Source organism: Quercus robur, chromosome 5 (genome assembly GCF_932294415.1).
Source record: "Quercus robur chromosome 5, dhQueRobu3.1, whole genome shotgun sequence".
Taxonomy (NCBI): Eukaryota; Viridiplantae; Streptophyta; class Magnoliopsida; order Fagales; family Fagaceae; genus Quercus; species Quercus robur.
Window position 1 is genome coordinate 3,529,899 of NC_065538.1, and position 72,089 is coordinate 3,601,987.

The following is a 72,089-nucleotide window of genomic DNA, read 5'->3' on the forward strand; positions in this document are numbered from 1 at the left end:
TAATTAAAAATAAAAATAAGTGTAAAGTTAAGGCATTTCAAAATTTTGGCTTTTGAAATGATTTGAAACTTATTATGGCGATTGCACTATTACAATGCAAAGAGTTGGCTTTTTTTTTTTTTTTTTTTTTGGGTTTCATATCATAATTTTCCTTTTTTGTTTTTATTTTTATTTTTTTAATTTTGGATAAGTTTGTTTTGAAGATCTGGATTAGTAGGAGAGTATCCTATTTTGTAGGAATTTTAAGTGAAATTGGAGATATATTTTTATTGAGTTAACCTCAAGTTATTTCCCTATTAAACCTAAGGTTTAGGGGTATTTTTGAACCACATAAATGTCCAGTCTAAGTCTAAAGAGGAGAATCCTCTTATAGATAGTATAGATTATTATTTAAATTGTCGCTTCATATGCTATGTCATTGCAAAAAAATATTTATTATATTAATAATTACTTAATACGTTTTGCTACTTCTAAAAAAAATAATAAAAATAAATAAATAAGAGCTTTAGTCATTAAAAAAAAGTCATTGTAAGCAATACTTTCGTAGTGAATTCTAATTAGCTCAACTCGTAAAATTTTGTGCTCTCAAATAAGAAAATTGGAATTTAAATTCCAGTTATACCAAAAACCGATTGGTATTTTGACTTGATGATAATAAATAGTCATCATATAGTGTTATATGGAAAATGACTGAGTTACAATGATGAGACAATTTTACTTTAATAAGTATGAAAATATTTTTAAATTTAGCAATTTGCTTATTTGATTGTCTACTATATAATTTTTCTTCTCAAATTGCATATTAATTCCAGATCTACATGATGAACAAGCACTAAAAGCAATAAAAAAAAAAATTTGAACCTTGAAAAATGGAATGGTTTTTCAGTTTCATCATGTCAATATTGAATCAGAGATAAAGAATTGGTTTTCCCTTCGATAGAAAATTAGGAATTGAGTTACTTGATAAGATTTAGTCAATGAATTATGAATTTTGCGTCTGAGAAAATTTAGCACCTAGATAAGGAATTGGTGCAAAGCGTAACTGAGGCCAGTCGTTGCGCCAAGAAATGACACAAGCCAGCACATCTGACTATTATAGTATAAGTATTCAGCCACCTTCTAGTAAGTTTCAATTGAAAGACTATTCAAGGAGGTTAGTTGATACTTGATAGGCCCCAAATCAGGGAAAAAGAAAAGGAAAAAGAAAAAGTCTATATGATTGTTATACCAAAGCCATCCCAAGATCCATCTAGGAAATGTAACTGGATTCAATGTTGGATGATGTGTTTTGAAGTGGAAATATAATCTTTGAGTGATGCTGCTGTTATTATAGTATATAGTGTTGTGATATCAAAAAAAAAAAAAAAGTATATAGTGTTGTGATATCTACAAATTGATGTGTGATTTGTTTTAAATACAATAAAATGGGGATTTTTTAGGGAAAAATAAATAAATAAAGAGATGAATAGTTATTCGTTACTGAAAAATTTGTAATAGTTATTCCATATATTACGTAATAACTCCAAAAAATAAATCCTCAATAACTATGGTTACCCCACACACACACACAACTATTTGAGCATGTGTGTGAGGCTCTTTTTATTATTATTTTAAAGGTTAATAATTTTTATTCAAGATAATAGTAGCAATGGTTTAAAAAAAAAATAAAAAACTAAAATGTTCCATAATATTATATTTCAAAAATATTAAAGGCCTTGTCGCTAAATCTTTTAGCATATGTTAAATTTATATTTTATTAAGAACATAAGGGATTTAAGAGATGGAAAGAACTATCTCTATCTATGTGCTAATGAGTAATGACCTTAAAAAATGAGAGAGAGAGAGAGAGAGAGAGAGAGAGGAGTAACTCTAACCACAAATCACTTTGAATAAAATAAAAGAAGGGGACTTAAATTTTTCTATTGTGATTAGAGTAATTTTACTTTCATCTATATTCATCATTGACGTCACTTTTACTATGCACTAATAAGAATAAAAAAGTGTAGATAAATACGAGGCAAAAAATTCTTTAAAAAATGTAGTTAGATGTATGGAATTACATCTGAAATGATCTTATATATGAAAATGATAGATACAAACAATACCCAAAAATAAATTTTTTATTTTAAAACAATTAAGATGTGGCTACACATTCAATTGTCTAAACAATTAAAACCTCACTTGGGTTGGCCACTTAAGCAAGATGTCCACCAATTTAATCACCCAGCTTGTAGCACCCAAAATAAAATACTGTGAGCTGGGTCATCAAAAAAAAAAAAAAAAAATACTGTGAGCTGAACATAGGCCTAAAAAAGTGTAGATAAATACGAGGCAAAAGATTTTTTAAAAAATGTAGTTAGGTATATGGAATTACATCTGAAATGATCTTATATGTGAAAATGATAGATACAAACAATACCCAAAAATAAATTTTTTATTTTAAAACAATTAAGATGTGGCTGCACATTCAATTGTATAAACAATTAAAACCTCAATTGGGTTGGCCACTTAAGCAAGATGTCCACCAATTTAATCACCCAGCTTGTAGCACCCAAAATAAAATACTGTGAGCTGGGTCATCAAAAAAAAAAATACTGTGAGCTGAACATAGGCCTAAAAAAGTGTAGATAAATACAAGGCAAAAGATTCTAAAAAAAAAAATTGTAGTTAGATTGTATGGAATTACATCTGAAATGACTTTATATATGAAAATGATTGATAAAAAAATATTCAAAAATAAATTAAAAAAAAAAAAAAAACAATTAAGATTTGGCTAAATATTCAGTTGTCTAAACAATTAAATCCTCACTTGGGTTGGCCACTTAAGCAAGATGTCCACCAATTTAATCACCCAGCTTGTAACACCCAAAATAAACTACTGTGAGCTGGGTCATCAAAAAAAAAAAAAAATACCGTGAGCTGAACATAGACCTAAAATTGGGACTTCGATTTTTTTTTTTTAGCTTGAAACCCACCTTAAAAAAGCATCTTTAATCCAATTAGAACAAACGGTTATAACGGTTTTTCAAAAAAAAAAATGACTTTTTCAAACAAGAAGCTCCAGAACTCTCTCCCTAAAGCCCTTAGGTCTCTCCCATTCTGAGGCTATCTTTTCACTCTCGTCCAAAACAATACACACCATGAAGAGAACACACCAATTCAAGCCATTCAGCAGAGCAAATAATACCCAAAATTTCACAGCAAAATTTTCACTTGCAAAAACCTTTCTTAGGCTTCAAGTTACCGGCTGAGTAATGGCCGCCACTCAGCAATTCCTCAGGCGGTCTCTTTTCTGCTTGTTCATTTTTTTGTTCCTCTCTCATATGGGATCTTCTTTAACCGAGTCAGAAGCATTGCTTAAGCTCAAAAGTTCGTTTACAAAAGCCAGTGCTCTAAATTCTTGGGTGAATGGCTCATTGCCTTGTGAGGGAGAAGTTGGGTGGGATGGACTGGTTTGTTCCAATGGCATTGTCACCGATATTCGCCTTGGAGGTTTTGGTTTATCAGGAAAGATAGATGTTGATGCCTTGCTTGAACTTTCTGATCTCCGAAGTATTAGCATTATGAGCAATAATTTTTCAGGTTCAATACCCGCATTCAACCGGTTAGGTTCATTGAGGGCTATATACTTGTCAAGGAATCGATTTTCGGGTGAAATTCCATCGGATTATTTTGCAAATATGGGGTCTTTGAAGAAAGTTTATCTTTCTAGTAACATGTTTACAGGCAAAATACCTTCTTCATTAGCTCAAATTCCCCGTCTTGGTGAATTGCTTCTTGATAACAATCAATTTAGTGGAACTATTCCTTCTATAGATCAACCAACATTGGCATCACTCGATGTTGCAAACAACAAGTTAGAAGGCGAAATTCCATCCAGCTTAACGAAATTCAATGCAAGTACATTCAAGGGAAATGGTGACCTTTGTGGGGAACCGTTGGGCAATGAGTGTAAAGAGGCAGCAGCTGGGCCAGCAGGATCAAAAAACACAAGCATTTCAAAAAATATGATTATTGCAATTGTAGTTGCAGCGGTGGTGCTTCTTATGATTATCGTTGTGATTATTGTAAGATCAAGAAGAAAAAAGAGAGATGAATTTGATGTGCTTGAACATGAAAAGAGAAATTCTGAGGAACATGTTGTAGAGGTGCGGGTGTCTCAGTCCGGGTCTAGTAGAAAAGAAGCCGATTCAATCCATAGGAAGGGCAGTAGCTCAAGCCGTAGGGGATCTAATAAGGGCAAAGGCAATATGGCGGTAGATTTAGTAGTGGTGAATAATGAAAAGGGCGTTTTTGGGTTGTCAGATCTGATGAGGGCATCTGCAGAAGTGCTTGGAAATGGGTCTTCGGGGTCTGCATACAAGGCTGTGATGGCTAATGGGGTGGCAGTGGTAGTGAAGAGAATGAGAGAGATGAATGCACTGGGAAGAGATCAATTTGATGCAGAAATAAGGCAAATTGCGAGTCTTCAACACTGGAATATCTTGACACCTTTGGCTTACCATTTCCGGAAAGATGAGAAGCTTTTGGTATATGAGTACATTCCCAAAGGCAGCTTGCTTTATCTATTGCATGGTATGATTTGTGACAAGTTCTTGCAGAGTCTGCATTTTCTCTTTTGACATCAAAATAAGAAGGGTGTCAATCTATTAGAAAATGCACCCTAGCTTATTTAGCAAAACAAACCCAACAATGTTCCTTTTAATTATCATTTTACAATGGCATATGACTTAATAGGTAAATTTAAGATTTATCTTTTTGGGACCAAGCAGAGAGTGAATTTACATGCATTTTTCTATTGGTGAATCTAGACATCAATGTTTGCTACATAAATGACTTCTAATGATGTCATTGCACTTTTTTAGGTGATCGTGGACCATCACATGCTGAACTCAATTGGCCTACACGTCTAAAGATTGTTCAAGGAATTGCCCAAGGGATGGGTTATATTCACACTGAACTTGCTTACTCCAGTATACCCCATGGAAATCTCAAATCCAGCAATATTCTTCTCACTCCTGACTTTGACCCCTTACTCATAGACTATGGATTCTTCCCGTTGATCAATCCTTTGGATGCAGCACAAGCATTGTTTGCATTTAAGGCGCCCGAGGCAGCAATCTTTGGCCTAATATCTCCTAAATGTGATGTATACAGTCTAGGAATTGTCATTCTTGAAATCCTTACTGGGAAATATCCTTCTCAATATCTAAACAGCAACAAAGGTGGCACAGACGTAGTCGAATGGGTGAACTCAGCTATTGCTGATCATAGACAATCTGAATTGTTTGATCCCGAAATTGCAAGCTCTAGAAATTCAATTGGTGAGATGAAAAAGCTTCTCCACATTGGTGCAGCTTGCACTGAAAGTGATCCCGAGCAAAGACTAGACATGATGGAAGCCATTAGAAGGATAGAGGAAGTGCAAGTAGAGGGAGACCAAGAGGATAGAACAATGTATGTCACACCATCTCTTCGAGACAGCTATGAAGATTCTTTTCCACAGATAACTTTTGAAGCAAGAAATTCATATGACGGCCTTGGAGGGCTATCTAGGACGAGACATGAATCACACAGCTTTGCAAGCCAATCATCAGGGCGTCCAAGTACTGATGATAATTTTGTCTTTGCCATCCCATAATAAATGTAAAGAAGTTTTTATTTTCTTTTGATTAAGGAATTCTCTGTATTCAACTTAATAGGGAAATAAGTTAAATTGAGTGGCCTTTCTTGATGCACCATTTTACAAGAATTTGAGCTAAAGAAAAAGGTCAAGATAAAAATTTAATGCATAGGCACCTTAGCTTATACATGTAAATTTTAAAACATTATTCTTGTTGACCACCGCATACTCTTGGTGCGATGGCCACTTCACAAATCTAAATGCTTGTGGGGTATGGGAGATAAGGACCAGAGTTCAAGTCTCTAGGAAAGAATTTCTATCTTGTATAAAAATAAAAATAAAAAAAAAAACATTATTCTCTTTGAACTCAAAGTAACCTCAACAAAACAAATCTAAGCTTAACAAAGCGATTAATCTTATCGTACTAAAATTATGCATAAGTAGAGTTTAATGGCATGTAACTGTAAGCCATGTTGTTGGAGTAACTTCATGTTGACAGCCATAGAAAGAGCAACAAATTATGAGGAACCCGCACCATGTCTGATATATAACACCATCCAAACCGCCTCTTTAATTATACATTTGGGAGATCCATTTGCTAAATGATAACTACGAGGGGATGCTCGCAGTACAGGTAGTCCCAATTCTCAATTCTAATGCTTTAAACATAGTTTAAATGTTTAATTATTAGTTGCTGTCACAAGTTGACACTGCTAGAATGATTGAACATAGAATAATACTGTCAAATCTTTTGTTTCTGCTGTTCCAGATAATTGCTAATCCAAATTTTAGGTTGGGATCAGCTCAGCTGGGGTGTCTCCTGAAATTGACATGCCTAATTGGAGTTCTGATACACTGTGAAGTTAAAAGTTTGGACATAGTTACACTAATGGTCAATGTTTGTTTTGGTTGAGCTTCAAAGGATCTAATGTGAGTAGAGATAATTACTGGATTGAAAAGATTTAAGGCTAGAAAGAATACTTGTGGTTGGCCAAAGCAGTTTGGCTAGCAATTGAGCAAACCTTCAAAAATCCAATCATTTTTCCTTAATTTGAATCTTTTCATATTGTGTGGTGCATCTCTCTTAATAAAATTTCTATCATAAAAAAAAAAAAAAAAAAAAAAAAAAAAGTACACTTAAAAAATTTTCCATCATTTTTTTAGAGTTCATTGTTTTTGTTTAACATGGCAATCTATCAATATTTGCAGGTGATCTCATGTTGGTAGCTATCTCCCCAGCTTTGGAGTTTAGCATCATACTAGGGTTTTTTTTTTTTTTTGGATCAATCAGAAACTTCTTATTACCGACAAAACCAAAGTTTACAAAAAACACAGCCTCGCAAGTTAACAAAGCCAAACAAAGACACCAAGCAAGGACTGACACTAACAAGGAGGGACTACAAACTAATCCTTCCCAAGTAGAAACAGGAAACAAAATACTAGCCAGAAAGCCTAGAACAGCTTCATAACAGAAATCCTATTGATCAAACAAGGACAAGATTAGGATTGAGCCCCCCACTTATAGCAAAGTACAGTATTTAGAGTTGATCTTTGGAAGCCTGAATTTGCTTCAATCCTGCCTTTAACATCTTTTTTGATCCTCCCCACAGTTTGCTCCTCAGTCCATATTTGGCCATTATGTATGAGTGCATTTCTTTGAGACCAAAAATGGTACACTGTAGCCTAGAGAGCAACATTACAAAGTAATACTCTCAAGCTCTTCCCCTTCCAAGTGATGTCTGCCCAACTGATGTTATCTTGCCATTTGCACACTGCTTGTGGTACTGGCCTACTAGGCAATAGCTCACGACAGTGAACCAAATCCTTTTGGTGAAGGAACATTCAAAGAAAACGTGGTTTCTGCTTTCTATGATGACCCCACGAAAAATGCATTAGCAGTCTCCTGTGTAACCCCATTCAGCAATCCTATCCTTGGTTGTTAACCTATCTTTAATGGTCACCCAATATATAAACAGAATTTTAAGAAAGGAGCCTCTAATATAAACACCATTCATCACTTGGATTTTGATGCTCCTTAAACCTTTGCTGTGGCAATTATGAAGACTGGAGTAACCATGAGTTTTTAGACGAAGGCATTTGGTAAGAACATCTGCAATCTGGTCCTGGCTTGAGGTAAATTTACCTTTGAGGCCTTTGCAGACCACAAATTCTTGGACAAAGTGGAAGTCAAACTTCAATATGTTTTGTTCTAGCGTGGAAAACAGGATTTGAGGCAATAGCTAGTGAAGAGACTTTATCACACCAGATCATATGTGAGTGGGAAAGAAACACACCTACTGATAGGATTGTGGCCAAGGAAAACAATGAAGCCTTTTGTAGATCTTCTATGAAAGGGATTCCCAGCCCAATTTTCATCGGCATATGCAGTTAGGGATAAAGACCCAGGTTGAAAGAGGATGACATCATACCTTCCCTCCGCCATACATTGCATTGGCTGTTAATAATGTTTGTCAATACATGCATTCTCCTGCTGAGACATTAATGTCAGAACCAAAGTTGCTCATGGAAATATTACAGGTATATTGTTCTTCAATATCATGTTCAAACGCAAATTATAAAGTGACTATACAGATCAACAAAAAATTGTCCCAACCTATCCATTCAAGTATATATATAATTATCCACCATATATTTAGAAATTTAATCATATTCATTGAGCTCCATACTAACAGTAAATCCCTCATAAATCCTACTTTCTGCTATGTTTCTGAATCTGCTAAACAACTCCAAATTCAAAACTTCTAAGATATAAACTAATGCATTTCTTGGAATGGAATAAGACTTTAACCGGCTATTAGACCTTTAATTATGACCTTACTTTTTCCATTCCATTATTGTTGGAGGAAGAAGTGCAATTTGAACAAGAATAAAATATTATTTAATAACACGTACTGAATAAATAAAGGGACCTCACCTCTGAGTGACTAGAAAAAACTTACAGGAATATAATCTCATAGAGTGCTGCAAGAAGCTTGTATACCCTATCTGCATAACATTCAATGATCTTCAGCTTCAAATTCACAAATATTAACTTCTGCCTGAACTAAGTTGTCTAGTTCAAAAAGTTTTATAAAGCTGAAGTTCTTTGGCATAGGTACACATTAATCTTGTGATACACTTAAAACGTTTCAACGTAGATACACATTTTTTTTGTACAAATAGTAACATCTGCCTGAACAAAAATATGAGTACCTACGCTGACACGTTTAAGCATATCACAGAGATACTTTAGATCCACTAATGTCTTGCAAGAGAAATTGCCATGACTATGTAGCAACTTCGAAGGTTTCCAACCCCATACATCACTGTGAATCCTGAGATTGAGTTCATCCACTTTACGCACAGTGACATTGCCAATTTATGTATCAACAAGATCAGAACAGTTATGGCAAAAGTTGTATGTTAGGCGAAAAGTATATCTCCAATTTCCATGGTGGTAACATGTCTTTGGTATAACTAGACTAGTCCAAAACAAGGATTCAACCAATGCAGAGGTATTGAAAATAGTTTCAATAATTACTAATTTCTCCAATTTCCATTAAAATGAGGTGAATGGACTTCTTAAAACCAAGTGTACCTGGAAATCGGAAAACCCAATTAAAAAATAACCACATTTTTTTAACCAGTTCTCTTTATTTTCATACGAACCACAAAATTGCTAAGATATAAACTAAGGCATCTCCAATTTCCCTCAAAATTTCATGGAAAAAAAATGAACAAGTAATAATTCATTAACAAGGAATTAGATACATCAGTACATCCAAACAAATCTGCAACCACAAGCAGCAAACAACAACTACTAGGGAATCTGTGGAAACAACACAGCATTAAAGCGTCTACAACAACAAGCAAACAACAACTACTAAATCAAGGACAACAAAACTCAAGTAAACAAACTCCTAGGGAATGACTTAAGAAGATAGAAATTGAAGCTCTAATGTTAAAATTTTTGCAAGCAAGTCCACATTGTATCATTTCAAACACTCAGAATGCATGAAGAGAAAAATACAAGAAAGCTATGTACAACAACAACAACAAAGTCTTATACCAAACTGATGGTTTTAGCTTAAACAGAATTTCACTAAATAAACCAACAAACCCTTTTGCAATTTTAGCTTAAATCTTTCTCATGTTTTCATCAATTTCAAGCAGATTTTGGCATAAATGAAAATTTGATGGTAAAAAAATCATTAAGAATAAATGAAGGTGTACTTAATCACCACTCCATTCTTTACCATCAAATTTTTATTTAATAAGAGCCTACGCTATTCATGCAATTATATACACGGATTTTAGCTTAAATGGAATCTCTGCAACTCTTGTAATAATTCAAAAGAGACAACAATGATTACCCAAAAAATAAAATGATGATTACATGATACTAAGTCAAAAACAAATCTAACTTGTTTGTTTTTTTGTATTAACATAGTGCTAAATCTAAAATGTACTCTTAAGGGTAAAAACGTTACATATTTACATTTTAACAGATACTAGGTCAAAAGCAAATCTAACCTTTTTTTTTTTAATATTATTTGTATTAACATAGATCTAAATCTAAATGGGTGACAATTCCAAACTTTTTCTTAAAATTTTATTTATAGGATCCAAATTCAATGGTGTCACAAGATCGGAGTTAGATAAAGCTTATGCAGGAAAATAAATAATTCAAATTAATCAAATCACAGTAAAATTGCCACACACACACATATATATATATATATGTATGCACGCACGCCCACACACACAAATATATATATATATATATATTTATGACAATGAATTAGGGCAGTTCACAGAGGCAATATGACAAGCAAAGCAACTGTAAAGAAACCCAAAGAGATCACACACAGAGACAATAAGTGAAAGAGTGAGGCTACCATTTTACCCAATTTAGGGAGACAGACAATAACTGAAAGGCTGAGGCTACGATTCAGCAAGAAAAATAAAGAAAGGCTATATAAAGGTTTTCTGACTGACTTCATGTGAAATATTGGGTGGAGTGTCAGATCAGACTCGTGTGGATTATTTGGTAGGGTGTCAGATCAGACCCAACTTCTAGTTGGATTGAGAATTGCACATGGTGCAATTGCAATAAAGGTTGAGATTAAGTGTTGGAAAAAGTAACTCCTAATTTCAATCATTAAATAAAATAAATATTAGAAGAAAGTAAAAAGTTAAAGTTAAAAATGCAAAATAAAAATTGTGAAGAAATAGGATTAATTGCATAGTGCAATTGCATATGATCTCAATCCCTTCTAGTTCACCCTATTAGGGTTTTCTTTTTTTTTATTATACAATGTTTATATTTGGTGAACTATGCCAATGTTAGTTTTAGATTAAAGCTTTCGTGAATTGGGCCACTATATTTGGGTCTATGAAATTTGAGTTTTTAAAAGTCCTAAATATATTAATAAGGCTTCTGTTAAAGGTTGTCCTAAAGACATTCGGTAAGGGCCGTAAGGCTATACTAATTTACTTAAATGATCCTATTTTTATGGAGAATTGAAGATGAAGTCAACAATGAATGGGAGTAAGGGTGTTCACCAAACCACATGACCACACCTAAATCGACCAAAACCACCCACAAAATGGAGAAATTATATCGCACCGCAACCAATGAATCACACCGCATAGTATGGTACGGTGTGGTTTTGTGTGTGAGTGTGTGTATTGTCTTGTATATATTTGTGTTACTTTTTTTGTTACATATATATATATATATATATGTATATATATATTTTTAAACTTGTCATATTGTCATGGTTATTAATGGTAAACTAGTAATTGACATTTGTAATACTTGTTTTGTCTTACAAGTTTTTGTTTTGTTTAAAAGCTACTAAGTTACTGACGGTGCAATCTAGGATTGTGTTATATTGTCATGTCATTGTCAAGCACCATTTTTTTAAAAGGAAAATAAAAAAAACAAAAACAAAACTTTGGGGTAACCAAAACCAACCTAGCATGTGTTGATTAGGAAAAGTCAGCCCAAAATAGAGAAAAACTAGCCCAATTGTTCAAATTTGGCCCAAAGCAAAGGAAAAATCAATTTTGGGTTGGGCCAATCCAGTCCAAAATTTTGAAAAATATATTACCTCAAAACCAACCAAACCGTATATTATACACCGCACTGCACCGCAAATGTGATCGCAAAACTGAGGTGCGATACAATGATGGTTTTGGCCAAATTACACCGCAAAGTACAGTGCTGAAAATGGCTTAAAACCACACCATGAACACCCCTAGGTGGGAGTGTCAATAAAGCATAGAAACAAGCCCATTATTGAATGAATGGACATAAATGCCCCTTAAGCCCTTCTCTTAGTTCATTTTATTTTAGCTTGGTTTCTTTCTTTCAATTTTTCACTTCCTTCCCTGTTCCCACCCATCCAACTCCATGAATGACTCTTCATAAAAAATAAAAATAAAAATCTCCACAAATGACTACATCCAAAATGGTTCCATTTTAAAATTGGCTTTTGTTAATGAATGGTCTAGCCATCTGTTAAGGCTATACTAATTTACCTAAATGACCCTACTTTTAGGGGAATTGAAGATAAAGTCAACAAGTGGGTGAGTGTCATAAAGCATAGAAACAAGTCAATTATTGTATGATAGGACAAAAATGCCCCTTAAACAATCTTTTGGTTCATTTCATTTTGCCTCCATTTCTTCCTTTCAATTTTTTACTTTCCCTCCAATTCCCACCCATCCAAATCCGCGAATGACTCATCCAACCCAAAAAAAAAAAAAAAAAAAAAATCCATGATTGACTACATCCAAATGGTTCCATTTTAAAATTGCCTTTTGTTAATGGATGCACTAAGGGCTACTGGGAAGCCCACAGGCTCTCTATTATATCTCTCTCCCTCTTTGCTTGCCTTATGTCCTAAGCACCAGATTGGTTTATACATTCATGGTTATAGTCCTTCTATGGTCTTCCTTATCTCTATTGTTAAGTATGGAACTAACTTAAGCATTAGAGTGCTTTCTGCTTTTTATGCACAACATAGGTTGCATCAACCTTCAGCAAAGCTCCGTTCCCCATCAAACAAAGTCTATTGTGCAGGTGTCAAACTCAATCCAGTGGTTCAGAAAATTTCTGACCTAACATGTGTAGTCATGGTACTATCCTACCGCATCCTATTCTGCCATGTCCTCCCTAGAGGATTCCATCACTTACATATACAAATTATTCCAAAATAATACAAGCAATATCAAGATTTTTTATGTGCTTGTTTAAATTAATTGTTGCTATCACAAGTTGATACTGCTAGAAGGATTGACTATAGAACGATACTGTCACACACTTGTGTCAAAATCTTTTGTGCTGCTGTTTTAGATATGCTTATACAAATTTTAGGTTGGGATTAGATCAGCTGGGGCGTCTCATGGAAATGACATGCCTTATTGGTGTTCTGATGGACTGAATTTAAAGTTTGGGCACAATTACAACTAATGGTCAATGTTTAGTTTTGTTGAGCTTAAAAGGATCTAATGTGAGTAGAGATAGTTACTGGTTGAAAAGATTTAAGGCTAGAAAGAATGCTTGTGGTTGGCCAAAACAGTTTGGATAGCAATTGAGCAAACCTTCGAAAGTCCAACCACTTTTCCCTAATTTTTGAAGCTTTAGATACTATAGTACATGGTGCATCTCTTATATATTACCAATTATTCAAAGATGTTTAAAGGAGAGTACCCTTTTGTTTTCTTAATAAAGTTTCAAAAATTTTTTTTTTAATGTACGGTTATATTAAAGTTGTGGCATTGAATTTTTTAAGAGTTCATTGTTTTTGTTTAACATGGCAATTAATCAATATTTACAGGTGTGAAGATCTCATGTTGGAACCTATCTCCCTAGCTTTGGAGTTTGGCATCATACTCAACAGAATATTAAGGCTCCGTTTGGGAGTTCATAAGGAAAGAGAATAGAATGAAATAGAATGATTATAAGAAAATGGAAATGAATAGAATGTATTTAAGTAAAGGGAAATGAATTGAAAAGAAAAGAATGGAATGGAATAGAATTAAGTAACCTTGATTGGATGTTTTAAAATAAAGGAATGGAAATAAATGAAAATTAATGGAATGTAAGTAATCTTGTTTGGGAGCAACATGGAGAGAATGGAATGGAATCATTTTATGACAATATTACTATTAGACCCCTATTTTGAAATAAAGAATTGAATATACAAGGGTATTTTGAGAGTTTTAGCAAAAAAATCATTAAATCTAATTTCATTCCCTTCCATTCCTCCCAATTTCGGGAGGAATGAAAATTTGAGGTTTTAAGGGAATAGAGAGGAATGAGTGTTCCCTCCTACTTAAATTCCCAAACAAGGGAATGAGTTTTTCATTTCCTCCATTGAAACTCCCAAACAAGGAAAGGGAAGAATATTCTAAAATGATTTTTTTCATTTATTTCTATTCCCTCCTCCCAAACGAAGACTAAGGCTTCACTTGAGAGTTCATAAGGGAATGGAATGGAATGAGATGGTCATAAGGGAATAAAAATGAATAGAATGAAATGGAATGTATTTAAGTAAGGGAAAGAAATGGAAAAGAATGGAATGGAATGGAATTAAGTAACCTTGATTAGATGTTTTAAAATAAAGGAATGGAAATAAATGAAAATGAATAGAATGTAAGTAATCCTGTTTGGGAGCAACATGGAAAGCATGGAATGGAATCATTTTATGACAATATTACTATTAGACCCCTATTTTAAAATAAATTGTTGAATATATAGGAGTATTTTAGGAGTTTTAGTAAAAAAAATCATTAAATCTAATTTCATTCCCTCCCATTCCTCCCAATTTTGGAAGGAATGAAAATTTAAGATTTTAGGGGAATAGAGAGGAATGAGTGTTCCCTCCTACCCATTCCATTTCCTTTCACTTAAACTCCCAAACAAGGAAATGGACTTTCCATTCTCTCCATTAAAACTCTCAAACAAGAGAAGAGAAAAATATTCTAAAATTATTCTTTTTATTCATTTTCATTCCATTCCCTCCTCCCAAGCGGAGCCTGAGAAAGGAGCCACTAATACAAAACTTGGATTTTGATGCACCTAAAAGAATTGCTATAGTAAAAATTTGCATCAACATATGCAGATAGTGATAAAGACCCCAGTTGAAAGAGGATCACATTCACATCTCACCTTCTCTTGGCCAGACATTGCGTTGCTGTTAATAATGTCTATCTTTTTTTTTTTTTTGGTTTCCCACAATATTTCCTCAAAATTTTCAACTAGAGACTAATCACTGTCCTCGATAAATGGGCCCATAGTGGGGTAAATCGCTGGCCCAGGGAGTTTTTTCAAAATGCTGGTGTCTGGACTTGAATTAGAGAGCTCCTAGTCAAACTCAAGACAGCCACTTTAAGACCAAGTGCCCAAACACTCAGCCAACCCCACTGGGTTGTTAATAATGTCTATCAATACATGCATTCTCCTACTGAGACATATTAAATGTTAGAACCAAAATTGTTCATGAAAATATCAATAGTATACTGTTCTTCAACATCATGTTCAAAGACAAATGATAAAGTGACTATACAAATCAACAAAAAAATTGTCCCAACCTATCCAATTCAAGTATCTATATAAATATCCACCATATATTTAGAAATTAAATCATATTCAAACTTTAATTCAATCATTCAGTCAAAGTTGTAGATTTCACTTCAAATTCCAACCAAACAATATCACATATTAGCTAAAAATAATATGTTTACCACCGAAGAAGAGGAAAAAAAAGAGAGATTAATTTCGGACCATCAAAAGGTAGGTTTCGATCTTGATACACATTTTTAGAATCAGCATTAATGTCTACACTAATCATTCAACTCCATAATAACTGTAAATCCATTATAAATCCTACTTTTTGCTATGTTTCTAAATTTACTCAACAGCTCCAAATTTAAAATTGCTAGATATAAACTAATGCATGTCTGGGACTCTAACCCGCTATTAGGCCTTTAATTACAACCTCACTTTTTTCCATCACACTATTGTAGGAATTGCAATTTGAACAAGAATAAAATATTCTTTATCCAAAAAAATAAATATAGAAGGTGACCTCACCTCTGAATGACCAAGAAAAAAAATGACAGGAATTTGACGTTATAAAGTGCTGCAAGAAGCTTGAATACACTATTTGCATAACATTCCTCCTAATGATCTGCAGCTTCAAATGTACAAATATTAACATTTGGCTGAAGTAAGCTGTCTAGTTCAAAAACTATTTTGAAGCTGACAATCTTCAGTCTCGGTATACATTCGTCTTGTGATATACTTAAATGTTTCAACGTAGGTACACATATTTTATGTACAAATATTAACTTCTGCCCGAACTAAAATATGTGTACCTACGCTGAAAAGATTAAGAATATCTCATAGACACTTCAGAACCACTAATGTCTTGCAAGAGAAAAGGCTATGAGTATGTGGCAACTTCATAGGTTTCCAACTTCACATAACATGGTGAATCTTAAGATCAAGTTCATCTGCTTTATATGCAGTGACATTGCCAATCCATGTATCAACAAGATCGGAACAATTACGACAAAAGTTGTATGTGAGGTGAAAAGTATATCTCCAATTTCCATGATGGTAACATACCTTGGGTATAGCTAGACTAGTCTAAGACCAAGATTCAATCAATGCAGAGCTATTAAAAATAGTTTCAATAAGTTAAACATGTTAACTAGTTTGTCTCCCACATTTTTCCTTAAATGAGGTCAATGGATTTCTTAAAACCAAGTGTATTTAGTATTCAGAAAACCCAATTAAAAATCACCACAGTTTCTTAATGCAAATGTGCCAATTGTCATTAATTTCATAGAAACCTCAAAATTGCTAAGATATAAACTAAGGCATCTCTAATTTCCCTCAAAATATCATGAAAAATAAATAATGAATGAATGAATGAATAATTCATTAACAGCTATCTAGATATAGGTTCATCCAAAAAAATCTTTAAACATATGCAGCAAAAAAACTAGCAGCTACAACAAGAAGCAAAGCACAACTACCAAATCAAGGACAACAAAACCTAAGTAAACAAACTCCCTAGGAATGACTTAAGATGGATAAAAATTGAAGCTTTAATGTTAAAGTTTTTGCAAGCAAGTCAATAAATATAAGAATAATTAGCAAAAAAATAAAATTTACTATTCCAAACTTTTTCTTAAACTTTTATTAATAGGACCCAAATTCTGTGGTGTTACAAGCTCTGTGTTAGATTTACAAAGCTTATGCAGAAAAATAAATCATCCCAATTAATCAAATCACAATAAACTCACTAATACATAAATTATGTCATTTATGTGGCACAATATAACAAGTAAAGCAACTGTAAATAAACCATCTTCTCAGGAAAAAAAAAAAGCAAAGAAACTAAAACGGAACAAGACCTTACACTAAAAAAAAAAAAAAAAAAGACATCACACAACACAAAGATGCAATTTTGGCAAGACAGATAACTGAAAGGGTGAGGCTACCATTTAGTAACTTAGGGGGTGTTTGGTAGAGTAGTTTGAGAATTGTTGTTTGAAATTTTTTGAAATACGTGTAAGTGAAAAAGTATGTAAAAATGCGTGTAATGCTGTTTAAAATGTGAGTTTAAACTCACTTATCAAACAGGCCCTTAATTACCCAATTTTTGCAATCCGACAAAAATTGAAAGTCAAAGGCTAACATTCAGCAGAAAAAAGAAAGGCTAAGGCTACCTAAAAAACTCATGTGAATTGTTAGGGTTTGGTGTGGTGTCTGATACTCAGATCAGACCCAAATTCCAATTATACCCCCCTTTTTTTTTTCACATTGTTTATGTTTGGTGAACTAGACCAAGATATTAGATTAGAGCTGTGGTGAATTGGGCCACTATATTTGGGTCTCTCTCCATCTCTCTCCTGATGATAATTCATTATTATCAGACCAAGACACCAATTGGTTTTTGGTGTAGACGGTGATTGAATCTCAGGTCTCTTATTCAACCATCAAAGACTTTACCAATTGAGCTAACTGTAACTCACCTCTCTCTCTAGTAATTTCAAATGACATATTTACATTAATTAGTATCAAAATATTTTTATTTTTATTAACTTTTTTTTGTTGTTGATAAAATGGACTTTCATTAACAGAAAAAACTAAGAAACAAAAAAGAACAATTAATCCTACAAATATTAGTAATAGCAATAGGAATGTTGAACTTAATACAAGAAAAGGACCTTCTAAGACTACTAATTAACTAGCTTAGCAGATGCATGAGCTGCAACATTACATTCTCTACTAGTCCAATTTTAAACTATTTCTGATTAAGGTGGAGATGGACCAGTGCACTTGCTTTCCCTTTGAACTCATAGGCACTAGATATTCGATACAAGTTTTTTGCATCCCCTTCCACAATAATCGGCTCCCATTTTTCCTCAAGGGCAATTTGAAGAGCCCATAGAGTAGTTGCTGCTTCAGCTTGTAAAGGAGAGCACAACTCATAAAGTTTAGCTCATACCTAAATGATTTCTCCGTTGTTATCTCTAGCTACTACAACCAAGGTGGAAAACTCATGGGAGATTGCAGCATCTACATTCAACATGATCCAATCTGTTGTAGGTGGGGCCCAGTGCTTCGCATTACCTTTCACTCTAAATGGTTTTTCACTTATCATTGCAAAAGCTAATTCTTGGAGCCTATTTTCAATGTTCCTGGTGGCTGGTAGTAGCAATAATTTTAGCTTTGCCACCATTTTGTAGAATTTGATTTCTCCATCAAAGGTGAAGATATAAGGATAGCTTGAGAATTTCTTCATTTGTCCATACATCCCATATTTTGAAAGTTATGTCACCACTTTGATGATATCTTTACATGAGTTTACTGGAGCATTGTCTGATTTTAAACCCCACTTGCCAGCAAACCATATTGCTCTAGCAATAGGGCATTTAAAAAATAGGTTAGTACATGTCTTCACAGCACTTTCACATAAAGGACAAAGATTATCATTAGACCCTAGTCTTAAAATCAGATTTTCTTTAGTTGGTAGTGAATTTGAACCAATTCTCCAAAGTAGCATCTTTACTCTCTTAGGTGCTTTTAAGCTCCAAATCTTCTTACTCTACTTTATATGCAAATTTTACGGAGAATACACTTTTAGAGTCCTTAACCCAAATTAATTCACCAGGTCTTGGACTCAGAGGGATTGAAATGCTCCAAATGGCGAAAGCACTTTGCTAGGCCGACACTGACATTGAAAGACGATAGTAGGAGCAACTTTTACTTTATTATGAGCCCAAATGATGGATTCAATAAGTTCTTGCCAATAACCACGTCCGTTGAATAGAAACATTAAATTAAAAATCCATATAAAATTAGCACCTAGGAAAAAGAGGTCATATGCAGATAACGAGGAACCGCATGAATCAGATTTTTTGAGGAAAATACCAAGAGAGAATTGGATTTGGTAGACAATGTGTGGTTAGTAAACAATGATCGGTTTTTTAGCAAGCTACAGAATGTATCGTCAAATATTCAATATAATTCCACAAGATCTATTTTTGTTCAAGTAACGGATTCTAGCCAATTGAAAGGATCTTCTGATCAATCCAAAGATCATTTCCATTCCATTAGTAATGAAGATTCAGAATATCACACATTGATCAATCAAAGAGAGATTCAACAACTAAAATCATTTTCGTCTTTGGTAAATTTCTCAATGGCCATAGTCATAGTGATCCTCCTATTCAACTATTTCAACGATTTTCAAACACCTCATAGCATTTTTAGGGCGTTCAAGATGTCAATCATTTCTATATGATTTGATTTCTTGTACATTGCCCCTTTTTTCTAATGAGTTTCGAATTTAAAAATCATTTATTGATATATAATCTGATTGAGGTAAATCCATAACTTCAATTCAATTCTTTTTTTCTCTATTTTCATCATAGGATGATCATTCAAGTCTTTTTAACCTTTGGGTCATATCAATTAAACCTTCTATAATTAGCCTAATCAGTAAGATAAATTCTTTGGTCTTAAGATTCTGATGCACATATGTATGGGCCTTGGTATTGAATTCTCGTGGTGCCTATTTAGGCTTTTCTAAAGTGTAGATTCAACCCAGGCAAGTAGGCCATATGGGCTGTCCTCATGTGTCTTTATGTCTTTTAGTGGCCTTTTGGGTTGAATTTGTGGACCCATTCTTTCTTTTAATTACAAATGTTTGTAATCAATTTGGGCCAGATCTATGGGTTGGAAACTTGATCCATTAGTGAAGAAAAAACTCATGGATCTTGAGGATTAAATTGGTGGGCCCATCTTGACCCAATTTCATGTGTTGGTTTTTCACGGGTAGTGGGCTATTGCAATGGACCTTGAGCTGACTTTGTGGTCTTCAGGCTTATGCTAAATTTCCTCTAACGAATGGCCCTCACTGAAACAAAGATTTTAAAATCTTATGGTAGAAACTCAAATTAAACTTCCTTGGCTGCCATGCTAGGCATGTCAAGTCTCCAAAATGTTTTTCCACTAAGGAGCGTTTATTGCACATGCTAATACACACTGTCCAAAACAACTAAAAACATGACTTTAAATCATGGTTTTAAACTTGAAAACGTAACTTAATGATTTTAAGTTGTTTTGAGCAGGGTGGGTTTACATTCTTATTAAAAGCAAATGACCATTCATTGATTTAAATTAATATATATATATATATATATTAGGTTGAATCATGTATGAATCTTGTGAATTTTTTTTTTTTAGATCAAATTAAATTAAATATTGGCCTGAGTGAATAAAGGTTGCACGATGGCCATATCCCCCTTATGTCTTTGGCCTTAACACGAAAATTTCTTCTCTCTTATTTTTTGAGTCAGTTTTCCACAAGAGAACAATGAGGTCTTTGTTTGCTCAAATGAACAAACTTCAAGTTCCAAGTTCCAACTCATTGCCAGAATTATTATATATTCTATGGAGTATTATTATTATTATTAATTTGCTGACAATATTTTATTTATAATCTATAAGTCAACCTTTCTCTAGCTACTTTATAGACCACCACTACAGCTGGAAATATATGAAAATGAATATATAAAATATAAAAAAGTTGCAAATCTAAGCTTCTAACCTGGCACACAATTGTAACCCACCTTAACTCTGAGATTAGTATTACCATTAAAATTTTGGATGCAATAACATTCCGTACACTTAATTATCATTTTCCCATGCTAACACGTTGAACCAGGACGACGTGTATTCGGCGCTACAATCATTATAAATAGAAGCTTCATTTGAAAACAAATAATAAAGGTTAATATTTTAAGTTTTGTTTTGTTCTTTTGTGCCGCAAATTTCTAGGCTTACCCAAATATTCTGTCATATTCCACATCTAAAAGCTACATTATCTTCAGTAATAAACAAAATCTTATTAGACCCTAGCTTGTACCCATTAGATGTATGATTTTCTTTTTTTTTTAATTTTTTTTTTAATAGAAATACATGAATAATCAAATTAATAATACCGTTTATGTAATAGCCTTTGAGAAAAATTGGTATGTACATGAAAATAATAGACAAATGCTTACTTTAAACACTTCTATGCTTTTTACAATAGAACTTTCTCTTAGTTTCAATTTTTATATATAATATTATATTGAAACTTAATTATAGGAAAAGTATATGAACATTCAATGAAATTGATATGAATCCAATTATGGGTCCGTTTGGATTGAGCTTATTTTTGTTGAAAATGAAAACTGAAACTGAAAACACTGTAGCAAAATAATTTTTAAATGTGTGAATAGTGCCGTGAGACCCATTTTTAATGAAAAAGTTGATAAAAAGTGGAGTTTGTGGGACCCATAAACAGTATATAAGTCACTGTTCATGGCTGAAAAGTCAACAATATGCGGCTGAAAAAAAAAAAAAAAAAAAAAAAAACGCGGACGCATACGTGAGACGTGCTATCCAAACATACACTATGTTTATGAGATATGCTACGTCTACAACATTTGTTTTTGTTTTTCTCAATATTATTCTTTAATATATATATATATAATATTTAATGGATTAAAGCAGGACTCATTTGGTATATTGAGCCTAACTTTTATTTTTCCTTAAAATCAAATTTTCAGTGTTTAGTATAGAAAAGGTTTAAAAAGGGAAAAAGCATTATGGATTTTTTTTGTTAAAGTATCATCTTTTCCAGAAGTGTTTATTTTTGTTATATAAAATTTTACAAAGCTCAATTAAAAAAAAAAAAAAAAGCCACATTAAACGCAATCCTTTTTTTTGTTTTGGTTGAAAATAACGCAATCCTATAACTTCTTACTTCTTTAATAATTAAATTGTACATCTATCCTATATAAAATAAAATAAAATTGTACATCTATGACACTTGTGGCTGTATAGCACTAGCACACGATTTTACTTCACGTTCTTGCAATGTGTACAGTAAAGAAAATAGAAATGACAGCAAAATGTTGAGTTTCTCCAAACCCACCCTGCACCACTCGTGCAACTCTGAATTTAAAAAACAAATGTACCCTGGCCAATAAGATTTTGATAAAATGTTTCTCTCTTCTCTAGATTGTTCTTAATTTGATAATTAATAACAAGCTGCACTTGTACCCTTGGCATATTCCAATCCACCATACACTAGCTTCCAAAACATAAACAATATTTAATGAGAAAAACAGATAGCTGATATGGTGTATTTAAATCTTATGCCAGCTTAAAATAAGTGTCTTATACATTTATTTTATTTTTTTTTTTGGTACATTAATTGGGATGGGGAATTCAAACCAAGTTATTATAGTTCAATATGTACTAAAATACAAAATTCTTAATAGTGTCTTATAACTTTTATTTCATTTTATTTTTATAAATAATGATATAATTTAGATCTTTTTGAGTATTTGTCTATTTTCTCAAGTGTATCCAATCTTCTTATTTGCCTGTTTCATGACCCCAAGATACTGACAAGAAATTTTTAACCCAAGATCTTATGAATATTATAAAGTCTTAGGAACCACTTAACGAGCACCTTGTGTCTTATAACTTTTATTTTATTTTATTTTTATAAATAATGATATAATTCAGACTTTTTTGAGTAACTATTTTCTTGAGTGAATACAGTCTCTTTATTCGCTTATTTCATGAGCCTAAAATACGGACAAGAAATTTCTAACCTAAAATATCATAAATATTACAAGGCCTTAAGAACCACTTAGTCAACGCCTTGTGGCTTATAACTTTTAAATACTACTAATTTTTTCATTTTAAATTAATTTTATAATGTTTGATTATTCTTGATGCAAATTATATACGTATATGCAAGCATGCATGCATGTAACTGTCGGCCTATTTTGTCAGTTGATTGGTTGACTTCATTAAATTCATCATTTGAATCTAATATTAGTTTTTTTTTAATTATTTAAATTTATGTTGTATTTGTATATAGCCCAGGCAACAGGAAAAATTATTAGGTATTTTCGGAGTATAATAAATGTGTAATTTTTCCTTTTATATAAATGGTAGATCTCACTATAAATTTAATTAGTGAGACCCACCATTTATGTGAGAGGAGTAAGTATACATCTATAATATTTTGGGAGTACACAATAATTTTCTAGCAGCAAAGGTAGACATGAATATCTGCTAAATATTCGCTAATTAATCTTATAGTAGAGGAATTAATTTAGGTCAAGCCAGCAGATTACGCTTATGCCTGGCTGGCACTAATATGAAACACTTTATTGTAAAATGCACATCTTTTTCCATAAAATAAAAATGCACATCTCTTTCTCTGTTAAAAGGAATTGGGAAATGTTTCTCAAAAAAAAAAAGGAATTGGGAAATGGGAATCCTGGAAATTTTTAGATTCAAGCATTGCCTTTTTTTTTTCTTTATCTTTTTTCTTTTTTCTTTTTTCAATCTTTTTATGAGAGATTCAAACATTGCCTGCTAGAAAGTACACAGAAAGGTGGGGGAAAAGAGAGAAAGGAATATATATGCTCATAAATCACCAAAAAAACGCATACAAAGGAAGATTCATGACGACTCTCATATTACTTTATGGGATGTACTTTTTTTACTTTGTGGTTTTTCAATATCACCAAATAGTATATATATTTAAGTGAAATGTTAATTGACACAGTAAGGTGTTCATTAATGATAATTTATTATTTATTGTGAGATTCACTTAATAAAAAATGAGAAATGCTAATAAATATTCTTAAGGTATTAGTTAATAATTCATTTAAAGAAAAATTTATGGGAAAATAAAAAAATTAATATTTTGACAACTTTTTTCATTTCTCATAAAAGTGGTGTTAACTACAATAGATTGTTAACCAATGCTCTAAGAACACTCATTAGCATGACTCATAAAAAATTAGTATAAATTGATGAAATGACTGAATCTAATGTTGAAATAACAGGTGAAACTCAAAAAGTTTATTTTATTGACTCTACATCTTATAAAATTGGTCAAAAAGTTGACTTTATTGACATAAAGTTCTTTCTTATCGTACCTTGTGGTACTCATTAACACTACCCTTTATATAATAATTTGCATCACTATTGTGATATATACATATACAATACAGGTACATGATCAAAACATACATGCCCGAATATGGAAGCACCTTACTATCATTTTTAATGAAACATATCTAATTGTGTTACCCTCAATTTTGTTAGCAAACAACACCCTTTAGGCATTCTTTCTTTTTTAAATTAACTTTTTAACTAAAAAAAATCACGAGATACACTATTTAATATCTTGTTATTCGATGAGTAATATTTAAAATAAGAAATTAAATTAAATTTTTAAATGGATGCTAAAATATATAGATATGATAAGATTTGAATCTATTGTTCCCCTTCATGAGGATTGGATCCAAATGGCTTAAGCCTATGAGTTTGAATCTAATTATTTTATATTAATCACTCCCTTTTATTATTTTTATTCAATGTGCGACTTTATTCATACTTTTTTTTTTTTTTAAAGAAATAAACACACACACAAAAGGGAGAGTGAAATGGGTTTTAAAACAAAGGCACTAAACTCCACTAAAAAACCATGGTAGAACTTTACTTATACATGTATACATAATAATTACTTTATATATATATATATATATTTATATATAATTTCATAGTTACAATAATAATATATAAATTCATATTTGAATTCATTTCCTTTTATTCAAAACAATTTTTTTTTTTTTTTTATCAATTAAACTAACTGAAACTTCACGTTGATTTGCATTTTGAACTTTGAAGATTTAACTCAAATAAAAACACTAATAATATTATATATTTGAAATAACATCTTATACTTCATCATTCATTTTAAACTCCACATGTTATGTTAATAAAAATTCAATCATTTTCTTGCTAGATCACTATGTGGGCATAGGGTTAGACACATGGACATGGCATATAACTCTTTATAAAGTAAGGTGGCCTGATTAGACATGCAATTTAAACCCTTTTAAAGTAAGGTGGCCTACCACTAGACCTTGTGGCCCAAATGGTACCCGGTTTATCATGAAACCGCTAGCTCAGTAGTTCAAGCCCCCCGCAATAACCAATTACCTAGCCAAAAAAAAAGTAAGGTGGCCTGGTTGTATTCTCCAAAAATAAAAATAAAAAATTAAAAAAAAAAAAATAGACTAGGAATGTAGGCCTGGTTGGACCAATCAAATTTCGATATACATCAAGTATTTCAAAAGATGCCTTGTCTTTCCAATAGGAAAAAAAAAATCCGTACGTTACTGTTGAAGTCTAATCACTAATGGACACAAACTATACACCGTTCAACTCCCATCAAGAAAATTAGAATAAGTGAATATGTAACGTTGCTTTCATTGATTTACCTTAGAATTAGTTGATCAGGTTACTCTTTAATTGGTTAAGTGCTATTGTATTGTCAATGTCTCTTAAATTAAGATACTTCTCTTGATTTTAGTTAGCGTAATTGGAAAAGGTTTTTTTGTTGTCAGTCTTGAAGGTGGGTCATTGATTGGAATTCGATTGTTACTATAAAAAAGAATTAAAATACTTAATGAAAAAGGAAAAAAAAAAAAAAAAAAAAAACAATGAAAAACAATTCATATTAAGAGAGATATATAATATATTTGTGTCTTCATCTCTCTCTCTCTTCTAAGTTTTAGCACTTAGAGCATTCACATCAGCTCGTGGATACTTTTCTAAAATACAAAAAATGCTCCAATTTACACATTTTATCCCAAAATCCTTCCACATCAGTTCATGTAAAAATGTCTAAATATACATGATGTCTTGCAAAATGAACAGTAACCGTGCATATATACATGGTTATTGTTCACCGTATAAACGATTTTTTATATTATTTTCTCTCCTCTATCAAACTACTTCTCTTTCCTAACCATTACAACAACCCAGCACACCAGAATAACCACCAAAGCACCAAACCCAGCGACACCACCAAATACCGCAATCTAGCACAGAGTATTAACCAAACTCAATTGAAAATTAACCCAAAATCAACAGAAAACCCAAAATCAACTGAAAATTAACCCAAACACATCCACAGATAAATCAACATAGAGATACACTTGCTCAAAAGTGAAAAAAAAAAAAAAAAAAAAAAAAAAAAAAAAAAAAAAAACCACAGAGATACACAAAGATACACTTGACTGGAACGATCGGAGCTTGTGGGTCTCGCTTAATCGGAGCTCATGGGTATAGGTCTTGCCTGATCGGAGCTAGGGAGATACAGTAACTGATCGGTGCTTGTGGATCGGAGCTAGGGAGATCGGTATAGAGATGATTCAAAAAATTGATTCAGAAAGGGAGATCGGTATAGAGATAATCAAAGCTAGGGAGCTGTGGATCGAGAGGGAGAGTTGATTCAGATTTGGGTATAGAGATGGGTTATGGGTGTAGAAAGCTGTATCAGAAAAAATGGGTTCAGAGAGAGAGAGAGAGAGAGAGAGTGTGCGTATAATAAAAGGGTCGGTTGAGGAAATAATAAAAAAATTGAGAAAATTGATTATTTAAATAAATGAGGTGATAAAATAGATGAACTGATGTGGGTGTTTTGTAAAAGTAAATGTGTAAAATAGAAAAAGTAGGTTTTTTGTATAAAAATGGATGTATAAAATACATGAACTGATGTGGTTGCTCTTAGGGTGGTTTCGATAAATTTTGAATATGATATTGCAGCATGTCTGCATGTGTGTATATAATAATCACTCTACATATACAGTCATTTAATAATCATAATTATTTAATAATTTTGGTAAGTATGAAAAAACAATAAGTTTGAATTTGGTAAAGATAGAGGATAAAACTCATGTTTTACACCATTCAATAAGAGATTATCACATCATTTTTTTACTTAAAATTCAATACATCCTATCATATATAATAACATCTCAATAAACTCAAGTTAGATTTTCAAATGAGTATTAGAATTAATTGGAGGGGTAAAATTTGTGTTTTACACCGCATCCTCATTGAATTTAACCTCTAAAACAATTACTTCATCTAAGACAATGTATCTTGCTTGTTTTCACATAAAATTACTTATTTTGACACATACAAAACATTACTTATTTTGTTCTATCTTTAAATAAATTTGAAGTTTATTTACATATGTTTGTCATTATTTAAGATTGAAAAATGTTAAGGGTAGTACTAATTCTACTCCCTCCGTCCCACTTTGTTTGTCCTGTTTTGAAAATCAAACTTTTTAAGTGAACATCATTTATTATCTTGTCTACTTTTTAAAAATGTATGAGTTTCCAAAACTATCCTTAAATAAATTTATCAAAAAATTGAATTATTAATAAAATAGGGGTATAATAAGAACATTAATAAATAAAGGGTTTTGCTAACGAATGCCCTTAGGGCACTCCTTAATAATCCACTTTAGGAAAGTTTTAATACCACTTTTATGAGAAATGAAAAAAGTTGTCAAAATATTAATTACTTTTTTTTTCATTTCCCATCAAAACTTTCTTTATATGAATTATTAACCAGTACCCTAAGGGCACTCATTAGCATTTCCCATAATTTAATGACTTTTATTTTTAGAAACATGATAATATTTTGGGACATCCCAAAATAGAATAGAGGACAAACAAAGTGAAACGAAAGGAGTACTAAAAAAGAGATCTACAAACTACGTCGTAATAAATATGAATGATGTCACATAAAAAAAACATAGAAATTAATTATTATTATTTTTGTATTATAATACATTAGCTTGTAAGATTTAATTAGTAAAAATTGTATTGTTCTTGCCCTCTAGATTTATAAATGTATGAGATAAGTTTTAAAAGTATCCAAAGATTGTAGTCCATCTCCTTCTTCATCTAAGTTTATATTTAGAAGGTTCTTTGGAGTGTGTGCCGTACTTTAAATCATTCCCTATATTCTTGGATTTGTGTGCGCGAGTAAGAGGGAGAGATTAGAGGCTGTTTGGTTAACCAATTTCCACAACTCAATTCTCAGTTTCCATAACTCATAACTCAAAAATGGTGGGACCCATAGTAAAAAGGTTGTTTGGCCAAACGATAACTCTGTTTCCATAACTCTGTTTCCATAACTCAATTCTCTGATTTTTGAGTTATGAGTTATGGAAACTGAAAACAACAAAAGGCTGTTTTCAGTTTCCATAACTCATAACTCAATGGCATTTCCGTAAATAAACACATATGAGGGACCCACAGCCGCAACTTTTGACCACCTTTTGACTTTTTTTTTTTTTTTTTTTTTTTTCTTTTCTGGGTTGGCGTTGGCTGTTTTTTTTTTTTTTTTTTTTTTTTTTTTTTTTTTTTTTCTTTTTCTTTTTCTTTTCCTGGGTTGGCCGTTCAGGTTTTTTTTTTTTTTTTTTTTTTTTTTTCCTTTTTTTTTTCTTTTCTGGGTTGGCGTTGTTCTTTTTTTTTTTTTTTTTTTTTTCTTTTTCTTTTTCTTTTCCTGGGTTGGCCGTTCAGGTTTTTTTTTTTTTTTTTTTTTTTTTTTTTCCTTTTTTTTTTCTTTTCTGGGTTGGCGTTGTTTTTTTTTTTTTTTTTTTTTTTCTTTTTCTTTTTCTTTTCCTGGGTTGGCTGTTCGGTTTGTTTTTTTTTTTTTTTTTTTTTTTTTGTTAAGCTTCGGTGAGTTGGGTATTAAAAAAAAAAAAAAAAAAAAAAAAAAAAAAAAAACTGTACTGGCTGACAGGTGTGGGACCCATGAATAGTGTGAAAAAATTGAGTGATGAAAATAAAAATGATGTTGCCAAACGAGTGTTAAAAAATTAGTGATGAGTGATGAGTGATGAGTGATGAGTTATGAGTTATGAGTGATGAGTGATGAGTGATGAGTGATGGAAATTGAGTGACGAAAATTCCTTACCCAAACAGGCCCTTATAATCAAAAGTTTATATTTAGGTTCCGTGCGGTTTCCTTTTCTGCAGAATTGGAATATCGTCATTGTGTATGCGAAGGCGACTCTCTTTCTGTGGTTAATGCCTTAAAGGGTTCGGGTTTGGTTCTTTCTAGTGGAGGTCATCTCTTAGCTGATATATCTTCTCTCTCAAACTCTTTTCAGAGTATCTCTTTCGCTCATGTAGGTCGGCAAGGTAATGCGGTTGCGCATGCCTTAGCCCAACGAGCGAGATCTTTTCCTTTGACTCAAATTTGGTTGGAGTGTGTTCCAACGGATATCATGTCTTTTGTATTGGATGATATTCCAAACTCTTGATGCTTATATAAAATAGCTTTTCTTCTCAAAAAAAAAAAAAAAGGTTCCGTTTGAATATAATTTATTTTATTGAAAATTGAAAATACTGTAGTAAAATAATTTTTAAATGTGTGAATTGTACCGTAAGACCTATTTTTAATGAAAAAGTTGTTGAAAATTGAAGTTTGTGAGTCCCGTGAACAGTGCACGGGACCCACTGATGTGCACTGTACATTAAAGAAAAGTCAACAACTGCGGCTAAAAAAAAAAAAAAGAGAAAGCGCGCAAACATAAAACGCATACGTGAATAAGCTGAATCCAAACGGGGTTTTAATGAATTTAGATATTCCTTAAAAAAAAAAAATTAAAATCACTCTCTCCCACACCCGTCTCTACTCTTATAAATTATTTAAAATGATTAAAAAAATGTATTAAGTTTACTATAAAATGAATGAGGTGTTACTAAAATATATATTTTTTTAAGTGCTTACCATGAATGAGGTGTTACTAAGCCTCCGTATGGAAAGCACATTTCGTGCCCCACGTCTTTGTTTGGCGTTAGATACAGCGAGATCCACAACTATTGTTCACATTTTAAAATTAGAATCCACAATAATATTTTTAATTTTTAATTTTTAACAAAATAAACGATACCTACTTTACTAAACCTTAAAAATTATTTTATCTAGAAACGCATTGTTTTTACCGTAAGTAGAAAAACGTGGACAGTTAAACACACCGTTATCAGTTTAACCAATCAAACACACAAAGAAAAGTCAGAAAGTCAAAATTGTGAAGTCAATCATTTCTCACACTCCTTTCTTTTCGTTAATACAATTCACAACACAACACACAACAGTCTCTCCAAAAATCCACACTCCAAGACAAAAACACAAACAGTCAGTCAGTCAATCAGTCACACACCCACCCACACCCTCCTCAATTTTCCCTATCATTCCAATCCTATCTCTTTTTCTCTCTAAATATCTCCAACCCCACCATAACCAAAAATCAAAAACCCTCTCTTTTTACTATCAAGAAGATTTTTTTTTTTTTTTTTTTGGGGGTTAATGGAGCCACCGGAGGATAAACGAACACCGTTGGATGAAGCGGAGGGGATAATCCTGCGGTGGGACTCAACCGCATCGGAAGAAGCCAGAGAGAAAATGATTTTCGATTCTGATCGGAACGAAGTTGATCGTTACTTACAAGCCGTCGATGAAATCCAACGGTCGCTATCTTCCACCACCATCAACAACGAAAGCAGCAGCAGCAGCAACAGCAACAGCAACAGCGACGAAAGCGGTTTGAACTCGACGATTCGGATCGCCATGGCTCGGCTGGAGGACGAGTTTCGGAATATTCTGCTGAGTCACACTGCTCCTCTTGAAGCCGAGTCGATGTCGTTCAGCTCCGATCCTAGCTCGTCGACTCACTCTCACGGCCAAGTCGACGATCATGAGGACGAGGGCGAGCACGACCAGGGTTTGAAATTGGATTTGAATATGAGCTTGAAGCTCGCTGAGCAGCGGGAGGAGCGCGAGGAAGGTGAAGGAGAAGGTGGAGATTCGGTTGCTGATGGTGCTGGTAGCAGTAGATCGAGTTACCGAACTACTAGCAGTATCCGCGAGATCGATTTGGTGCCGTCCGATGCGATCTACGATCTGCGGAGCATCGCGGAGAGGATGATCGCCGCCGGTTACTTGCGGGAGTGTATTCAAGTGTACGGCAGCGTTCGGAAATCGGCGGTGGACGCGAGTTTCCGGCGGCTCGGGATCGAGAAGCTGAGCATCGGCGATGTCCAGAGGCTGGAGTGGGATCAGCTCGAAGCGAAGATCCGACGGTGGATTCGGGCCGCGAAGGTTTGCGTTAGGGTTTTGTTCGCGAGCGAGAAGAAGCTCTGCGAGCAAATTTTCGAGAATTTGGGAACCGATATCGACGATGCGTGCTTCGTCGAGACCGTGAAAGGTCCGGCGATTCAGCTGTTCAATCTCTTCGAAGCGATCAGTATCAGCCGCCGATCGCCGGAGAAGCTGTTCAAGATTCTGGACTTACACGATGCTTTGATGGTTTTGATTCCAGACATCGATGTAGTTTTCGAAGCGAAAACTGCCGAGTCGATTCGGATTCAAGCGGCGGAGATTCTGTCTCGTCTCGCCGAGGCGGCGAGGGGGATCTTATCGGAGTTCGAAAACGCGGTTCTTCGCGAGCCGTCTAGGGTTCCGGTGCCCGGCGGGACGATACACCCGCTGACGAGGTATGTGATGAATTATATAAGTTTGATTTCGGATTATAAGCAAACATTGATCGAGCTTATCGTGTCGAAACCGTCGTCCGGAACCCGATACGGGAGTGATCCGACGACTCCTGATATGGAGTTTGCTGATGAGTTGGAAGGGAAGACTCCTTTGGCATTGCATTTGATTTGGGTGATTGTGATTTTGCAATTCAATTTAGAAGGAAAGTCTAAGCATTACAAAGATACTTCATTAGCACATTTGTTTATGATGAACAATGTGCACTACATTGTGCAAAAGGTGAAAGGGTCACCTGAGTTGAGAGAAATGATTGGGGATGATTATCTGAAGAAGCTAACTGGGAAGTTTAGGCAGGCCGCGACGAATTATCAGAGGGCGACTTGGGTTAGGGTGTTGTATTGCTTGAGAGATGAAGGGTTACATGTGAGTGGGAGTTTTTCATCTGGGGTGTCGAAAAGTGCATTGAGAGAGAGGTTTAAGTCGTTTAACGCCATGTTCGAGGATGTTCATAGGAATCAGGCGCAGTGGTTGGTGCCTGATGCTCAGCTTAGGGAGGAGCTGAGGATATCTATATCGGAGAAGTTACTCCCGGCTTATAGGTCGTTTCTGGGGCGGTTCAGGACCCATATTGAGAGTGGAAAGCACCCGGAGAATTACATCAAGTACTCGGTTGATGATTTGGAGACTGCTGTGTTGGATTTCTTCGAGGGGTACCCTGTATCCCAGCACATAAGGAGGAGATCTAGCTAATGGATTGAAGTGAAGTGGGAAGTGACCGAGTTTTGGGAAATTAGAAACTAGGAAGAATTCTTTTAATTTTTTGTGGAGTGTTTGGGTGATGTGGTGCTGGTCAATCTGGGATTTCCGGAGTCTCTGATTTGTGAAAGAAGTTCTGCATTGGATATTCGTTGGGAAGATCAGTTGTAGCTCTCCAGGATTGCGCAAAAGTCCCTTTCAGCCTGAATGCTTCTGCACTGTAAGCATGTTATTTATGTTGTTACCACCTTCTAGATTTTGGTTTCATTTGTTTATATTCGCATTGTTGCATGTGTGTTTTCTTTCGCTCTATAATGTCAGCAAGCAGTTTCCTTTAATAGCTTCAGATGACTCTTAATACCATGTATTTTTGCCCTTTGTTAAGATGCATATATGGGAAACGGAATCTTAGATCAACATGCGTTGAAGTGGCCGTTTCCTTTTCAAGCTTCGAATGACTTCTGTACCATGTTATGTTTCTGGCCTTGATGAGAACAAATTGGAAATTGGATAATCTCATAGAAAACCTAGTGGAGAATTGCTTAATATGTGTAAAGGGCAAAACCCATGTATATAGATTCAATTATTCAAATATGGCAAAATCCATGTAATTTTGCCGTTAAACCCCGCAACTGTATGTCCATTGTTGTTTGCTCAATCCTCCCACATCTCCTTTTGAGCTGCATCACCTATAAGATATATTAATGGACTTTTAAGTTTGAGTTCTGCACCTTCTATGTGATTCTGATTTAATATTTCCTGCTAATAGAGGTTCCTACTTGGTGTTTTTCTCAATCTAAAGTGTGATAATTAGGTAGATTGATTCTACTTACAGGATGTCCTGTGAGTATCTAGTAGTAGCTGAAAATTTTAATTCTGATTGTGACCCTTTATTTTTCCTTTTTGGTTGTGTACATGTGTCCTGAATTGTTAGGACCATATTTGGAATAGTCTTTATTATACAATTACCTGAAAAAATTCTTAGTCCTGTTATATTCTTTTGGGTCCAAAAGTAATTGGATTTAATTTGTTTTTAGCTATTTATTGCATCTCTTTCCCACCCAACCTATGGAAACTTGAGCTCAAAAGGTTGAGCACTGATTAGGCACAGAAAAGAGAATTTGAAAAGGGAAAACAACATGAACCTGCATGTGATCCGATATGGATATACAAATAATAATCATTTATTGGATTTTCACAGAATATACCTTATTCAACCAAATCAAGATTATGTGTAAAAAAATGTAATCATACATTTTTCAATGGGTGTAAAAGGGTCCCCTGAATGTGGTGGGAAAATCTGACATTGTATGTTTGGTATTCATAGGGAGATGCTACCATTTGTGTAGTGGAAACCAAGCTTTTAAGCCATACAAGGTTGAGAGTGACGCATTCATCTATCAGAGTGCATTCTTTATAAAGTGCGGGCGTTACTATAACCTTGTGGCCTTTGTCGCATATATTTAACCTATGTCTTAATTTGAAGAACGAATGTCTTACCACTGATAGGAATAAATAAATTCAGAGTATCATGAACCCTGCAAGAAAGGTCGTGTATGAATAGACAAGATATCAAGTTGCAAATTTTATAATTAGCTTTCCAATGTAGTTTTAGATAGTTGGATGCATCACTAAACAGAAATAAGGAATGGAATCAATGGATAGCTTGACGTATTGTCCAAATTATTTTATCAATCAATAGAAGGATTAAATAGGAAAATCTCTCACATTCATGGTGGAATGGATAGCTTGACATGTTGGTATGCGTTGTGTCCAAATTCTTTTATCAAGCAATAGAAGAAATTGAATAGAAAAATCTCTTACTCTCATGGTGGATCTTATTATGAATTTAATTAATGAGATTTTTTATGAATGAAAGAGAGCATTATATCACCGAGAGCACATAATAATTACTCAAATAAATAATAAATCATCTTAAAGGGTAAATTTTTTTTTTTTCTTAATGGTAAAATCCCAAGGGTTGAATCGTTAATCTAGTGGGTTTTAGGCATCAAGGATCTCAATGAAAATTTGGGATTCAAATCTTCTACCAATACCTGAGGTCATCCCTAATAAGGAATTTTCCTTGTAGTTAGTTTAAGTGCGTGAGAGACTTGAGTAGACCTTAATGGTGGGATTAAAGCATCAAAAAGTCCATTCCTACTGGCTGCTCAAAGCCCAACCCAAGGCACGAGTGCCAATCATCTCGTTTTCAAGCAAGCTACCAACCGCACAATCTAATTCTAGCTTTCTTTGTGTAGCATCCACATCATTCCAAGGAAAAGAAAGAAAAAGAGAAAAGTATTCAGAGTCAATAAAAGGCAGCAGCGAGCGTTATATGACATGACATCCATGTCATAACTCATAAATAAGAGCAATGCTTTGCCTTGCCGGCCCAAACAGAATTTATCAAATTATGGACGTTGAACCCAGATGCTATAGAGATTAGATGTAGACGTGGAACACATTGGCTGGTCCCCTAAATTTCATGCACTAATTTTGCAAGGACAAACCTAACGTGCGGTTTAAAAACAAAAGAAAGACTAATAGCTTACGTGAATCAAAAAGGAAAACGACATTCGACAAAGAAAAGAAGAAATACAAGTCGTCAGTTAGTGGGACAGAATTCACATCATTCCATTCAACAAAATTTCTCTCTTAAGGAATTTTCCTAACAAATAAACCTATTAATTTTATTTAATCATACCACTAATCTCCATTGACTCTTCCTTCGTTTACAGCAATAAATAAGCAATACAATAACCAATTTAACAAATACATAGAAAAAAAAAACTAACTAGGGATAATTTAAATACAAAAGTCATGTGACAATCGCAACATGGAATTTTCGTATCATGATCTCTACTCCTGTATACTTGCCAGCGTTGGATTCAGGGGAGCAGCTGAGGATTGTAAATGATGATAATAATAAACTAGCAGATGGGTTTAAAATTTACTCGGTCTTGTCTTCTTCCAAATCGTCATTCAATAATCCATTGCTGTCTTGCACTGATCTAGCTTCAGGCGCACTTCGGAAGTCATTGGAAGGCAATGGGGCTGGTTTTATGAGAGTCAGAGTTGTATCGTCTCTGTCAAACTCTTCGCTTCCATCGTCAGAGTAAGTGTATCTGTCAAGAAGAGAAAAATAAGTGGGAATAGAGTTCTTTAACCAAGATATGTGCCGTTTGGACCTAAAAATGAAATATTTTTATTTTTTGTTGGCTTTTACCGTGTTGAGTTCTGAGAAGGCGCCCAGAGAGAACATATGACACAAAGAAGAGAGAAAGACAGGATTTGCCAGAATGCAGGGATGATCCATGCATTCTGCCACTTCTCGTTGTAAACATCAATTGATTTGAAATAAAGCTGCAGAGTACAAAGTTGTGAAATATGTTACAAAAGACTTCATATGAAGCTGCAAATACAAAGTTGAGAATCATATAACAAGTGACCACGTTACTAAATTTACCAAAGAAAGCGGGATTAAAAGAAAAGATTATCCAAACAAATATTCATCCTAATTTTTTGACCTTTGTAGGCAGAAAGTAAAAGCTTAGTTATCAAAGAATAAAATAGTTTCAATCCATCCAGTTTGGGAATTTCCAATCCAACCTGTCCTAGAATTATATAGGATTTAGAATGATGGTAGAGCACCTAGTTCCATTTCCAATCCATCTTAAAAACATAAGTAACTTCAATCCATTTGAACGCCTAATCTATACTATATATAAAGGGAGGTTCATATAAATAAAGCAATTAAAAATGGTGAGTTTTAACACCATTATATTTGTTCCTCCGAGTGTATTTAATGAAAACTTCTTATCATCTTCTTTCACATTTACAAAGTTTCTATAGATGATATAGATTCAGCTAGTAGTCGAACAAGTCATTTGGCAGATAACAATTTTCTTGAAAGTGCTAGTAGTTCAGTCTTTTCTTAATCTTCTTCTTAGACATATATAAGTGCCAATGTGTGGATTACCTCATAGCATATCCAACCCACAGACACGATAACAGCTACGGCCAAAGCATTTGTAAACTTCCTGTAAATATCCAGTTTAACAACCATCCGTCTAGCCTGTCACACCACATAAGCAAAGAAAAGTCATCATCTAGACCTTTGTTTATTAAGATACAAAATAAGAAGAGGAGGCATTACATAAGGCAGCATTAATGAAGCTTAGGGCTTAAAGCAAACCCACCCAATTCCAGCATATAAGGCACAAACAGGTAAAAGGTTTCACAGATTTTAATTGTCAGGGCCTATTGTGAATGGACAGGTGTAGGGAAGATTACAAGCCAAGAGACAAATAATGAACATTCAGGATTTCAATCTTCTATAGTTCTCTTAATTTTTACAAAAACAACACCAAACACATTTATGTTGGTGCAGTACAAAGCACTTCGAGAAAACATTATGTTGATTCCTATTATCATCAAACAGAAAATTCATTTAAGCTTTAGCCTACGGATAACTTAAAAAAGGGTCATAATTGTCATGGTTTCTTAAAGATGGACACTAAAAATAGCTTTTTTTGGTTATTGAGTTTCCAAGACACCTGCATCCATCTATATAGATACTTAGTTTGTTTTCAATTTGAGAACACAGCAGAAAGGCCATGTCCTACACTACTCTGTTACACCTATGACCCACTTACTTAGCATTGAGGAACAAAAGAAGTAGCCATCAAAACCATAAGATCTTCAAGAAACATAATAAAATATGAATAAGAGAAGATGCAAACCAAGTACCTGAAGCTTACTTAAAGTTGCAGAGAGGGAAGTAAATATCCAAAGAATGAAGAAAGCATCCAAGACTGCTACAGGAAGAACCAAAAAAAGTCTTGCCTTTCCTGAAAGATCACTTATTGCACCAACATTTTCTACCAATTCAAGAACTTCAGATGCCACAAAGAAGGTGGCCCCAAGCATGATCACCTTTGATGTAAGCCCACCAAGGGTAGGTCTCACAACACCAAAGCCCATCGAAACCATTAACATTATTAAACGAGCTACCGTACGTTTAACAGCACCAAAGGTGACTGCCCACATGGTTATCCCAGTTGGTCTGATTCCAGTCTCATTGAATTCAGCATATTCAAAATACCAAAGAGTCATCTCAAACATGCCCAGTGCTATCACTATTGTTATGCAGTTCTGCAATGGAAGAACTTCTCTCCAAAATCTTGCATACTGAGAGAACCAAAAGATCCCAAGTATCACGAAAGCAAAGGACATGAATCCATAGAAATTCATAAGTGGTGCCATTCTACCAGGTAAGTAACCAGCAGGATTTTTCCATATTGATTTTCCCTCCACAGTCAAATCTTTAAGCTTTGGATCACAATGAATGAAATACACGTTATACATTCCAGTTTTAGTTATCTCTATGGATTTCGATGGCAACGTTGCAACTTCTTCATCTAAATCAAATGAGACCCCAAACACTTTGGGCCAACCAGGGTTCTCAGTAGATGGGCGGTGAATGATTTCTCCTTCTGAACAGACACCTAGTTTTGCAAGATCTGCTGTGCAACAAACAGCTCTTTGACCCCCATAGGCTGAACCCCCAATCGTCTCTCTATCTTCCACCTCAAAAACAATGGCGTGCAGCAACCCCGAGCTGAAGTTAGCCAATTCCTTGCCTCTCCGGAATTTAACCTTCTCAAAACTGGTTTCATATTACCACATAAGGTTAGGCATTGCGAACAAATAATTAAAACATGGAGACCACAATGCAAGAGAGAAATGATGAAAAATGTTAAAAGTGTATGCTAGTTCTATCAATATATTTCTCTTAGTGTAAAATGAACACCATCAACTTCATTAAAAGCTACACTTAAAACTGCATCACCTTTATCCATAGAACACTAATGCCCTTGCCAGTACAAAAATTCAAAAAATTTCTCACATATTATAAACAGCATGTTGAGAGAACACACAACCCTTTTTTTTTATTTCATACAAATTCCACAGTTAAATCATGTAACAACTTCACTTTTTTAAACTTTATTAATTCATGGAAAAAAAAATGATTTATTAGAGGCTCTCAAGTTGTGATCAATTTCGCTCAACTACAACAATACAAAGGGTCCGTTTGGTTAGGTGTTTTGAGAGCCTAAAAGAGCGTTTTTAAAACCCAAAACTCTATTTTGCAACAATAACTACTCGTAACTTTTTTTTTATAAATGCCCATTTTAAACTCAAAAAACAATTTTGCAACCATTTATACAAATGCACCAAAAGCCTTAGTTCCAGAACTACAAGGTCAAGAATATATCCTCAACAAACTAATCGGATTCATTCACGTGCATTCTTTTGCGCCATTCTATCTTATCCAAAATCATACTCTCAATAATCTCCTTAATTAACATGTCCTTTTTTTACTAATTCTAAAGGTGTTATTTTAGATCTTACTTTCATTCCGTCGACTTGAATCAAATCACTCTTCCATCATTCTCTCTCTCTCTCTCTCGTCAATTTTATTCACCAAATTCAACATCTTAGTATGAAAATACATACAGATTAACAGTAAGATTGACAGAAATGAAATTTTGACTTAGTGCAAGAATCCGAATGTTCATTTATATTCTTCAAATGCGTAATTCAGTCATTATCGTATTGTTCATACTTCGTATACTCAATAATCTCAGCCCCCTAAATTTCAGTTCGCATCAAACTCACACACACATTTTCGCACCAGATCTCAACAAAATTCACATAATTGAAACAAAAAATTAAGCACAGATTCTTCAAAATTACCGAATGTACGAGTCGCCATTGTCGGTGAGGGAGGTGGAATTGCGGTGAGAAGGGGCAGAAGAGTAAATTCCCTCGCTTCCGCCGTGGACGACGAAGGCGCCGCCTTTGGCGACGAATCTGTCGCCGGAATATTCGTGCACCGACGCTTGTACCGTCATGTACTCACTGCACGCAAAGTACAACAGCAACAGAAGCCGCAAGTTCAGAACCGTACGGGAGGAACCGGACGGCCACGTCATTTTTCGATTCAAAGATTTTGGACACACAGAAGGTTCTGGATCTGAGATTCTGAATTGAGGTAAAGAAGAGTCGGCCTTTGTGTTTTTTTTTTTGTCTGAAACTGTGAAGTAAGAGACTTTTGGGTTTTAGTAAGTGAGTCTAAGTCTATAGAAATTTTATTGTACTTTGGGTTTTGCTCTGCTGGCTTACTTTAATTTTTTGGAGCTTAATAATTAAGGTTTAACTGAGTGAGGTTAGTGAATGATTGGGAGATATACTCTGTGGCAAAGTGTATAACTAGTTGCATTAAATTAATATTAAGATCATACTCCTATGTTGGATTTTATCACATTCCTATTCAAATAAATGTATTGGTAATGGTGCTCTAGGACAATTGTTAATAAACTATTTTAGGAAAATTTTGACAGCATTTTTTTACAGCTTTTTATATTTCTCATAAAAGTAAAATAGAAATATTCTTAAAATGGTTCATTAACAAATGTTTTAAGAGCATCCGTTAAGAGGATCCTTAAATAAATATTGACTAACATTATTTTAGTATCTATTAAAATAAATATTTACTAATCTATTTAAAATTTTGATGATGTGACAAAATCTAACTCACTCATTTCACAATAGGTTAAATAGAATTTTACAATGGAGTTACCAACATTTGGTTCGCATAATATTATATTGTATTGTAATGTTAGATTATTGGAATCTTTGATTCATGTAATTACATTATAACAATAAAAGATTATAACATTTAGTTTATTAGTCACATTGCCATCATAATGCCATGTGTAGTTTGGTCACTTTTGTGGTTAAATGTTCCCCCATATTGAATTTAACCAAATAAATGCAATTTGTTGGGACTTTTATTTGGCTTAAATTTATTTTACTTGGATTTACTCAAAAATAAATAAATTACTTGGATTGCCATGTCACTTGTGATTTTTTTTTTATTAATTTTATTTGAGATAGAATTCTACTATAACATAATCTAAATATATGTATTTAAAACATTCTCTTGAAGATTTCAATCCTGACCTTTATGATTTTCTAAATGTTTATCTCTTGTTTGGCCACTTATACCATTTAAATTATTATTTAAACCTCAGTAATCATTTTCCCATCCTCTCCCTTTTTTAATTACATGATACACCTCCCATTACATTGAGAGAGAGAAGAAGAAGAAGAAGAAATGGATACATCTTGCACAAGCAATAATCCAAATACTAAGTATAGATTTTGGATCAAGAAGCACGGTGAAGAGTGCATGGTTCTTGATAGCATAGTCATAATCTATTGGATTACATAGATTTCCTATTGAAATTGATGCGATTCAAATCCAATTTTGTTGGGTTTGCTACAGGTGGGGGCTGGATCTAGCTATAATTTTTGGATAATTTATTTGTAATTGAAGAAGGTGGAAGCAAGGGTACTAGGCACTTGATTAGTTCATTTCCTTTTTGCAAATGGGTACTTTGATGATCTTCTGATTAAAATGTTGTGGATAAACAAAGGAATACATAGGAAATATCTACAGCTTTACAACCAGATTTTTAAAAGGATATCTTATATTTCTATATAAAAAAAAATTAAAAAATAAATAAAAAAGAGAGATTTGAGAATTTTAAAAGTGACACACAACATTTAACATTGGACAAAACACCCAATCATTTACCCCTTCAGCTTCAGGGGTTAAAAATGATGCAAGTTCTTGTCCTGGTTATAGTATTAGTTTAAATTCATCAAATATATTGCAAAATTATAGAAAGCCAGCTCCATCCTTTACTTTGATACTCGAGAAAGAGATGACCCTGCATAAGATATTGGTAACTTTTTTGGAAAGGGCATTCCAAGTAGATATTTCTTTCAGTTAAAGGTGCATAATTATACTTGAACTCTCCCTATTTGAAAGTCTAGAGGCCGATAAGCTAAGTTTAGTCAAGTTTTGAGAGATTTTAAAGGTTTAACAAGTGATCCACATTCAAATATTGAGTGGATTTGTTTCATCAATTAATTTTAACCTCAATTTGAAGGTGCTTTAGTTCCACAAAATCATCTAACAACAACTTTTGCAATGACAAAATCAACTGAAACACTATTACACCAATTCCAATCTTCTAAGCTTTCTCAACAATTTGAGGGTATATTTTAGATCCATAGACAAAAATATTACTGTAGTTCTTAATCTGACTGTTAGGAGTACTTTAAATACTAATAAAGATTCACCCACTATCAGATATGTGATCCCTAAAAGTACTCAACTGCTAAGTTTAAATTACTCCACTACTGATCTTGACAACTCATATCAATATCAGTTAGTTTAAATTTAAAATTTAAACTTGTTCAAGCAATTGCATCAACATATTTAAGAGACTTATCATGTTACCAAGAGCCTTATAACTCAACTAGTTGGCATTTTATGGTATTTCCAACAAAAATGTTAAAGATTCAAATCCCTCATCTCCTTGTAACTATTGAATTATTTAAATTTAAAAAAAAAAAAAAAAAAAAAAAAAAAAAAAAAAAAAAGGGAAAAGACTCATCATGTTGATATTATTTGATTGGCATCTAAGCAGTGTGATCCCCTTTTATCATGTAAATTGTGTTTTTCTCTTGTAATTTAAAAAAATGTATTTATTTATGGACAAAGTTTGACAATAAACTTGAATGTAGGTTAAGGCGTCAGATCCATTCAATATCTTTTTATTAGATGTAAAGTTTAACAAATCTACCATTGAATTACATTTTCTTCTTATATTCTCTATGCTTGCAAAATTTTCAGAAGATCAAATATCAATAGTTATGTCATCAATTTTGTAATCTAAAATTATGCATAAAAAATAAATTTATAAATCGAATAATAAATAATATACGATTGATACGAAATTTGACATGTGTGTTAATTATAAACAACATGCAATCTATCGGTTAAATTTTCAAAATATGTAGTCATGTTAATTATTTTAATAGAAATTGTAGCCTTATATTACAACCAAATTTGTAGTCAAATTTTATTCTTTATTTATTTTTCAAATCTATAATCATAACCAAACATGTTGTTCTTGAGCTACAAGCATTCTAATCAATCTCTCAGCTTAGGTTTGGGACAACATAATAACCAACCCAATATTTCTCTCCAAAATAATAACAATAATAATAATAATAACTCAAAATACATGTTGTACAATGCCCGGGGGCTATCTTTTTTGTATTTATGTGTGTGTTTTTTTTTTAACAAAAGAAAAATTCTTTCAAGTAATAAGCTAAACAATCATGTCTTAATAAAGTAAGAAAGAAGAAACTTTCAAATTCTTGAGGTGCATATAAAGATAACAAAATACTAGAAATTGCAATTTAGAAATATAGAGAATTAACACTTGTTGGCAAATCTAAAGAATGCATAAATACGAGTTTCTCAAATTATATTTAAAATTGGTGGAAGATTTAAATTTTATAAACATAAAGACGTAATTTAGTGTCACGTAATTTAAAGCATCAAGTATAATACTGTCAGTTTTAGCTATTATTTAGTGAAATTATATTTTAAATGATATGAAACCACATGCATTTTTCAATTTGTTCAAGTTACACCCTTACTATGAAATGAAATAATATCAATCAATTTTAAAATAAATAAAAAGAGAGATATCTATTATGTCGCAGCATTTAATATCTTTTCTTATTCCACCAAATTTTGAATGACCATGAACTATGTATAGCTTCGTTATTTTTTTATTTTTTTAAGAGGTACTATGTATCACTTTAAAATTTTGAAAATATCCCTTAAAGAAATTTTGAAAATATCTTTTTATTTTTTTATTTTTACAATCCTTTTGACCCTTAGATATATGAGAACAAAATATTTTCTTCACTAAAAAATAGTATTGACAAAAATGAAAAAAGAATGGAGACTATTATCATTCTAGTGAAGTTGGATTCACAGATGGAGAAATACAAAGGGTGCAAGTGTAATCGGGAGTTTCTGAACATTTCTACTTCTTTATAATTGCTGATTGGCAAAAGTCATTGTCGGTGATTGGCTTGCATTTCCTTTTTTTTTTGAAAACGGCTTGCATTTCCTTTGGTGGTATCTTTTTTTTTTAGCAAATCCTTTTGGATCCTTTTCTCTCTTGGAATATAATTTGTTTTTTTCTACCCTCAATGTCTTGTCACTAATGACCTGAATAGTTGCTTGCATTTACATGAACCAAACTGATATACTTTTTTTTTTCCCAACTAATTCATAATAATTACTTTTTATCATAAAAGTCAAAACACAGATTAATTTTTGATGTAGATGAATGTTAAATACAATATTTTTTATTCAACGATTTACTGTTATTTCATAATAATTATTTTGTATCATCAAAAAAAAGATACCAGTTGATTTTTGGTGTAGATAAAAGTTGAGTACTAAGTTTTTTATTCAACTATATGAGACTTACAGACATACTTACCAACATAATTGTGTTTAAAACAAAGAAAGAAGAAAGAACTTATATATATATATATATATATATATTTTCAATGGATTGGGTATTTGTCTTTGTAATACAACACATTCAAGCCATCATCAACCATACAAATCACCTAATTTCCCTGTGTCGTTGACTTGAGAAAGGCAAAGATAACAATTTGGCTAATAAATTTGAACCAAATCGTCAAAAAAATTATTTGCGTGAAACCCGCCAAATAATAGAAAAATTAGAAAAAGTCCACACTTTGGTGAGAAATTATTCAGTTATCCTCTATTACAAATCAAAAGCTGCATTCCAAGATAGAGACCCCATTGATTGACGGATGGGGAAGTATTCCCATTCAATTATTAAAAGCTTCCATTTATAAATGAATTTTTCACATACAAGTATCTATGCTATAGCTGCTATGAATAGTTAACATGTCTTAATTGATTTAGACATGTACAATGAATGTTGTATTAACATAGCTTGTGATTATTTTATTTTTATGATGTATCGTAAACCCATGACCTCACATCCCACCTAAGACCTATAAAGAAAGATGTTGATTGAGGTTAAGCTCATTGGCAAGCATATGGCTAAAATAATTGAACACACATTTTAAAACTTTAAAAGACAACTTGGCTTAGAGGAAGCACTTGCCCCCAAGCTTGCGTGAAATGAAAATGTTTGCTTAAAACCTATTGCATCATCCTATTAGAACATACTAACCATTGTAGATTTCAATGACTATGTGAACTCCTTGAAATTAAGGATGGATAAGAAGTAGCTTCTCTTTATTTGTTGAAATGAACATATGGACACCCTTCTATTGTTTTGAATAATTTCTCATAATTGAGAGCATTTGTTAACCACACAAGGGTTGCCACCAGTAAACAGGAAATTACACAGCCATCATATTCATATACATGGAAAATAGCTTTCCACTAATTTCTTTTTTTTTTTTGGTTAAACTGTTAGACTTTACAAATTACAAGTGCAAGCATAGCAATGGTCCATGAATTTCAAATCCGAACTAAAGACATCAATCTTCTAAAGCAAACAAATACTTGTATGATGTAATCACTCAAACAAATATTACACAGAACGAATTTGAACAACGTTCAAACTTCAAATTCTAAATTTCTAATTCCCAAAGATTTGACCATCTAAGATCTAACATTACCCAACCAGCCAAAAGATGGGGAAAAAGAAAGAACAAATTAAAAAAAGAAATGAAAAGAGAAATGCCGCTATAATATTTGCGGGTCGACATGTGAAGAACTTCATGAAGTAGCAAATCTCATTAATCCAAATCAAGGAATTCCATTCTTTTCCTCATGGTACCTTTAAGATCTGAAGCCTCCCTTTCTGCTTTCTGTGCCTGCACAGTTATGATACGGGTCAAAATTTTTGATGAAATCCAGTCAAAAAAGCAGCCCAACTTTCTCACAATCTTCATTACCAAAAAAATGATGAAAAATTGAACTACACAAATGATTGTAAGCTCAGCAAGTTAATAAACTGGATTACATCATAGACCTGGAGTATGATGTTGAGAGTATCAATCAAAATCCCATGTAAAAGAAGATCCTCTTTGAGAAAAATGATTGAGCTATTTGACTATCTCTCTCTCTCTCTCTCTCTCTCTCTCGTTCTCTCTCCAGAAAATCCTATCACATATACTGGTGCACAAGAAATTATGATGTGGGAGACACAAGAAGATTTTTATTTAGTATTATTTATGTTTGCCAGTCAATTGTATTTTTATGCTTTAGATCCTAGTAGTTTTTTAGCTATTAGTATTTTAATATTTGGAAGCAAGATTATTTTTTGTAACAATTAGAACTAGGGTTTAGTTTTCCCTATATAAGCAAGCTATTGTACTCTTTTTGGAGATAATTGATATTTTGATGAATGAAAAAAATAGCTAACTCTTTGTGGTTTTCCCACTTGGTGCTAACACCTATGTCATATCCATTTATTTTTATGTCTTTCAATTTTATTGTTCAATTGTTCTGGTTGTCCTGCATCATTTTATCTCAATATGGAACTTACAATATGGAAATTACAGTGTTATTTACTAAAGATGGGAGATATACCACCAATGTATAAGTTGACTTGCCAAATATAAAGAGAACCACACTTCAGAACTGCACAATCCACCTAATACTCTCACTTTGCAGCTTTTATTCCTCTAATTTTCTAAGAGTTTACATTTCTTTCTTTGTAAAATAAAAAATATGTTTCTTCCTTTTTTTTTGGGAAAGGTAGATAGTAGGAAGAGGGAAGAGGGGTTCAAACTATAGACATGGAACACTACAAAAGATACCATTACAACTAGGCTATCATACGAAACTCTTATTTATTTTTAGATACATAGATAGTGAGGGAGGGGAGGGGGGGGGGGGGGGTGTTTCAGACCACATTTTTTGATATCATGCTAAAACAGATTGGCAAGATTCCAAATTTACTACTGTACAGCTTCAAACAGAATGTTGTATCACAGCAATATCCTCTCCCCAATTACACGTGCCCTATTTCTTACTTTGTTCACATTCCTCTTCTTTAAGCATTTCTCTTTCAGGTCTTAATTGTATCCTTCTTTCCTCATTTTCAAAAGTCCCACATGTGGCTTCCACTCATCACTTCTCACCTCACATTTGCACTGGTAACTAAATATGACACGCAAGATCACCCATTGAGCACAAAATTTTCAGATGCCATCATCTAGACAATGTCCCGACATATTAGTAGAAACTATTGCGTGAGCATCTATGGTCTAGCTATACAACCAAGGGCTTTATGCCACACATTGATATTGAAGAACTATAGCTTCCACAGATGATTCCAAATCTCTTTTGAATAACTAACTACCAACTCTCTACATTAATTCTGCATCTCCCTCCCAAACTAGCTTAAAGTGCTAGAGTAGAACTCCACAGTATTGCACTCATATTTTTTTGGCATGGAACCTCAACAAGACAGGGCCTTTGGATCAACCCCTAGGAAGTAAACCACAGATACACAACCCTACCTGCCAAAATCATGTATCAAGTAATCTAGGGAAACTCCAAGTGGGATCGAACCTAGGATGATTGGGTCTACAACTCATCCCAAGCCTCCAACCACTAGGCTACACCCTGTCTGGGTATTGTACTCATACTTGAACCTTGTAATCTGTCTATCCCATCAAATTTCATGGTAGAGAATATGTAAAGAAGCATTCCAAAGGTTGGGCATCTCAGCCAATCAGAAGAGTTTGTTTTCAAGGTAGACCTTCAAAATAACAGAAGCAAAGTTTTTGAATTTTCATTTAACCTATGTTTGGTGGAAGCAGCTAGTAACAGTTGACTCAAATATGTCATGTGATCCCTTAAGTGACAGGAATATGAGCATCTACTAATATTATTGGGGTTTCAATCTTCACTACTCAATAAAACCTTCTACATTTGTTACTGCATCTCTAATTGAAGAAGACTACTCAAATATAGGTACATAGTCTCATATAATAAAAATTCATTATAGTCCCGAACAGATAAAAGTCATTCTCAAATTGTTCTGAAAAAATGAAAAATCTATCCACAGCTCAACCAACTCCCATCTATACCAACTCAGTAACTTGACATGCATGATGTAACAAGTAGATTTTGACATGATAAAGCAGAGAAGAACAAAGTTTGGGAGTTCTTATTCAATCACAATGCACCATCAAAAAAATCACAAACACATTCTTTTTAATGCAAGTAAAATCACACATAAAGAGACATCAACAAATTCATAACTTGATACACAATCTATATTTATTTGTACTATGACATCACACATTTACACTTTTGTGTATTTGTCTACCCCTTCTTCTCAACCTCTATAAATATCTGACCTTATATTTCTTAAATAGCAGTCATTTAAATGAATACTAAATATAAGACCAACCAAATTAATCTCTAACTCTAGGTCCTATATTATTACAACATGACAAAATTACTAACCATATCATCATTAACTCCACCCCTAAGGAAGAAATAGCATAAATATATATATATATATATATGGGTGGGTCAAGATCAAGTTACAAATGATGTAATTTTAAGCAATGTTACACCATAAACATAAGATTTTGTGCTCAAAAAAATCCCACCACTGGACGCATGACAAATTTAGTGCCAACTCGATGTTATTTACTATTCAATCCATAAACTCAAGTTTTAAGTATAATTTTAAAATACCAAAATTTAAACATTTATAGATGAGATAATAAATAATCTTAGATAATCTTGAAGTTTTACAAGTAGAGTGGGTATAAGAAGAATATGTAATCCAACTATTCATTTGTTAAAATTTGTATCCAATTAAAAAAGATTGAGTAGTGTAACAATATTTAAAGTTAAACTTGGTGTAACTTGAACCCAACCTTATATATATTTAAAGGGACAAAACTAATATATTAAAGGAAACTATGTAAACAAGGTGAATTGAAAACCCACTACTAGAGCCATGGTTTATGTATATCAAAGTATACTTTATTATCTACAATAATTTTTTTCTTTTAAACCTTAATTCATGTACTAAAAGAATATCAAGATTCAAGATAGTTGAGCTTACGCTGCTTACCCTTTTAATTTCTGCTGCTGAAACACGAGTCATATGTGGGGGAAGTTCCTCTTTCTCCAAGTCCTAAAAAAACAAGTACAATCTTAAGAAAACACAAGGGTGTGTATTACAAAGGAACCATCGACAGACATGAAAGGAAATAACAACCCATCATACCAGCTCGCCAATTAGAACAACATTCTCCCCACGAATTATATATAGGCCCAAAGGGATGTCACAATAAAGTTCACCAACAATAACTCTCTCACATGCCTCCTCAAGAACAGCATTGGCTGCAATATGAGGAATACTAAATTTTCAGTCACTAAAGAAATTATAGCAAATGAAACCCTACACAATGAGAGTAGCAAAATTCATACCAAATTGATCAAAAGAACGGAGTATCCCCAAGAGCTTTCGACCATCTCGCAGAAGTACAAGAAGTTTCTCTGCAGCATTAACAAGTTTAAGACCACAGAAAATAATCGCAAGAAGAAAAAACTGCTCCAAACAATTTATAAGCCAATTTGAATATACAAGTCATTTTGATTGTAGTTCTATTGAAAATGAATTGCAGGTGGAATACAGTGGAAACATAGGAAAAGCAAAAGTCTAAATATGAAAAAAAAATGCTAAAATAGAACCATTCAATCAATATCTCACTAGAATATAAAATATGTCTTTATTATGAAATTTTCACATTTCCTAACAGAAGAAGTCTGCAAATAACCCAAGCTAGAAACTAAATCTAAACACAGGGCCCAGAAAGGTTGAACCTTGAAATTCAGAGTACCAAGTAGGCATACTACTTGAATTTTCCTGGTTACTAATAAAACCATATAGAGGGATAAAAAACAAAATTAGCAAAAACCCAGATGACCCTTTGCATACTAGACCAAAATTACAACAACCCATTAGCATAGACATGTCAAAACAACTAGCAGTCCATCTCTTTCTTGCTTATCATAGAATCATACATCATTTAAAAACTCAACGCAGGGAAAAAAAAGATCCAATCTTTAAACTAGTAATATCCAAAACCAACCATATCAAGCAGTTCAAAGGCTAATATATGCATAGTGAATCATAACCCAGATTACAAAAAAAATCAATCTTTAAACCAGTAGCATCCAAAATCAACCATATAGAGAAATTCAAAGGTCAATATATGCATAACCCAGAAAACAAAAATCCAATCTTTAAACTAGTAGCATCCAGAAATCAACCATATCAAGCAATTCAAAGGTCATTCTATGCATAACCCAGAAATCAAAATCCAATCTTTGAACTACTAATATCCATAATCAACCATATCAAGCAAGAGAGAGAGAGAGAAACAGAGAGAGCATACTGTCAAGATAGCTAGCAAGAGAGGTAGAGAGGTAGATATCTTCAGGGCCTGCCCAAGACATTGATGAGCTCAAAATGAAGCCTTTTCGGTCTCAAAAAAACCACCGAAAAATAATCCTTTCTAAACCAAACCAATAATGGCATTGGCAGCCCCAAATTTCTCTCTGATTTTCCCACCTTATCAAACCCTTCAAAAACCCTAAATTTCTCAGATCCAACAAAAAAAAAAAAAAAAAACCCCACCCTAGAAATTGAATCACCAAACAACCTGAGGTAATTGGGATTTTTTTTTCTCTTCCGGATTGATGGGTCTGCAAAAACACTCAGATCCAATCTCACCGGAAGAGATTCAATATGGAATATTGAGAGAGAACTCAAAAAATATATATTGTTTTGAATGGAAAGAGAGAGAAAGTGTGGGAAAACTTTTTAAAGGTGTGATTTTTTTTTAATTTTAATTTTTGGGTTTTTTTGTTTTGTTTTGTTTTGTGGGTTAATAATGTGTTGGGTTTGATTAGGGTTTGAAAGAGTAGAATATGGTTGCAGACTTGCTGTGTGGTGGTTTAACTTGGGTTGTACTGTAGCAATTGGTTGAAGTTTAAAAGCTAGTTCTTCCATTTGGGTTTTGGGTTTGGATTTTGTGTGTTTGATTGATAGATGGAAAATTAGGAGGGTAAATTTTGTGTGTGTGAGTGTGACATGTGTGATTTGGATTGGTAAAATGGTACGGTAAAATGTTGGTAATTTTATGTTGAAAGTTGGTAAAACGACTTGTAGCACAATTGTGGACATTAGAAAACTTGCCTTTTTTTTTCTTCTAATGTTGATGTATTCTCTGCTTCTTCTCTTTTGGATCTTCTATACTTTTATATTAATATTTAAGAGACTTTTCCTATTTGGGATCTTCATTTTTTTGGTTCAAAAATGTCTCTACACTTCTATGTTTAAGTAGAGACAAAACTAAAGAACAATCCAATAAAAATACAACTCTAATTTCCACTAAAACTAAAGCTGGCCCTTCCACTAGGCCAATTAGGCAATTGCTTAAGGCCCCAAGTGGAAGGAGGCCTCAAAATTTTAGAAAAGAAGGGATAGTAGGGGCAAAAAAAAAATTAGTTTCAAGTGAATTACAAAAATTTGGCACTTCCTTTTAACCAAAAAACAAAAATTTTAGTAAATCCGGTTAAACATTGGTTCTAAATAAAATCATTGCCCAAAAATAACATTATTATCCTCTAGACAAACCAAAAATCAACAAGATAAAACTACAAATTTAGTCTAAGAGATTAACCACAAAACAATCACAAATAAAATAACTCAAATCCCTAAAAATTTTACCGTTCCCTTTGCTTCTTTCTCTTTGCTCTCCGCATCTCTTTGTCTCTCATTCTTTCTCTGATATTCTCTCCACTGTTCTCAACTGCTCAAGCAAGCTTCCTTCGCCTGGACCGCCTCTCTCTACTGCTCAAGCAAGCTTTCTCTGCCTCTCTCATTCTTTCTCTGAATCTGATTTTCTACTCTCCGCCTCTCTCAACAGCTCACCGTATCACACTATCAAGTATAAATATTTGGGCACTTTGTTTGGCTAGTTGGCTTTCTCTTCATTTTATTTGTTAAGATAATAAGATTGGGCATTTGGGTTTGTTTGGGCCTTCAATTTTTTTTTTTTTTGGGTTATAGATAGGATTTGTTTTATGTTTTTTGGTGAGTGGGTCATATTAATAAGTTTTGTGTTATGGTTATGTTTAAATTTTTGTTATGCTTGTGCTTAATTTTTTTTTTAATTTTAATCTTGTGTTTATATATATATATATATATTTAGTTAGTGGTAATAAATTGAATAATTCTTTATTTATGCAGGTTGAGATTGCTAAAAACTTGTTATTATTCGACGAAATTACAACAATACTTTTTATATAAATCAGGTTCTATTTCTCATTTGCTCCTCACTTGAAAATTATTTTTTATTTTAGTTTTTATAAATATATTATTTGATTAGAAATGTCTACTAGAAAATATGCATCTGGATATGAAAAACTTAAAAAAAGAAAAAAAAGAAGAAAAATTAATGGAGTCTCAAAAAAGATCAATGGATAAATTTGTTATTAGTAATAAACAAAATATAACACAAAATTTAGATGAAAATATCACAAATGAGCAAGAAATTCATCAAAAAGAGTTAGAAGATAATGAAATGATACAATTGCAAGATAACAATGATGTTCAATTTTGCAATACAATAAATCTTGATAATGAACCTCAAAATAATTTAGAAGAAAATGAAAATATCACAAATATACAAGTTCACCATAATGATGTTCAACTAGAAGAAAATGAAAATAATAATGACATGTTGAATTATATTCCTTCAAATATTTATGATCCAGGTAATTGGAAAAATATTGACACAAAATTAAGAGATTAATTAGTAGAAAGAGATCCAATTAGTGACAATGATATAATTTTTCCTAGAGGTGATGACATTAGACATTTTTCTACTATTCATTACACTTGAATATTATCAAATTGGGAGAAGCATAATAGAAAATGGCTAGTGTATTCAAAAGATACGGACCAAGTATTTTGTTTTTGTTGCAAGTTGTTTGAGTCTAAACGTACTTGCCAACTATGTAATGAAGGAACTTGAGATTGGAAAAATATTAGTTCTAAAATTAGAAACCATGAAACAACTAGAGAGCATATTACATGAACACTTGGCTAGACTTGGAAATGAGATTGTCAAAAAATAAAACAATAGATAAAAATATCTAAGAACAAATTAACAAAGAGAAAGATCATTGGAAAAAGGTTTTATTAAGAATTATTGCTATAGTAAAGAATCTTGGTAAAAATAATTTGGCATTCCGAGGAAAAAATGAAAAGATTTATGAAGAAAATAATGGAAATTTTATAAGTCTAATTGAAATGATTGTAGAATTTGATCTAGTTATGCAAGAACATATTAGACATATTCAAAATGGTGGAATCCATAAAAATTATCTTGGACATAAAATAAAAAATGAATTGATACAACCGTTAGCAAATGAGATTAAATGTAAAATTATCAAAAAGATCAAAGAAGCAAAATATTTTTCAATTATACTTTATTGTACACTAGATGCAAGTCATCAAGAACAAATGTCCCTCATATTACGATGTGTTGATATTTCAACAAGTCCAATAAAAATAATAGAACATTTTGTCGAATTTGTAAAAGTTGATGACACTATCAGAAAAGGTCTTTTTGATGAAATTATAAATGTAATAAATATTCTTGAGCTTGATATTAATGATATATGTGGAAAAGGATATGATAATGGGTCTAATATGAAAGGAAATATCAAGGGGTACAAAAAAGACTTCTTGATATAAATCCTAGAGCACTTTACATACCATGTGGTTGTCATAATCTTAACCTTGTACTATGTGATATGACCAATTCTTGTCCAAAAGCTATATCATTTTTTGGAGTTATACAACGCATATATACATTGTTTTCTTCTTCTACAAAAAGATGGAAAATTTTACAAGATAATGTGTCAGGTTTAACTCTAAAGTTATTATCACAAACACGCTAGGAAAGTTGCATTGAAAGTGTAAAAGCAATAAAATTCCAAGCTCCACAAATAAGAGATGCTTTGTTACAATTAGCACAAACAAGTGAAGATCCTAAAATAAAAAGTGAAGCTAATTGTTTAGCAACATATGAAATTGAAAGTTTTGAGTTCTTATTGGGTATGACTATTTGGTATGGCATATTATTTGATGTCAACTCTGTTAGTAAAAACTTACAATCAAAAGACATGCACATTGATGTTGCTATAGATCAATTAAAAGGTCTCATTTCTTATTTTAAAGGATATAGAGAAAATGGATTTACATCTGCAATGAATTCATCTAAAAAAAATTGCATTGGAAATGAAAATAGAGCCTGTATTTCGTGAGAAACGTATAATTCATAGAAAGAAACAATTTGATGAAAATGTTCATAATAAGACAACATGTTCTGCTGAAGAATCTTTTAGAATTGATTATTTCTTATATATAGTAGATAAAGCAATTAGCTCAATTGATAATAGATTTGAACAATTTCAAATATATGAAGATATTTTTGGTTTTCTATTTAACTTCACAAAATTGAAGTCACTAGATGATGATAGTTTACAAAAATACTGTCTTAAACTTGAAAATTTTCTCAAACATGATGTTTATTATGATATTGATGGTTTAGATTTTATTTTCAGAGTTAAATGTTTTAAAAGAAATTTTACAAATAAAAGATTATACTCCAATTGACATACTAAATTATATAAAAAGATTAGATTCATTTCCAAATACATGCATTGCTTATAGGATTTTACTAACAATACATGTTACAGTAGCTTCTGCAGAAAGAAGTTTTTCAAAATTAAAATTAATAAAATCATATCTAAGATTAACAATGTCCCAATAAAGATTAAGTGGATTAGCTATATTATCGATTGAAAATGAGATGTTAGAAGAACTTGAATACAAAAATTTAATTAGTCAATTTGCATCACAAAAGGCAAGATAAATAGATTTTAAATGAAATATATTATAATATAAAAATATTAAATAAACATTAATTTAATTAATATATAAGTATAAAAAATGCCTCATTTTTAGTTTTCACCTTAAGCCCCAAAATGTCTAGGGCCGGCCTTGACTAAAACATTGCCTAAAAAATAGAGTCACTTTTCTATTAATTTTCAAATTGTTTTATTCACTTATAAATTAAATTCTCAAAATAAAAATTATATATAATAAGGAAACTTTTTTTTTGGCTATAAAATAGGACCACAAAGCCCAATGTCACTTAAAAAAAAAAATTATGAATCTAAACCAACAAAAAAAATATATTTCAAAAAATATATGAGGCTAGTCTATTTTATTAGGATGTTGCATACCGTGATTACTTTCAAAAGAGCAATATGTAGATCAGAAAAATATATTTCTAACTTTTTATTTATTTATTTATTTTTATCTTTTATAATTTGATATTTGATGATGGGGCATTTGAATCCTATAAATGTATTTGTTAGAAATTCAACAAGATACCAGTTGAGCTATATGACTCTTGACTTCTAACTTATCTTTTACTTTATTTATTTTTGTGTGTAAATGATATAGTTTTAATGGATGAAACTAGAAGTTGATTAATGCTAAGTTAGAAATTTGGTAAGACGCTCTAGAATCGAAAGATTTTCTATTAAGACTGACTAAAACAAAGTATATGGAATGTAAGTTTAGTAAAAGGATAAAAAAAATAATACTAAAGGGGTTGTAGACTTGATAGATGAAAGATACCAGAGAGTGACAACTTTCAATATCTTGGATCAACAATTCCTAAAGATGGAGAGATTGAAAACGATGTGAATCATAAGATAAGAGCAAGATGGATGAAGTGGAGAAGCTTATCAAGAGTCCTGTGTGATCATAGAATACCTATAAAGTTGAAGGATAAATTTCACAAGACTACTATTCTACTAGTTATGCTCCATGGTATTGAATGTTGGGATTTTAAGAAACAATATATTCATAGAATGAGTGCAACTGAAATGAGAATGTTAAGATGAAAGTAAAAATACAAAAAAGATAAAGATTTGAAATGAAAAAATTCGATTAAAGACAGGAGTAGCCTTTATTGATAAAAGATGAGGGAAAGTCACTTGAGATGGTTTGATCATGTTTACAAAAAAGCGATTAATATACCAATAAGAAATAATGAGTTGATCTATGTTAAGGGAACAAAAAAAGATAGAGGAAGTCAAAAAATCACATTAGTAGAAGTAATAAAAAAAAATGTCAATTAAGGAATTAACAGAGAGTATGACTTTAGATCAAATAAATGGACAAAAAAACAAAAAAAACAAAACAAAACGTGGCCGGCCCTAACTAATCTATTTGAGAATAAATAAATGACCCCAAAATTTTTGAGACTAAGACTTGGTTGTTGCTTGTGTTATATCCCCTTAAATTTAAGATATAGTGTATTAATTATTGTTCTTTTAGAAAAAAAAATTTTGAAAATTTTAAACATGACCAACATAAAGAGACAAGGAGATCAAGTTGTATTTGTTTTCGTTGGAAAATTTATAGCACACTTTTATGACTAAAAAGGACTTTTATGAACCTCACTTGCTTAATGATTTGTGGTTTTATGCTAACATGCATGGGATTCTGGTATTGGTCTTGGGGTTTACTCAAAACAAAAATTGCGCAGTTAAATTTTATCATTTGTTGTCAAGAATCTTGTGATCCAAGGATTGATGGTTGTCTACCATTTTATTTGAGAGATAATATATTAAATATTATTCTTTTAATTTTTTTTTTTAAAATGACCTACAAAAAGAGACCAGGGTAGTTGTACTTGTATTTGTTTGGTTGGAAAATTTATAGCTCGCTTTTACGACTAAAGGACTTTTTTTATGATGGACCTCACTTGCTCAATGATTTGTAGTTTATGCTAAACTACATGGCATTATGGTAATGGTCTTGGGGTTATTCAAAAAAATTTACGATTAAATTTATTATTTATTGTCAAGAGTATTGTGATCCAGTGATATTGTTTAATTATCCCTAGTAAAGAGAATTTGGATTCAAAGTTCTTTCCCCACTTGTTGGAATTGAAAAAAAAAAGGGTTGATCCTCCACGTTGATATGTTTGGTATGCAGACAAAAATCCATCCTTTTTCAACGTACGTACTAATAATAAAACACTTTTCCTTCACAGATGCAACCTTTTCAATAAATAATAACTATATATTCATATTATATACTAAAAGACACCTAAAGAAATATTCTTCAAACATGAGAACCTATAGTAATATTCTTCAACCAATTTTTCTTATTAGTACTAGAGAGTAAGCTATGGAGGTGCATCTTCTTTTTTTCTTTAACCTTTTTTTTTCTGGACCAATGTGTGAATGTGATTTAGATAAAGGAGATGCTTCCTCTTTGCCAAATGCCAATTGCCTTATAGCAATGAAAATTGTAATTACATTCTGTGGAAGCATATTAATTCTACATTTTGTGTTTGGCACTTTGAGAACTTTTTATAGACTTCCCTCAGCATCCATTTTGTATGAATGGGATGATGAAGATGATGTGTTGGTTGCACAAATGTGATTTAATAAATTAAGAACTCATACTAGTCAATAAGCTCTGCTCTACTCAAAGCCTTCTATACATTGTTGGGAGTTGGGACTTTCATTATCTATTACTACAATATTTTTTTTAATGACAGTCATTTGCTATCAACAGAACTTTATGCTATACACATCAACTTATTTTGGCGGGGTTACTGCCTTTATAACTTATAAACAGCCGCCTTTATTTTTTATAATCCAATAGTTAAAGGAGGGGATTCACTCCGTTGAAAATACCATAAAGTATCACTTAAGCTGCATGACTCTTAGCTAAACGGCCTTCTTAATATGGTGTTATTGTAACGAAAGTTCTCAAATGCTTCACAGAGATATATTATCAGGACAACCCTTTCATCTTAAAAAACCCCAAATGTTGCCTCAACAACTTATTTTTGAAGTATTAGATTTATTTTTTAAAGCTAATGAATCTTTTTCTCCATTGAATTTTTTGTTATTTTCAAGTTAAGTGATTTATTTTGATAAGTCCACTATAGAACGACCAAGTTAATTTGATCATTTGGATCATGTTATAATTTTTTTTTTTCTCTTCCTTTTTTCTTTTTCAGTTTAGCTGTAAATAAAAGGCATTGGAAATTTTGCAGCATGTCACCGAATTGAATTGTTCATCTATGGCATCTTGAACTAACTGGAATATAAAACCTGCTTAGCTACAAGAAGCAAAAACGCTTCCATGGAAATTAACTTTGTTGGGTGTGCATTGCACCACGTGGGTCCAGCCAACACTTTGTCTTAGCTCATAAAATGAGCTTGTTGAAAAATTGCCAAGAAGTCAGCAAAGCAAATTGAACTTGCTGGAGAAGCTTTCCAATGAGAAGAATTGAAGTCATCTTTATGTACAAAAGTCCAGACAAGTTGGCTTGCATTTATTGTGACTTGATGTGAAGAGTGTGGAAGAAAGAAAAGAAGAAAAAGATGAAGAAATAAAAGGAGAGGCCATTCGGCCAGTGAGAAAGAAGAGGAGTCCCAGTGAGTGAGATTGAGGAGGAAAGTGCTGTCTTGGAGAACCACGTGAGTAAGAGCAAGCAAAAGAGGAGAAAAATATAAAGAGTAAGAGAAAATTGGGAGAGATACACAGTAAAGAAAAGAGTAGTGAGTGAAAAGAAAAAGATGGTTTTTTTTTTTTTTACTCAAGTTGTATCTCTAAGTGTTATAATATCTATTTAATATAGTGAAATTATTCGAAATTTGTCCAGTGGTTTTTCCCGGAAAAGGGTTTTCACGTAACCTTTTGTGTTTTTGTGTGGTTGTACTTCTACTCTGCTTGTTGAAATTTATTCACAGTTATATAGAATTTTTCCTAACAAACTTGTGTGAATAAGCTAAGAGTATCTCCATGATTCCATGTCAATCTAATATTATTCACCTTAAAATATCTTACAAAAGGTGTAGTAAAATAGATTGAAAAATGTAAAATAAATGCTAGCTTTGCCAGTACAGCTACAGAAACCCTTTTGACGATATTTCATAACATGCACTGTACCGTGTTTATCCACAGATACAACCATGAAAAAAAGGGGAAGCACCGTCAACAAAAGAAAGAAAACTATATATATGGATCAGCCAATTTGTAGTCCTCTCATGAGCCACCACTAAAATGAATCTTGATGATTTGTAATCCCAACTATCTGAGATCCTTAGAACCCAATCCATAAACATTTGAATCCTGCAAAATTATATTTTTATTAGAAAGCATATTCAAAATTATACTCTTAAGAAAGATGAAATTGTTTTCTTTGGTGAAGCTCAAAGAGGGGATTCCCTTACCTTGTAAGTGAAGTGATAGTGTAGATCAAAGCAGATTTATATCTCTAGAACAATATCTGCAATCAAGGAACATATCCAATTTATGCCAGATTTTGTGCAATATTCTTTTTATTGTATTTTGAAATCTATGTCTTAATCTATTTGTGTTTGTTATGTATGTGAATTTCATTCTAATTGCAAACCAAAAGTAACCTTACATTCAGAATCTGTCTTGACCCATTTGCATCCATCATTGGTTTTGTTCCGCGGTTCATCATCTTTTTCCTTCTTTGGCTTTTGTTTGTCCTCTAGATATCTCTTTGCAGATGATGGCCGAGCATTATTTTGATGGTTCATCTTCTTGTGAAGCATTACTCTCAAAAGCTGTAGGCCAATATGGCAAAAAACTCTTTTAGTACTAAAACAATATGTACAAGTTTTATAAATCTAGCCTGGAAATAGGATGGTAATGTTATAAAAGTTTAGCATATGCACAAAATGATGTTAAAATTTCAGATCCATGTTTGGTGGGCTTTGCCTCAAAATGGAATGCATTTCAATGCCAAGCCAGAGCAGCATAGGCAAGCTCATGGTGAATTCACACCTTGGCCAAGTTGCACACATTTAATACATATTTGTGTGTATACCTTCTCCATTCTTGACTCTTGAAGTGTATCTCTCAGACTGGGTGCTGGTGCAAAGCCACTGCTACAAACAAACATTTTCTTAAGAAGGAAAGAAATTGATTTCTTCCCAATCACTTTCTTGTTATTATCTGCACAAATGTCTTTACATTTATCAAGTATGACACTAATTGTCCGGTCGATATCTTCATCTCTTTGATCTGAATCACTACAAAGAGCATTACTAATTCTTCGATCAACCTCCAAGCTTGATGGGCAATTAAGGAATCTATCCAATGGAAGATCAACAATTTGCTTCTCCACATTTGGTTTACGTAAGAGCTTTGTCAACTCCTGTTGTAACTTTCCTACTTCTTCTGGAGTAAAATCTACTATTTCTTCAGATGAAGAGGGACCCTCTTGGGTATTTTGGCTTTCAAAATTTTCTTTTAAATCATTGTTTCCAAAGGTTCCAATTGCTAGCAACCCATGGGGCCAATCATTGAATTCTTCACGGGGCTCTTGTTTCACATGATCTACACAATAGAAGGACAGAAATTTTACTCATCTAATAATATGTGCTCAAGGCTCATTTTAATGAGATAAGATCACTATATAAATAATAAATAAAACATGGAAAATCTAGCAGATAGAGGTTACATAAGTACCAAATTTTAAGAATTAGAAATATGTAGTTAGCTTTCAGAAAAAAAAAAAAAAAAAAAAAAAAAAAAGAGAGAGAGAGAGAGAGAGAGAGAAAAGAAAAGAAAAGAAATGTGTAGTAGTTAGGCAAAAAAAAAAAAGGTTGAAATATGTGAAAACAAAAGGTATCCTTGCAATTCCAATGAAAATATTTTAATTAATATATTATACAATATACAGATCAGGCATACCATATTATGAGTTATATACTATAAATCAAAGAGCTGGGTTGAAATGAAGGGATACTGCCATTTTATCAAAAGCCTCTATATTATCAAGAGGTAGGATTTGTAGTTTCGACAGGCACAACATTTTTCACAATTTTTTTCTCATACTTTCTAATATAACTTATTATGATTAGTACATAATAAAAATAGTTGTGGTAGACCAAAGTCAAGATGATGTTGCTCCAAGCACAAAAGAATATATCAATTATAGTGGAAAAAAATTTGTGAAAAATATTATATGTTACCAACAGGCAACAATACTCGTTCCAATAAGATATCTGAACAGACAAGCGGTCCAAACTGCTATGGAAAAATGGACTAATAAAAAATCAAAGCACTTTGGGATCTGATTTATGACTCACTGGAATTACAATTAATTATGGTATAGTAAAGAACTTCAAAAAATTTTCCTAGGAAATCTCATAGATAACCAACAAAAGTATAATATATTTGCAATATAAATCTAGTGACGTTTCTATTTTCCCCATAAACAATGTGCCAAGTAAATTTTTGTAATTCTAACCCAAACACACTCTAAGTTTGAGGGAAGTGATAAATAAAATCAAATGCAAACTTTACGTCAACATGTTCTGAACTTGTACGGTTATTGAACTTAATCAAAACATTAATTTGAATGGGATTAGGATCCATCCTTTTGACTTATATCTCTTTAATAGGATCTTGATCTGACCCGTTAACTAAAATCTTTTTATAAGATCCAACTTGTTGACTTAAATTTTTTTATAAGATCCAATCCGTTGACTATTTTTTTTTTTTTTTATAAGATCATGATCTGACTCACTAAATATCATAAATATTTTTTTGTTTCATGATTAAATTAATCTTAATCAGCTTGTACATCAATCTTTTGACCTAATGATAAAGCAATCATACAACGAATATTATTCGTCTAAACCTTAACCATTATAATATAAATAAATAAATATTTAATCTTAGTAAATATAGATATAAATTCTAATTCTAAAATCGGATCTAGATCCAACCCGTCAAACACACACACTTCAATTCCTTCAATGTTAAATTGAACATGAATGTTGATCATATCAAATTAAAATTAATACTTTAATTTAACCTCTCTCTCTCTCTCTCTCTCTCTCTCTCTCTCTCCAACACAATTACTTGAATGTTTATAATCCATCAATATGGATGGCTTGTTGAGAGAGCATTTTGCATGAGGAAGTAAAGAGAGTGAAAACTGAAAACACACCATTGACAACCAAAAAAGCTAATACAGAAGTTGATAGAATGCTTACTAGTAGTTGAAGCTGTGTGTGGTTTTTTGTTCCCTTGTTTCCCATTAAGCTTATTTTGCATCCAACTAAGAAGCTGCAATAAAAAAAATTGACTACTATCATTTGAGAACCATAAACTTTAATCCATTTTACGTGAGAGTGAATCTCTCCATCTTTCTCTTACTCACTCAGAGAGAGAGAGAGAGGGAGAGAAGCAAGCACAAACAATGTAAACTCTCTACCCCTCTCTCTCTCTCTCTCTCTCTCTCTCTCTCATACACACACACACACAAACTTACCTTCATTTTCACAATAGAATTGAGAGCTCTTTGAAAGGTGGTGGATGTGGCGGGTTGTGACTGAAATGAGGTGCTTGGAAAACTGAGGTGTTCAAAGCAGATCTTAAAAGCCAATGAAAATTGAGCTTTGGGAGTTAAAAATTCAAGATGGGGGGTTTTGCTGAATTTGATGGCCAAGCAAATTGAGAGGGTGATTTTATATTGGTTCAAGTTCCCAAAGACGGCCTTTTAGCCCTTCATCCCTCTTTCCCACCTTTATGTCTTTGTATTGAAACCTTTCTTCTCTAACCTCTCAAACTCATATAAACTAATTATATATATAAAAATTCATACCCCACTAGCATAAAAGACATTCTCTTCCAATTTAGAATGCATGTGCATGTGTATAAAATATATAACGCATGGGCGAGTATAGAGGGGTTGATTCTGGAACATAAGCTGTTTATACCTAGGAGACCTCGTGTCACCATTTACATCCACTAGATCATAAATTTACAGATCTTAAGACAACTTTTTCAAGTAAGAAACTTGGAATCAATCTCAATACATTTTTTATCGAATGGTAATCGGAGTGACACGAGGGGATCCCAAAGATGTTGTTACAAAAGTGGTTCAATAACCACAAGTTTTTATAATTTTTTTTGAACCTTTTCACCTTTTTGCTTTCATGACTCTTCTTCAACCCTTTATAGCATTAATTGGCCGTACCATTAGTCACACTATGTTCTTCTACGATGATACAATTGCGCTTGCAATTGATCATATGTTGATCACTTGTCAATTTTTCATAAATTAGATAGGGAACCGTTCAATGAGGGATTGAAGGTTGTTTTGAGGTCGATGGTTTTTGCTGAATTACTGTGGATGCTAATGATGTAGATCAATTTTTCATTTCAAAGTTGGGCAACTTGTCTACATAATGTAGTAATTGAGTAACAACATAAAGCGTTGATATAAAGCTTGGGTTCAAGTCATACAAAATACATTAGTATCGAAGTTGGCAGGGTCATTTAGCACAGGAGTTTAACTTGTCACGATAAAAAGTGATTTGTTCTCAAGATTCCACGTTTTTATTCAAAAAAAAAAAAAAAAAAAAAGAGGAGCAAAATTTCCATCATTAAGACTATATGATTGTCCAATCACATTGGCAAATATGACCTAATCTATGAACTCTACACAAATACGACACATAGATCATATTCTAATCTTAAAAGATTTAAGTGAATTCATCAAACCAAATAGGCACGATTTCTGATTGGGGTTGACTCACAATAGTTTGCCTAACCCGAATTTTTAAAGACCATTTTTACCATATTACTCATTTTTAAACCCTAGCTATAACCTTTTTTTTTCTCCCTCTCTCATTCACTATTAATATTTATCCTCTTTTGCTTGTTTTGTTAGGAGGAAAAAATACTTTTGGCAGACAAATGGCCTGAGCTATTTGATAATGGGGTAATAAGCAGCATGGGGCAACATCACAGAAGTCAGAATAAACTAAAGTCCCCCAAAACAAATTAACAAAGTACAAATAAATATAATGAAGTAAAGTCAAGGAAGATATGGGTCATATACTCATATTCAGGGCCAACAGGAGGAACACCTAATTAAAGAAACCTAATTTTGGCATGGGAATGTCCCTCACTCACCAGACCAGCTACTGAATCCCACCTGCCCTTTGTTGTGGTGCCCTTTAAATCCTTCTGGACCCTGACTTTGATGTCATGAACTTTGATCACTAGGGTCAAAAGGAATCTGATGATAACAATGGGTTTTTTTTTAATAATTTTATTTCGGGGGTTTTCCTATCATGTCAAATTAAAATATTTATCAATGTCATTTGGAATATTATGAATGGATTTTCTGGTTCAAATGCATCGACGACAAAAAAAATAAAAAATAAATAAAAAGGAAGAAGAAGAGTAAATTGCAAATTATATCCCTAAATTTAGAGGTATTTGAATTTTACAGCCTGAAGTTTTAGAATTTGGATTTTACCCCCTGAAGTTTGGAATGTTTGAATTTTACACCATAACGTATCAGAATTTGGATTTTACCCCCTAAAATTTGGAAACATTTAGATTTTACACCCACAAATTCTGAAACTTCAGGTGTAAAATCTAAACACCTCCAAATTTTGGAGAGTAAAATTCAAACACTCTAAATTTTAGAAGGTAAAATTCAAATTTTGAATCGTCAAAATGTAAAATCCAAACACTCCCAAATTTCAGGGGGTAAAATCCAAATTCTGAAATTTTAAGGTGTAAAATCCAAACACTTTCAAACTTCAGAGGTGTAATTTGTAATTTACCAAAAAAAAAAAAAAAAAAAAAAAGGCAATTTTACTCTTGAAGTAGCTAGATGATCACTTGTCATCTTCACTCGTGTCTTGAAATGTCAATTGAGAATTAGGGGAGAGCTAATAATTATGTTTTGGAAGGGAGAGTTCGATGAAGATTTTTTTTTTCTTTATGAAAGAGGACCAATCACTGGAAAGTAACTATATTAACACATGTCGGTTTGATATTGGTTTCTTAATAAATAAGATACGGTCTCGTCCCGAGAGATTGTCCCATGCATAATAATGTATATGACCACCGCCATAGAAATCCTAGAAACCCAAAGCTTCTTCGAGCAAATTAAAGTGAGCAGAGATCTCTCTTGACAAGAGAAACGTGATGAGCTAACTACAAATCCCCCATGACAAGGGACACACATAGAAGAATAGTTATGGATGAGATTGAAATGCTAATTCAGGCTATCTCAGTGGAAACTCGCAAAGAGATTGAGTAGAGAGAGTGTAAACTCATATAAGTTGGCATGTTAAACTACAAAAGGTGGCTAGACATATCAAAATTCAAACCCAAAAATAAAGTAAATAAGAATGAAGATATAATAATCCCTTATTCCCAAATTAATGAATATGAAGATTAAATTTCACCACATTAATGAATATGCAATTGCAAGATGCAATCACCATGAAAAAATAAGAGTTGGCCTCCCAAATATTTAAGTTAGTTTAATGATGCCTTTAAAAAATTAATTGGTCTAACAGTTATAGAGACAATACTTTATTTTTCTCAATTTCATTTTTTATTATAAAATGTGTTCCTATATCTGTTAAATTTTTTATAAAGTTTGGCATTAAATATGTTTGGATCTATTTTTTTCAACCTATTATGTGTTGATTAAATAAGTCATTAACTTATTTCAAAAAATATTATGACTAAAACTATACATGAGATATCTTTTTAGTTGCCACATAATGAGTTAGAGCAAGATAAATCCAAATATGCTTGAAGCTAAACTTGTTCCTTTACGTTTTGGATCATTCATGTTTTTTAAAATTTAATTAGTTCAATTGAAATATTTTTTACTTAGTTTGGTATACAATTTGAAACAATACTAAGTTCTTTTTGTCTTGATTAATATATTAAGAGTGTGTTTAGATACCACTTATTTGTTGAAAATTGAAAATTATTATTGAAGATACTGTAACAAAATATTTTTTAAAAGGAAAAATATTGTTCACTTGCTACTGTTCATGCGTTTTTGTGCTTTGGCTAGTCTATGAACAGTGCCATGGGACCAGCCAAAAAACGCAAACGTAATTTCAACTCAGATGCATTGCTAAACAAACGCACACTTAGTGTCACAACTTAGCCTCTAAATAAAATTTATAGTTGTCTTGACGAAATGGTTTCTGATCGTCATGCATGACGCTCGAATAAATTTTGGTTCCTCAAATACTCCCCATCATTTTTTTAATTTCCAGTAACAAATACTTCAATTTGCACTTTTGACTGTTTCTTTTACTTGATCGGCTTTAAGTTCATCGAGTTAGCAAAGATATTACCACGGTGTAAAAAAGTGTACCATACTTGGATGGCACGAGCTACCATGCCATGTGACAGAACTAAAATTCAACAGCAGTAAACCGAGTAATGTACTTTCCAATTTGCCATTTACGGATTTACCAGTACTATGTAATATAAAGTACTCGAACTTTTCAGAAACTCACAAACAGAAATGTACAACCACAACTAAAATTGGCAAGAAAACCAGACAAAATCGTCCTTCATTAGTGTAACTCAATGTATGCTAGATATTGTCCTCTTTTCAGTTATCTTCCTTCATGTTTTATAAAATTTAATTATTTCAATTGAAATTTTTTTACTCAGTTTGGTATACAATTTGAAACAAACATAATTTTGATGGAAAATACTAAGCTCTTTTTGTCTTGACTAATATATTAGTGTCACAACTTGATCCTTAAACAAAAATTCCTAGCTACCTTAGCGAAATGGTTTCTGATCGTCATTCATGACACTCGAAGAAATTTTGGCTTCTCGAATACTCCTCATCATTTTTTTAATTTCCAATAACAAATACGTCAATTTTTCCTTTTGACTGTTAACTATTTCTTTTACTTGATCGGGTTTATGTACATTGAGTTTACCAGTACTATGTAATATTAAAGTACTCCAGCTTTTCAGAAACTCTCAAACAGAGATGTACAACCACCACAAAATTTGGCAAGAAAACTAGATAAAGTCGTCCTTCATTAGTGTAACTCAATGAATGCTAGATATTGTCCTCTTTTCGATGGTTAATAGTAAGTTTAGTACCATTTGCCACCAAAAACAAGAACATCTCTCAATAATGGAAATATGTACAGCAACGTTCCAGCTAATGTAGTAACTTTGATCACTGCTAAATACACGCGTGGGTTAATGCAAAAAAGTCCTTTATAGTATAGACCATTATCAATCACACCCTCTTGCTACAAAATTGACCTTTCAAACCTTTTTGATAATTAGAATAACACAATCGGTCCTTCTGTTAAACTTATGTTACATTTATTAGACAAAAAATGACCGCATAACGTTACATGAACCACAAAACATGTACTCAGTAATCAATTATTACCTACCACATATGTTAATATGGTCATTTTTCGTCCAATAAAAGTGGCAAAAGCCTAACAAAATGATCTATTTATAATTTTGAATATTACAAAAGTTTAAAAAGTCAATTTTATAACACTAGAAATATATTTGATAATGACCCATATGAGAGGAGGTGTGTTCCACACTATTCTTAAAGTACCATGTTGAGTATGAGAAAATATCTCTTACATATGATATGCACACATTATCTCTTTTATGATATGTTCTCCATATAATTGTAAAATTCACATACTGTAGAAAAGATGATATATATATATGAGGTAAATTATTGGTTAAGCATCAATCCAATCAAATTATGAGATAAATTATTGGTTAAGCACCAATCCAAAGGGTTTAGTGACAACAAGAAAGCAAATTCATGTTATACCCTCCCCAGAACTTAATAATACACGGTACTTTCCGAGAAGGAACCTCCAAATTGCCCAGGTGCTGCCTTCAATGTTCAAACTTCTTCTTAAGATACTAGAAGATAATGCGGGCCCGTTGGGCACCACCCAATCACATGACTGGTTGATCAAGTGGGTCCGTGCTATAGCCTATCAGTTTTTTTTTATATATGGACACACATTTCTCCACACCCTTTAACACAATTTACACATTTGTTAATATATGATTGAATAATATCACTTACATACAGGTCCATCACTTGAGCTTAGTAAAAAACAATCCAATTACCGCTAATCTCATCTCAAAGTTGTGTTAAAGTGTGTATAAGAGTGTGTCACCCAAAACTTTTTGATAGTCCATATAACTTACTACATAAATTACCACAATTTTTGTCACAATTATTTTTTTGATAGTTCACAATTTACCACAGGGTCAGCTTGTGGCACAAGTTCTAACATTTTATATAGTGTTAGAATTTTTCTTGAATATGGCAACAAAAATGGCAGTTGGCTACGTGTCACGACAAAGTAAATCCCATCATCTTATGTCGGACCTACACGTGTACCAAAGGGGTCGGGTTGACTTCAAACGTGATGTAACTTTTATGAGTTCCCCCAAGTCCCTAATAAACACCCAATTGGTAGAACAACCATCTCTCTTAGATTTCAGCATTTAGCTTTTTCATTAGCCAGATCTTCACTTAAACATGATTGGACTTGGCTATTATAAACAGTATCTAAGGCAAACCATGATAATTAAAATGGGCATAAGCACAATTTACTTGGCTAAGTGTTCTGCTTCGTCACTCACTCACATTTCATAATACAATAAATAATAAGGTCATGTTTAACATTTTCCATCTGATTGGTGGACATAAGAGTAACTCACTCTCTCTCAATGGACCACACTCTTAAACAACCTACATGCCAAAATGTGCCAGCCTCCAAGCAAGGTGCACCACAAAAATATGCTAAAGATTGATTAAAGCATGTAGTTTAGGATTTAAGGATGTTTAAGAACTCCAATGAGCTACGTGTAAAGAATTTCAACACAACTAAAACAAGTAGCATTGCTCAAAAACCCTTACGATCAAATTTAATCAATGAATGAGGAATGAAAATATCTTAAGCATATATCGTCATTCAACCCGTCACTACTCACTACAATGCTTAAAAGTTTCCTTTTTTTTTTTTTTTCCTGAATTGAAAACTCCTCGAGATTGCAGGTAAGTGAAAAGAGTTGAAATGAATCACTCCCACCAAGAAACAACTTTTTAACAAAAACAATAGAAGCCATGTGGTTATCGCATCTACTAGATGTCTAGGGTTTAGGAATCAAATCTGAATAAAGCATAAATGGAGTAAACTTACTATTTGTGGAATGTTATACACTTACCCCAAAGTAAACTAAGACCTTGTATGATGTGGACCTCTATCCTCCATAATGGTGGTGGCCATCATTGTTTGACTAGCTCAATTTTCATTGGACTTCGGTAAAATTATTAAATAAAAGTGTTTTGCATTAAGATTAAGCAAATGTTTCATCTTGCAAGAAAATCCCTTCAGACCTCACTAATCAGCATATATTATCTTACTAACATGAAAATAATAAATTATGGCCTGTGTCCCTCAAAACACAAATTGAAAGCCATTATTCTTGGCCACTAATTAGGACCTTGTTGGTATCCTTTCTTTCGGATGGAGGGCAAATCCTGTAGTCAGTAATCTAGCTGTATTTTTAGAAATCTCGGACCTGTGATCATTGCCAGTAGTAACCGGTAGCTTTTGAATAATCACTTTACAACTTACGATTATAAAACAAGCAGCCTTAAACTCGTGGTATAGTTTCAAATCTTTGGGCTCTGAAAGAAAAGAAAGAAAAAGGTAGTAACCATAGCACCATTTAAGCCCTACATGGTTTTGAGCTTGCAAGTTTACTTTTCTTGAAGAAATAGGCAGTAATCATAGCACCATTTAAGCCCTAAATTCTAGCCCTAGGTGAAGGATGAGGTCGTGAGTTCAAGACCCACTAGACGCGTGTTTAACTTAGTACCCATTTGGGTACTAATGAAAAGGCAGAATCTTGCATCTGCGTTTTCTTCTTCTTTTTTTCTATTTTTTTTAGATGAGTGTTCTGTGGCTGTGGTTAGTTTCCAATGGGTCTCGTGCACTGTTCACAGGACCCACAAACCTCTTTTTTCCATGGTTTTAAAACATGGATCGTTTAATAAACCGTAAAAGGGAGAGGTTCAAGGTTTTTTAGGTTAGACCGAGGTCAAACCGTGATAACATCATTATTAATTTAATAATTATTTAAAATATAAATAAATATATTAAATTAGTAAAAATTGAAAATTTATCTAAAAATAAAGATAAATAATTATATACATACATACATACATACATATATATATATATATTTAAAATTTTTGTTAGAGCTCTTAAGTCATGACAAAGCTCATTTGAGTACCCAATAATTTTTATTTTTATTTTATGAGACCAAATAAAATGGTAAAGAGATAAATTAATCTGTCTGCCCATGACCAAGCCCATTTGACAACCCAAACAATTTTTTTTGTGCCCAAGCCCATTTGAATAGTCCACCATTTATGAATTAAAAAAAAAAAAAATACTACTATAGGATGTCCACCCATTTAAAAAAGGTTAAATAGGAAAGCTAGAGCCTAGAAGTGGTTGACAGTAAAGCAACAGCCAAAAAGAGGACTCCATTTACCAAAAAAAGAAGACTCCAAAGGTAAAATGAAGAAACAGCATTGTCAAAAACACATAGAGGGAGTGCGAGCGAGACAGAGAAGAATAGGAAGATGGCAATGCGATCTCAAGTTTGATAGCATCTCACAGTGGTTGAAGCTTCAGCCTTGAACAATGGTTGTAAGTACTCTGAAGGGAGATGCGTGATGTACTCTAAAGGGAGTAGAATATAAAGCTTTTTTTTTTTTTTTTGTGTGTGTGTGTGTTTAGATTCAAATTCAAAGAAAAGTAAGGAACCGTAAGAAACGGTCTGATCACGGTTCTCAAAACCGTGCGATTGGACTGCAATTCGAACGGTTCTATACTTTTTTGGCATAGACCAATTCTTAAGATTAAAAGAATCGTGTTTGTGAGAGGTTGATAGTTAACCCAGTCAGACCGTACGATCCGGTCTGAATTTAAAAACCATGTTTAAAAATGGATCTACAGTACTATTCACACATTTAAAAATTATTTTGCTACAGTATTTTCAGTTTTCAAGTTTCAGCAAAATAAACAATATTTAAACACACCTTTACCAATCAAAAAAATATTTAAAACAACAAAACAGAGCACCATACCATGCCTTACATGCTATACAGACATGAGACATCATAGGTCTCTAATTCTAACAAGGTTCTAGTCCCTATTTATTTACTTCAAGGAATCTGACAGTTAAAACTTAAACAGTGATTTACCTATCAAAAAAAAAAAAAAAAAAACTTAAAAAGTGATTTCCATAAAGCAGGTGGTGCTTGCAACCTGTTAAGAGGTTTTTTTTTTTTTTATTAAAAAAATGGAAACTGAATTTGAATATATATATATATATATATATGTATGTATATATATATATGTATATATATACTCTCTCTCTCTCTCTCTCTCTCTCTCTCTCTCGGCCCTTGAACCAAGGAACTTGCCTGAACACATCTTATTTGGACATTCTCTTTCCCAAAAGAATGACTTCAGTCATAGGTTATCTTATAATACTATTGATGACCAAAATAGTTCTTATCTGCAAGTGATTACCTTACTCTTAAGACAGCCGTTTAATGATGTAAGAATGGACCATCCATATAATAAACATCTAGTTCAAGGTGGAAAGACTGAGCTATAAAAAGACCCAAGGTGTTGAACATGCCAGAAAGAAGAGTACAATGTAGACTGATAAATGGAACAATCTACATAGTAAAGTGTACCAAACGAGATGATAATTGGGGTTCCAGCCTAAAAATGAAGCTATGAACAGCCATTGAATAAACAGATTGAGATATTAACATCCATGCTAAAATGTTTTCTTCCCTCTTCCTCTTTTAACATATTTAAGACTACAATATTTTACTACATTGATGCTTTTTGAAAGGTAGACACAATACTTCAACAAAATTTTATTTATCTCTATCACATAGGAGAAGTTGGAAAAATAAATATATAAATAAATAAAAATGAGCTAGATGCATAATAGGAGAAATTGAAAAAAATTTCTATGTATGCTTGTGCCACAAGTTTAGAGGATTTATGAATTTATGGTTTAGAACCTTTAGAAAGAAAGGGTTAGGATTCAAGAATGACTAGGGTTTTAATAGGGAAGAGAAAAGAATTGATTTAGGATTGCAAACAAGAAGAAACAGAAACTGAATCTGCCCACAATCTGCCTCAACACTAAACCCTCAATGAATTGAACCAAAACCCACACATAAACACCCATAACTAAATAAAACTTATTAATAAAATAAAACCCAAGGCCCACAGCTGTGGCCCCATACCCAAGAATTATAGAATTTACTAAAATACCCTGGACTAGAGAAAAACTAAAGAAAATGCTAATAACCTAATTATCTATCATGAACATTTATTCTTGGACTTTGCCTTAATCATAGGTTTCCAAGGAGATTATTGTTTCCTCTAACAACGTTATGGTTGCACCATCACCACATGCATGTGCAATCAGATAGATAAATATGATTGATTTTTCCTGGCTTCTAAGATCCTGCATTACTTAAGGCACAAAATAAACCATTGTAAATTTCAATTGAACAAGTTCCAAAATGCAGATTCATTGACTTTGCATGTCCATGACCAATCTTACAAAAAATTCATCTTTACCTACCACATTTTCAGTTTATGTTCTAAATAATAAACTGTCAGCATCATATTCCCTGTAGAGAACTAAGCATCACATCCTCTAA

At 32.7% G+C, this 72,089-nt stretch overlaps 5 protein-coding genes across 6 annotated transcripts; 2 read left to right on the plus strand and 3 right to left on the minus strand.

Moving 5' to 3' along the window:
- The first annotated feature begins 3,134 nt into the window (after positions 1-3,134).
- On the plus strand, positions 3,135-5,726 carry LOC126724857 (pollen receptor-like kinase 3). Its single transcript, XM_050429281.1, has 2 exons — positions 3,135-4,575; positions 4,866-5,726. The coding sequence occupies exons 1-2, from the start codon at positions 3,255-3,257 to the stop codon at positions 5,639-5,641; spliced, it is 2,097 nt and encodes a 698-aa protein (XP_050285238.1). The 5' UTR covers positions 3,135-3,254; the 3' UTR covers positions 5,642-5,726.
- A 24,461-nt stretch (positions 5,727-30,187) lies between these two features.
- On the plus strand, positions 30,188-33,093 carry LOC126724858 (exocyst complex component EXO70A1). Its single transcript, XM_050429282.1, has 2 exons — positions 30,188-32,583; positions 32,749-33,093. Exon 1 carries the CDS (start codon positions 30,420-30,422, stop codon positions 32,355-32,357), a length of 1,938 nt encoding a protein of 645 aa, XP_050285239.1. The 5' UTR covers positions 30,188-30,419; the 3' UTR covers positions 32,358-32,583; positions 32,749-33,093.
- Positions 33,094-34,979: 1,886 nt separating this feature from the next.
- On the minus strand, positions 34,980-39,533 carry LOC126724859 (uncharacterized). Its single transcript, XM_050429284.1, has 5 exons — positions 39,126-39,533; positions 37,116-38,034; positions 36,346-36,441; positions 35,593-35,729; positions 34,980-35,491 (listed from the first exon to the last, which is right to left on the minus strand). The coding sequence occupies exons 1-5, from the start codon at positions 39,362-39,364 to the stop codon at positions 35,317-35,319; spliced, it is 1,566 nt and encodes a 521-aa protein (XP_050285241.1). The 5' UTR covers positions 39,365-39,533; the 3' UTR covers positions 34,980-35,316.
- A 5,331-nt stretch (positions 39,534-44,864) lies between these two features.
- LOC126724860 (sm-like protein LSM1B) lies at positions 44,865-50,353 on the minus strand. The gene is made up of 5 exons (XM_050429285.1): positions 49,758-50,353; positions 48,787-48,855; positions 48,584-48,699; positions 48,428-48,490; positions 44,865-45,197 (listed from the first exon to the last, which is right to left on the minus strand). Exons 1-5 carry the CDS (start codon positions 49,816-49,818, stop codon positions 45,120-45,122), a joined length of 387 nt encoding a protein of 128 aa, XP_050285242.1. The 5' UTR covers positions 49,819-50,353; the 3' UTR covers positions 44,865-45,119.
- Positions 50,354-58,274: 7,921 nt separating this feature from the next.
- Positions 58,275-62,057, minus strand: LOC126728989 (protein DEEPER ROOTING 1). 2 transcript variants are annotated; one of them, XM_050434764.1, is made up of 6 exons: positions 61,794-62,057; positions 61,516-61,588; positions 59,337-59,848; positions 58,908-59,073; positions 58,711-58,766; positions 58,275-58,609 (listed from the first exon to the last, which is right to left on the minus strand). In XM_050434764.1, the coding sequence occupies exons 1-5, from the start codon at positions 61,797-61,799 to the stop codon at positions 58,747-58,749; spliced, it is 777 nt and encodes a 258-aa protein (XP_050290721.1). In that variant the 5' UTR covers positions 61,800-62,057; the 3' UTR covers positions 58,275-58,609; positions 58,711-58,746. The 2 variants fall into 2 exon arrangements, with proteins under 2 accessions (XP_050290721.1, XP_050290720.1); XM_050434763.1 differs by lacking the exons at positions 58,275-58,609; positions 58,711-58,766 and having other exon boundaries at positions 58,811-59,073.
- Positions 62,058-72,089: the final 10,032 nt, after the last annotated feature.

Coding starts and splice junctions, on each gene's coding strand:
- LOC126724857 (XM_050429281.1), top strand. CDS start 3,255: ATGGCCGCCACTCAGCAATTCCTCAGGCGGTCTCTTTTCTGCTTGTTC. Junction 4,576..4,865: donor CTTGCTTTATCTATTGCATG/GTATGATTTGTG, acceptor GCACTTTTTTAG/GTGATCGTGGACCATCACAT.
- LOC126724858 (XM_050429282.1), top strand. CDS start 30,420: ATGGAGCCACCGGAGGATAAACGAACACCGTTGGATGAAGCGGAGGGG.
- LOC126724859 (XM_050429284.1), bottom strand. CDS start 39,364: ATGACGTGGCCGTCCGGTTCCTCCCGTACGGTTCTGAACTTGCGGCTT. Junction 38,035..39,125: donor AATGGCGACTCGTACATTCG/GTAATTTTGAAG, acceptor ATATGAAACCAG/TTTTGAGAAGGTTAAATTCC. Junction 36,442..37,115: donor CAACTTTAAGTAAGCTTCAG/GTACTTGGTTTG, acceptor GTGGTGTGACAG/GCTAGACGGATGGTTGTTAA.
- LOC126724860 (XM_050429285.1), bottom strand. CDS start 49,818: ATGTCTTGGGCAGGCCCTGAAGATATCTACCTCTCTACCTCTCTTGCT. Junction 48,700..48,786: donor CCGTTCTTTTGATCAATTTG/GTATGAATTTTG, acceptor CTCATATTGCAG/CCAATGCTGTTCTTGAGGAG. Junction 45,198..48,427: donor CAGCAGCAGAAATTAAAAGG/GTAAGCAGCGTA, acceptor ATAACTGTGCAG/GCACAGAAAGCAGAAAGGGA.
- LOC126728989 (XM_050434763.1), bottom strand. Junction 59,849..61,515: donor ACACACAGCTTCAACTACTA/GTAAGCATTCTA, acceptor TCTATTGTGTAG/ATCATGTGAAACAAGAGCCC. Junction 59,074..59,336: donor AAGAGTCAAGAATGGAGAAG/GTATACACACAA, acceptor ATTGGCCTACAG/CTTTTGAGAGTAATGCTTCA.